At 44.7% G+C, this 62,627-nt stretch overlaps 2 protein-coding genes across 6 annotated transcripts; one reads left to right on the top strand and one right to left on the bottom strand.

The window, feature by feature from the left end:
- The first annotated feature begins 4,233 nt into the window (after positions 1 to 4,233).
- LOC135007558 (uncharacterized) lies at positions 4,234 to 34,568 on the top strand. 2 transcript variants are annotated; one of them, XM_063952127.1, is made up of 11 exons: positions 4,234 to 4,438; positions 10,706 to 11,003; positions 11,095 to 11,304; positions 14,956 to 15,118; positions 15,216 to 15,511; positions 16,483 to 16,584; positions 19,696 to 20,000; positions 28,334 to 28,515; positions 28,683 to 28,855; positions 32,598 to 32,812; positions 32,926 to 34,568. In XM_063952127.1, exons 2-10 carry the CDS (start codon positions 10,714 to 10,716, stop codon positions 32,788 to 32,790), a joined length of 1,914 nt encoding a protein of 637 aa, XP_063808197.1. In that variant the 5' UTR covers positions 4,234 to 4,438; positions 10,706 to 10,713; the 3' UTR covers positions 32,791 to 32,812; positions 32,926 to 34,568. The 2 variants fall into 2 exon arrangements, with proteins under 2 accessions (XP_063808197.1, XP_063808196.1); XM_063952126.1 differs by lacking the exon at positions 4,234 to 4,438 and having other exon boundaries at positions 10,512 to 11,003.
- Positions 34,569 to 42,485: 7,917 nt separating this feature from the next.
- On the bottom strand, positions 42,486 to 60,459 carry LOC135007559 (uncharacterized). 4 transcript variants are annotated; one of them, XR_010207499.1, is made up of 4 exons: positions 59,496 to 59,712; positions 48,616 to 49,315; positions 45,225 to 45,764; positions 42,486 to 43,337 (listed from the first exon to the last, which is right to left on the bottom strand). XR_010207499.1 is itself a non-coding variant. In XM_063952129.1 (4 exons), the coding sequence occupies exons 2-4, from the start codon at positions 48,996 to 48,998 to the stop codon at positions 42,572 to 42,574; spliced, it is 1,527 nt and encodes a 508-aa protein (XP_063808199.1). In that variant the 5' UTR covers positions 48,999 to 49,315; positions 60,332 to 60,459; the 3' UTR covers positions 42,486 to 42,571. The 4 variants fall into 4 exon arrangements, 3 of the variants coding, with proteins under 3 accessions (XP_063808199.1, XP_063808198.1, XP_063808200.1); XM_063952129.1 differs by lacking the exon at positions 59,496 to 59,712 and adding an exon at positions 60,332 to 60,459 and having other exon boundaries at positions 45,387 to 45,764; XM_063952128.1 differs by having other exon boundaries at positions 45,387 to 45,764; positions 59,496 to 59,687.
- Positions 60,460 to 62,627: the final 2,168 nt, after the last annotated feature.

Here is a 62,627-nt window from a genome sequence, read left to right as displayed (position 1 = left end):
GTATGTATCAAGAAGAAAGAAAAAGAAAAAAACCACGGGTAGGTGGTATACAATTATGGATGGACCAGCGACTGCCGACACATAGGTAGCTACAGCCGTGGACTACCGTACTGTGTCTGCTGCTAATATAGACTGGATGATAATGAGATGAAATCAATATATATATATATAATATCACACTAGTACTGCAGCCGGACAGGTATATAATATATATTTATTATGTACTAATGACTGATGACGGACCTGCTGGACACTGTCAGCTCAGCAGCACCGCAGACTGCTACAGTAAGCTACTATAGTAGTATGTATCAAGAAGAAAGAAAAAAAAAAACCACGGGTAGGTGGTATACAATTATGGATGGACCAGCGACTGCCGACACAGAGGTAGCTACAGCCATGGACTACCGTACTGTGTCTGCTGCTAATATAGACTGGATGATAATGAGATGAAATCAATATATATATATAATATCACTAGTACTGCAGCCGGACAGGTATATAATATATATTTATTATGTAATGACTGATGACGGACCTGCTGGACACTGTCAGCTCAGCAGCACCGCAGACTGCTACAGTAAGCTACTATAGTAGTATGTATCAAGAAGAAAGAAAAAAAAAAACCACGGGTAGGTGGTATACAATATTATATATATATTATATACAATTATATATATATATTATATATATTAAACTGGTGGTGATTATTATAAACTGGTGGTCAGGTCACTGGTCACACTATCAGCAACTTGCAAGTAGTACTCCTAAGCAGACAATCACAATATATATTATACTGGTGGTCAGTGTGGTCACAATGGCAGTGTGGCACTCTGGCAGCAAAAGTGTGCACTGTACGTTATATGTACTCCTGAGTCCTGCTCTCAGACTCTAACTGCTCCCCACTGTCAGTGTCTCCCCCACAAGTCAGATATACATTATACAGTCACACTATCTATCTATCTATCTATCACTTCAGCAAGTAGTAGTACTCCTCCTAAAGTACTCCTCCTAATGCTCCCCAAAATTACTACTGTGTCTCTCTCTACTCTAGTCTCACTCTCTATAAACGGAGAGGACGCCAGCCACGTCCTCTCCCTATCAATCTCAATGCACGTGTGAAAATGGCGGCGACGCGCGGCTCCTTATATAGAATCCGAGTCTCGCGATAGAATCCGAGCCTCGCGAGAATCCGACAGCGGGATGATGACGTTCGGGCGCGCTCGGGTTAACCGAGCAAGGCGGGAAGATCCGAGTCGCTCGGACCCGTGTAAAAAAATATGAAGTTCGGGCGGGTTCGGATTCCGAGGAACCGAACCCGCTCATCTCTACAAGTTATGCAATCCCATTCTGCACAAGTGCAGCAAAAAAAGAGCATGTTCATCTGTATACAGAATTTTTCTCTGGATCACTTATACCTGTAGAGGCGGTGAAAGTGGTGGGCGCAACATGAAAATTGGGCACCCAAATGGGTCACTATTCAGACATTTGTGCTTGCCAGCATGGGGGGCTGTGAGCTGAAATGTGTCTCCCCGCGTCTAATCGTGGACGAACGGAGCAACAATTGAATTGCTCTATTGGGCGCCATCTAAGTAGACTTGGGCGCAGACATAGATACAACTGTCAGCAGCTGTTTCTATTCTAGAAGAGAAATGGCTGCTGACAGTTGTATCTATGTCTGTGCCCAAGTCTACTTAGATTCTCAGTGATTATGATAATCATTATCAACACCATTAGCCACTTCTGATTTGCTGATTATGAACTGACCAATTCAGCTGATTATATATAACCCTCTCGAGGACTATTCTCTGACATTTCATTATATTATTATTGTGTGCAAATAGGTAATGCACACAATACGATTTCATGGGCCATGGGCTAACATAAATACATCTAACTGTAAATGAGGATATTTTTGGTGACACTTAGGACCATACTTTTTGTTTTGTTTTTCTGCAAAACAAAAAGTTTCTGGATTTTATTTTAGTTTTTGCAGTGTTGTGAGTAAAAAGGAGGTGTGATGAGGAGCAGCTCAGTGGAGACGAAGAGGAAGAGAGAATAAAAAAAAAAGAAGAGTATGAGGGGCCGTTCAAGTCAAAATTACAGCTTTCTGGATATAACATATAGCTAATTTTTGCTTTATGGATATGATGTATGCTGAGATGGATATGCCGTATGCTGAGATGGATATGCCGTATGCTGAGATGGATATGATGTATGCTGAGATGGATATGACGTGTACTGAGATGGATATGACATATGCCGAGATGGATATGATGTGTGCTGAGATGGATATGACGTATTCTGAGATGGATATGACATATGCCGAGATGGATATGACATATGCCAAGATGGATATGACATATGCCGAGATGGATATGATATGTGCTGAGATGGATATGACATATGCCGAGATGGATATGACGTATGCCAAGATGGATATGACGTATGCTGAGATGGATATGACGTATGCTGAGATAGATATGGGATATGACATATGCTGAGATGGATATGACATATGACAAGATGGATATGGACTATGCTGAGATGGATATGACATATGGTGAGATGGATATGACATATGCCGAGATGGATATGACGTATGCCGAGATGGATATGACATATGGTGAGATGGATATGACATATGCTGAGATGGATATGACATATGCTGAGATGGATATGACATATGCTGAGATGGATATGACATCTGTTGAGATGAATATGATGTATGCTGAGATGGATATGACATATGCTGAGATGGATATGGATTATGCTGAAATGATATGACATATGGTGAGATGGATATGACCATATGGTGAGATGGATATGATGTATGGTGAGATGGATATGACATATGGTGAGATGGATATAACATATGGTGAGATGGCTATGACATATGCTGAGATGGATATGACATATGGTGAGATGGCTATGGATTATGCTGAGATGGATATAACATATGGTGAGATGGATATGACATATGGTGAGATGGATATGACATATGGTGAGATGGATATGACATATGGTGAGATGGATATAACATATGGTGAGATGGATATGACATATGGTGAGATGGATATGACATATGGTGAGATGGATATGACATATGGTGAGATGGCTATGACATATGGTGAGATGGCTATGGATTATGCTGAGATGGATATAACATATGGTGAGATGGATATGACATATGGTGAGATGGATATAACATATGGTGAGATGGATATGACATATGGTGAGATGGATATGACATATGGTGAGATGGATATGACATATGGTGAGATGGATATGACATATGGTGAGATGGATATAACATATGGTGAGATGGATATGACATATGGTGAGATGGGGATATGACATACACTGAGATGGCTATGGACTATGGTGAGATGTGGGGATATGACATACACTGAGAAAAGCACATGATGCAGCCAGCCAATCACAGCTCTCCTATATAAGCAGTGGTGCTGGCTGGGAGGAGGATCAGTATATAGTGTGGAAGAGCTGTGAAGTGGATCTCTCTCTAGGTGGCATTGTCAGCAGCAGAGAAGTGTTACTGAGGCACATTGCAGAGCAGCTCATCTCCTGCCTCAGGCTGCCTGACCCCTTTCTAGGTACTGTACCATTGGGGTGTGTGCAGGTGGGAATGTCTGGTGACAAACACTACCCGAAGAGGGGCTGAGGGGGAGACCAGGGGTGCAGACACATGACACACAATGAGCAGCTAAGCATTTGCAGATCAGCTCAGCTAATAGTTGTGGTTTGCAGGGCAGAGTGTGGGAAAATGTAATGTGCAGCACTCACAGGAGGACAGACACTGAGTATAGGGGAGGGGGAAGCTGTATGCATGAGTGACAAGCTTCCAGTGCCAGCACTCATGGGTTGGGGAGACATCCGCAGGGCAGACTGGCCATCAGCCGAGGTACAGAAGCTGCCTTAGTTTCAGCAGTGGGATAGCATAGCAGTCTGCAGTAATAGCGGCCGTTGGAAGCTCCGCCCCTTGCCACGCCCCCTCATTGTAGATCAGGCTATGGTCTGGTAGAGGAAGTGGTTAACCTGCCCCAGTGTCTTGGCGCGATTTCTGCGCGCCATGTGATGTTGCAACAGCATACACAAAGCGCAGCAGCTGCAAGTGAGGTGAGTGGTGACTAGTGATCCTCCTGAGAGTGTCTGGCAGCGTTTAGACCTTGCTCATGTGGAAGGCAGGATAAGTTGTGGTGCAGCTGTCTGTGTCCCGCCCCTGAACTAAGGCAGAACACTCGTGCTGGCTCTGCTTAACATTCAGTGTCTGGCCCCAGACTGAGCCAGCCGATAGAGTGAGCTGCTGTGAGGTAAAAGCCCTGTCCTCCTCTGCCTGCTCAAGTGCCCATCGCCTGAGTCACTGGCTGGCTCCACGTGGTGTGTGCTGGCTCCCTCTGTAAGAAACAAACAGGAAAGCCAGGTACAATAGGGAGGAAGTGTACTGAGGATTGGAATAACGAGGGAGGGAGGGGGGGAGGGGGGGGGGGGGGGGGGGCTGTGTGTGTACAGAGGAATAGGGGGGGGGGCTGTGTGTGTACAGAGGAATAGGGGGGGGGGGCTGTGTGTGTACAGAGGAATGGGGGGGGCTGTGTGTACAGAGGAATGGGGGGGGGCTGTGTGTGTACAGAGGATTAGGTATGGTGGGCTGTGTGTGTGTATAGAGGAATAGGGAGGGGTGCTGTGTGTGTGTACAGAGAAATGGGGGGGGGGGCTGTGTGTGTGCAGAGTAATAGGGAGGGGGGCTGTGTGTGTGCAGAGTAATGGAGGGGGGCTGTGTGTGTGTGTGTGTGTGTGTGCGCGCAGAGGAATAGTGGGGGGGCTGTGTGTGTGTGTACAGAGGAATAGGGAGGGGGGGCTGTGTGTGTGTACAGAGGAATAGGGAGGGGGGGCTGTGTGTGTGCACAGAGGAATAGGGAGGGGGGGCTGTGTGTGTGCACAGAGGAATAGGGAGGGGGGGCTGTGTGTGTGCACAGAGGAATAGGGAGGGGGGGCTGTGTGTGTGCACAGAGGAATAGGGAGGGGGGGCTGTGTGTGTGCACAGAGGAATAGGGAGGGGGGCTGTGTGTGTGCACAGAGGAATAGGGAGGGGGGCTGTGTGTGTGCACAGAGGAATAGGGAGGGGGGGGCTGTGTGTGTGTGCGCAGAGGAATAGGGAGGGGGCAGGCTGTGGTTGTGCAGAGGAATAGGGAGGGGGGCTGTGTGTGTGTGCAGAGGAATAGGGAGGGGGGCTGTGTGTGTGTGCAGAGGAATAGGGAGGGGGGCTGTGTGTGTGTGCAGAGGAATAGGGAGGAGGGGGGCTGTGTGTGCAGATGAATGGGGAGGAGGGGGGCTGTGTGTGCAGATGAATGGGGGGCTGTGTGTGTGCAGAGGAATAGGGAGGGGAGACTGTAATTTGGGCTTTTCTGGGGGTAATATGGGGGAGGTGTGGCCTGTAAGGGGTATTCAATTAGTGCAGAGTTTTTCAGCTAGCCAAAAAAGCTGCACTATTCGACCATCTGTATTCAATTGCGTGCGTTTCCAAAATCCTTTTCACCCATGTGGTTTCACTTTTCTCTTAAGTCCCATTGGATATTGGGGAACTGTATTTTCTCTGACGTCCTAGTGGATGCTGGGAACTCCGTAAGGACCATGGGGAATAGCGGCTCCGCAGGAGACTGGGCACAATTAACAAAGCTTTAGTACTACCTGGTGTGCACTGGCTCCTCCCACTATGACCCTCCTCCAGACCTCAGTTAGGATACTGTGCCCGGAAGAGCTGACACAATAAGGAAGGATTTTGAATCCCGGGTAAGACTCATACCAGCCACACCAATCACACCGTATAACTCGTGATAATATACCCAGTTAACAGTATGAAATATAACTGAGCCTCTCAACAGATGGCTCAACAATAACCCTTTAGTTTACAATAACTATGTACAAGTATTGCAGACAATCCGCACTTGGGACGGGCGCCCAGCATCCACTACTGACTACGAGAAATAGATTTACCGGTGAGTAAAATCTTATTTTCTGTGACGTCCTAGTGGATGCTGAGAACTCCGTAAGGACCATGGGGATTATACCAAAGCTCCCAAACGGTGCGGATGACTCTGCAGCACCGAATGAGAGAACTCCAGGTCCTCCTCAGCCAGGGTATCAAATTTGTAGAATTTTGCAAACGTGTTTGCCCCTGACCAAGTAGCAGCTCGGCAAAGTTGTAAAGCCGAGACCCCTCGGGCAGCCGCCCAAGAAGAGCCCACCTTCCTTGTGGAATGGGCTTTTACAGATTTAGGCTGCGGCAGACCAGCCGCAGAATGCGCTAGCTGAATTGTGCTACAAATCCAGCGAGCAATAGTCTGCTTTTTTGAGTGATCTTTCCTAACAGCGTCTTACACGCATATTGGAAAGAGCCGCTCCAGCAACTCTCTGCCTTCCACATATAACCCCAAAATCGGGTCTGGTCCGGCCTTGTCTGTAATAAAGGAACGTAACAGCCTTAATACTATAAGTTTGGTAAGGCAGAGAAGCAAAGGCAACCAGAGGCCAGTTTCCAAACCAGAGGCCATCAGTATGTTGGCGCAGGTCTCCTTCTGGCTGATTCCAGAAGTATAAGGGGCCGACTTCTTCCGTTTGCACAGATTGATAGCAGTCTACAAGTAGATGCCTGGGTAAAAGAAGCAGTATCTCTAAGGTTATATTTTCACTTCTGGAACCATTCTCCTAAAAGGTAATCGGTTTCAGCCCATCTCGGGTAGAGGCTTAGGCGAGGGTTTTGCATTAAGCAATTCAGAAAACGTTTTGTCGGGAATTGTCATTCCAGTAACCCATGCACAATGGAGGGTTTATTCCCACCTGGGTCCAAAACAATCCCTCGCCCCATTATCAATTTCAAAAACAGAGAAATTTGGGTAACACGGTTCACGTGGAGGCAACTCCATAGTTTGGTGAGGAGCCAATATAATACATGGTATTCCTGGATAAGTCATGAATTTTACCTTCAGGCTCCTATAACGCTGTCCATTAGTGTTATCTCAAGGTTTACCATCCTTCAGCAAAAACCTTTTGGGTTAGCCACAGTCCAAGAGTACCAAAATGATTATGGCAATTTATCTCCGTTAGTAGAGGTTAAGAAAAATTTCCATACCTTGACCACCTTCCTATCCTGACACAAATACAGGAAAGGTTCTGTGTCATCTACAACATACAAATAACTTGTCTGCTGAGACATGTGTGATTTGTAATTGGGATCATCTCTGGTTCCATAACATAACTCACGGTGGGGCTATACTGAATTTGAGTTTGCAGAAAATAGTTACCTCGGAACAAGATATCCAAGGAAAAACTAGGAGAGTGGTTACAATGTCAAACAATATTGATTTGCGCAGCAATGCGAATTATGGGTTTGATGGTGTTAACAATACACATGAGGCCGTGGTCATAATTCCACTCAAGACTTTTCCAGTATCTCCTCCATCTAAGGCCGCATCACACTGAATATGTCCAATCTCAATGGTGTTGTAAATTAAGCAGTGTTGTACCTGGTTAAATTCACCGTGTGCAAGACCGTCTGAATACCAGGTGGTGTAGACGGGCTAGATGGACAGTATACAAACAAGTACTGTTACTGGCAAAAAAAGGTAAGTAGTAGCCTGGGGGCTACAGACATTCCATCTAGATGAGAGGATACCTTTTTCTTTTTGGTATCAGGTGGAGAAATCCTGACAACAAATACAAGTCTTCTCGACTAAGGAGGTAATTTCTCTGTAAAATTATGATTCTCTGGATTATGGACCATAAAAAAGGTGCCTGCTAATAATTTTATTAGCACTTCAGGCCATATACTGTGTCCTGTCTTAGGTACGAGATATTCCTAAAGGAAGATTGGTCCAGATCTGCAAGTATTAGGAAATGGCAGTAGTGTACCTTAACTTTTAGACAGGAACACGGAGATAAATATCGAGGAAGGAGTTAAATCACATACTATAATGTGCAGAACTCCATCTTCCAGCCTTGTCCTCAGGGTTTGTTCAGAGAGTCCTAAACTACAGAGCTGATTTCTCAGTCAACACACCATTCAGGTAAATGAATGGGCTTTGCACCCTAAAGTCATTTTAGACTGGGGTAGACAAATGGGCTTGTCCAGAGATAATTCTCATGGTGTCCCATCTGAACAAAAGCCATAATCTTTTCAGTAACAAAACAGTGATCTTTGTGGATATTTTTTTAATGGAAATTTATTTCTCTTATGTGTTTCTCAAATCATCCTGTTACTCAGAATAGTGAGGAAAACGCAATAAAGATGCCGGGATCCTAATAAGCCCCGGCTTGGCCCAGAAGGTCTTCGTACACATATCCGCAGAAAATGTTGAATACCTTTTACTGTTTCTTCTACGGCCAGACTAAGACAGGGTCCTTGATTATCACAAATATCTGGATCAACCATTTTGATGGCGTGGCTTTTGAAATCTAAATACTGAGGTCCAGAGGATTCTCACAAATGCTCAGAGCAAGGAAAAACTTAATTAACTCTTATTTATCACCAAATGTGACAAGCTTATATGCATTGGTGCAATAAGAGGTATGGACCCGAAATCTTGCAGATTTTCAAGGGTTTTTTCCATTCCTTCAAACAGGAATAGATAAATGTTTAGCGGTGGCTTCCTTGGGAATACAAGTGTCAGCATTTGACTCTATGGTTCCGAAAAGAAAAATTCAAAATTGCAGAATGTTTGCACTTTTTCCCAGGGAATGCTGCGCATTCAACCTTCCCCTTTTCCTACTACAGGGTCAGGGAATCTAAATCTAGTCCTCAAAAGCCTGTCAAGTTGCTCTGTTTAAACCACTAAGAGAAGTTGATTTTAAATGGTTGACCGCTAAAGTTCTCGTTCAGGTGACTATGGCATCAGCTAGAAGAGATTCAGATTTAGGAGCACTTTTCATGCTAATCTATTCTGATAATATCCAGATAAAGTAGTTCTCAGAACTGGGTCTGGGTATCTTCCTAAGGAGTGATCTATATTCCACCTTAAAGATAATATGGTCCCTGTTTTTCAGGAATCTGGATTTTCTGCGGGAGATGAGTCGCTGGACATTAAGTACCTACATGGATTGTACCAGTGCCATTAGAAAGACAAATTCTTTTCATCCTCTACGGTTTTCACAAGAGGAGATGGCCTGTTACTAAACAGACGCTATCAAGATGGCTTCGAATGACTATTTCAGAAGCATATTCTTAAGCTGATCTCCCTGTCCCGGCTAATGTCTCTGCTTACTTTACATGTAAGGAAGGTCTTTCATGGGTAGCACAATATTGTGCTTGAGCAGAACAGATATGTAAGGTAGCTACACGGCTTCCAATAAACACAATCAATCAGACATTATGCCTGGGATATCTCTGCCTCTCATGATGCTCAATTCGGGCGTATGGTTCTCCTATTAAACCTGGAGTGTCCCCACCACTAAAAATTACTTTGGTAAGTCCCAATGTTATCCTGTGGATTACCTGTGAACCCTGCCGGAGAAATGTACGTTCTGGTAAGAATTTACCGTTGATGACGTTATTTCTCCTAAGTCCACAGGTTTCCACAGTGATCCCACCCTGACGCACCTGATTTGAGAATCTGTATACTCACTAAACTCTTCCCTATTGCATGGAAGAGTGTGCATGTGGGTTTTTTTGCTTGAATAGGGTTCTACATAATGCTTCTGTATACGCTTTGTAAACAACTGATTTGACTGAGTCGGTGGTCAGGATTATATGGACGAGCCCGGTGCATTCTGGCAGGCCTGAAAGCTAGTGATCGTTTGGTGCCAATCCGCTGTCACTCCATCATATCCAATGTTATCCTGTGGATTTAGGAGAAATACCGTTATCAGCGGTAAGTTCTTACCATAACGTATATTTCTGTTAGTGGGAACATTGTGTAGACCCTGCACCACTTGTTCTGTGGACTTTCTTTTGCTACATAGCAAGCAAATATCAGGCTAAAACCTGGGTCACATGTTCAAAACAGCATACACACTAGATCAAATACATTATTATATCTTTATGAAGCACAGCCAACGTGATTATACCATGTGACCAATAATCAGCACCCATCTGTGCATGCACAGTATACCAGGCTGATCATTGTATATTGTGCTTCCAACTTTATTGATAGTTGAAAAACTTGTGAATTAGCTGATAACTCAGGCACAATTACCTGTGTGTTTCAAAGGTTCAGAGGTAAAAAAAAAGTTATCAATGCCCCCACAACCCTTACTGATTACCATGGTGTTTTATTACTGTGGCAGAGCATGTGTTTATTGAGAGGGGCTTCATGCCAAAAAGCACATCCCTGTGAGAGATGTGTGCTATAATAGTTAGGTAATATCTCCCTCTCTCTCCCTCAATGAATTTCTCTCCCTGACACTGTTTCCCTCTCTCCCCCCCCCCCCCCCCCCCCGACACCCTCTCTCACTCTTCCTTTTTCCATTAACCCCTCTCCCTATTGCTCTGACACCCTCTCTATTTCTCCCTGACCCACTCCTTTCCCTCTTTCTCACGTTTTCTCTTACCCAGATACCATTTCTCTCTCACTGCCAGGGGAGGTATTTGTGGCTGCATGGATTGAGGTGTGGTGGGCCCAGACATAGCCATGTACTGTGCCCCAAGGTCTCTGTTGCCAACTCTGTGACAACTACTGCATGTTTCATATATTTACAGGTACAAAAATGAATAATCATTCAAAGGCAGTGTGTGACATCATACATGCTTTGCTGTCAAAACCTGATCAGGTTAATGAGCTGGGGCAAATGCTGGATTCTGGAAGGCAGTCTGAAACAGGAAACCAGAGACCAGAAATGCCTGTCCCTAGGGCAGATTTATTTCCCACTAGTTCAACTAGGTCACATGGAGTAGAAAATGAAGTGAGAAGTCTATTTTCAAGGAAAAGTCCACAATTTCATTATACAAGAAGTTCTGTGAGGAAAAGAAATGCTTATCCTGCAAAAGCAACGCAAAGGTTAGTTTTAAGTGTTTGTGTTTTTAAAGTTTAAAAAATTGTTAATTGGAAAATCAACATTTGTGTTTTTTTTTGTTTTTTTTTTTAATAGCAATGTCAGGGGTCCACTAACATTCATCAAAGAGCTTATTCTGCTTTCTGGACCCAATATCGATAATGTTTTAAAGCAAGGAAAAAAACAAGAACTGCATGAAGTGGGGCACATAGTAAACGCTTTTGAATTCAACAAGTATTGGAGTGAAGAAGAAGTATATGAGAACGTGAGGAAGGCGTTCTCCATGAAACTTGAAGACGACATAGAGTATGTGTTTTTGTTTTGTTTTTTTTTAATTTCCCAGGTAAAAAGTTTTAATTTATATATGACAGTACATTACAGGTTGAGTCTCCCATATCCCAAAAGTTTGAGACCAGAAGTATTTTGGATGTAGCATTTATTTTTTTCCAAATTTTTGACCATAGATCTGTTGGTGGGACGCAAGTCTAAACACATAATGCATGTGTTTCTTATACATAGTTATGCAAGCCAGAAGTTAATTTAACATGTTTTTTTTTTTATATTTTGGGCATGATTTAAAGTTTGTGTACATACTAAAAAATAAATATATATATATATATATATATATATATATATATACACACACACACACACACACACACACACACACACACACACACACACTAGGTGCTTCATCACACACACCGTCGCAAGGGGCTACGCCCCCTTAACCCTTGCATGCCTTTCTGGGGTTTAATATTTGTGTTATATGGACTATTACCTGCATTCCTTTGTTAGTGGTTAAATATTGCACAATGAAAGGGTGTGCGATGGTGAAGGAGGCGCAGCCCCTTGCGATGGCGTGAACAGCACCTGCAGGCCACAATGTACAGAATGTAGCGGGTGCGGGGGGTACTGCGGATGGTGTCTGTAGATGCTGCAGATGGAGGGGGGGCGGAAGTGGGGGTGGGGCCCGGATGGGGAAGGGTTGGGAGGTGCTGCGGGTGGGGGATGCAGATGGGGGAGGGGTCCGGAGGCACTGCAGGTGGGGGAGGGGCAGGGGTGCCATGGGTGGGGGAGGGGCAGGTGTGGGGATGTTGCAGATGGGTGAAGGGTTCCGGAGGTGCTGTGGGATGGGAAGGGGCGGGAGTGCTGCTGGTGGGGTAGGGGTCCGTAGGCGCCATGGGTAGGGGAGGGGCAGGTACGGGTGTTGCGGCAGATGGGGAAGGAGGTCCGGAAGTGCTGCAGGTGGTGGTGGGGCAGGTGCGGGGGTGCCATTGGTGAGGGAGGGGTGGGTGAGGGGGGGACCACGGATGGAGGAGGGTGTCTGCAGATGCTGCGGGTGGAGGAGGGCAGGTGTGGGGGAGACATATAAGGGGTGTGAATGGTGGAGGGGGCTTGGAGATTGCTGGGGGTGGTGAAGGGGCGGAGGAGTGGGAGCCGCGGGTGGTGTAGGGTGTCTGGAGGCACAGCATGTGGGGGAGGGGTGGAGTGCCGCATGTGGTGGAGGGGAAGGTGCGGAGGTGTGGTGCATTGGGGAGAAGTCTGGAGGTGCTGCGGGTACTGTACCTGCCAAAAAGGTAGTTGGAGGGTATGCAGTAACAGGGCCAGGACAGGGGTGACGGGGTCAGGACAGGGGTGACGGGGTCAGGACAGGGGTGACGGGGCCAGGACAGGGGTGACAGGGCCAGGACAGGGGTGACGGGGCCAGGACAGGGGTGACGGGGCCAGGACAGAAATGACAGGGACAGGATAGGGGTGACAGGGTCAGTGTAGAGGCGGCAGGACCAGGACAGGGGTGACAGGGCCAGTATAGGGTTGACAGGGCAAGCACAGGGGTGACAGGGCCAGGATAGGGGTAGCAGGGCCAGGATAAGGGTGAAAGGGCCAGGATAAGGGTGAAAGGGCCAGGATAAGGGTGGCAGGTCAAGGCCAGGGGTGACAGGGACATGACAGAACACAGGGCACGGGAGCGATTGGTATTAGGGACAGAACAGTGGTGACAGACAGATGTGTCTTACCGGAGTCACTGCTGCTGCCCGTCCGCATCACTTCCCCCCCCCCCCCCCTCCTCAGTCACACACCGCAGACCTCGCGCAGCTGCCGGGCACTGTGGTAAGGTGAGACTGGGAGTGACTGTTTAGCCCCCAGGAGATGCTGCGGCTGGAGGGAGGAGGGGGTCATAGCATGCACGTGGCGTGGACCTCACGGCTGCTGGGCACTATGGTAAGGGGAGACTGGGAGTGACTGGTTAGCTCCCAGGAGACGCTGATCTGGAGGGAGGAGGGAGTCAGAGCCTGCAAGCAGCGCGGACTTCTGCAGCGCTACCCGCCGGCTAAAGTGTGTGAAGGAGCTGGGCGCAACTCACTGCGGGTGGCAGTGCTGCAGCTAGCGGTGGGGTCGCAGGGGCTGGAGATAACAGGCAGTACGGAAAGTGCACAGCGGCTGGTGAACCACAAAACTACAGCTAAGAAGCGTGGAGTGTGCCAGAATGTGACGCTCCTCCCCGCCAGAGAGACCCTGCTGAGTATGCTGATGTGGGGGTCAAGTATGGCATACCCCCATACCTCCCAAATGTCCCAATTTTTGCGGGACAGTCCCATTTTTTGGGGTCTGTCCCACCCGCGGGTCGCAGTGTCCTGCGGTGGGGGGGGGGGGGCAGTTGGAAAGCTCCTGTACTCGCTGTTCTGCTTAGCAGAGCAGCGGTGAATAGTGGAAACAGAGGGAGAGGGGGCATCAGGGGGTACGGATTAAGGGGGGGTTCCAGCAGCAGAGCCGGATTAAGGGGGGGGGGGGCAGGCGGTACGTACCGTTGGCCCCACAGTTGTAGGGGCCCCCCCCCGGCTCGAGTAGCTCTGTCCCAGCTCAGAAGCTCCCCCGTCCTGCCAGCAACAGCGGCAGCATTGTGCTACAGTCAGCACACGCTGCTGCGTATTGGCAGGTCTGTGGTGTTACAGGGAGGCAGCAGTCTCCCTGCTTTCTTCTGCCTGTGCGGGTGTGTAGGGGGAGCGACCACCTCCTCTGGATTTACCCCTAGCTGAGGGGCCAAAATCCCATTTAAAAAACAAAACGGAATTTGCATAATGGGGCGTGGCCTCGCGTCCCACGATTAGGCCACGCCCCAACCCACAGCATGCACAGCAATGAGATAGGGCTCCCCTGTCTCAAGTACCCTGTGCCCCCCGGACTCATAATCAGCCCCTGGGGGCATGCCAGCAGCTCACAGAGCGCTGGGCATGCCCCCTCACTGACGAAAACGGGGCCCTCCCGCAAAGCCACGCCCCCTTTTCGCTGTGTGTGTGTGTGAAAGCTGGGAGGTATGCACCCTGCCTGTGCCATGTCCATACTATCTGCTTCTGCAGCTGCTCCTAGTGTCCTATAGATTTGGCCAGATCTGTGACTCATTTGACTAACTCCGCCCACTGTTGTGACTCCGCCAAGCGTTAGCAAATGAATCACAAGATCTCAGATCTGGGCTATTATATAGGAGATATTTTTTGATCCCATATTAAATGGTAATCAAATAACTCATGCATTAAATACAAATAAAGGTTGAGTCTTTTATATAAAAAAATAACTCCAAATAATCTGAAATACAGAATTCTTTAAGCTACACTGAGCTAATAACACCTTTGCTTTCTGATAGTTCAATATATAAAAACTTCATTTATTACACATAATTTTTGATATTTTTCAAACTTATCGTCAGGCTTTAAGAGATATTCAGATCTCTATATATGAGATTTTATATATATATATATATATATATATATATATATATATATTTTTTTTTTTTATTTTGTTATATTTGATTTTAGTTTAATTATATTTATGATTATGCATTTAATTTACCCTTTTGAGCTTGAAAATTATAATCCTTTTAAATTTGAGAAGATTATAAAAATATTAACATTCTGTATGTGTAGTTTTACTTTAATTGTAAATATTGTCTTTTAGAATACACATGCTGATGCCTTGCCACAACAAACTTGTTAAGCCACTACTAATGGAAAATCAGCGTTTGACAGGTCTAATGATTTCCAAAATTTTCAAGCAGAAATCTGTTTATATCCAGCCTTCCAAAGAACTTATATACACTGAAAATTCAGATCAAGACAATGTAAGTTATTTGACTTGTAAGTTTTTATTTAAAGCATGCCTATTGTCTAAGTGTGGGATATGTGATATGTTGCATTACTTTATTAATTATATTTTAGGATAGAAGCTCAATTGAGCAAAGTGAAAAATTGCCTGAAGATACTGCAAAGAACTGTGAAACATTTGTAAATGAAGACTCCATACTGCAATTTATTAACCAAACCGTTTCCCCTGAGGACCAAGTTTTATCCTCCGTGGAAGAATTGGAGAAGAGTGTCCTCTCCCACAACACTCCTTATGAGCCATCTAATTTGGCAAACAGTGTGACCACCCAGGGTACTCAAAATATTGTTTACCAAGACAATGAAAACACAGTCAGCCATTTAGTGCCATCAACATTTGAAGAGAATTACAGGTAAGCATCCATTTATTGGATAGTAGTAGTACTGAAGGCAATGTTGTTTTAAAAACATGACAAACTCTATTATTATTATAAATATATATATATATATATATATATATATATATATATATATAATTATTTTTTTTAATTAAACCTTTTCACTTGTTTATGTACAATTAGTCATTCTTCCCAGGGAGGGCAGTGTCTGGTGGCCCCAACCCATGGTGCAAGGATGGGGGTGGTGTGAGGTGAAGTGCTTTAATTTTCCTTTTAAAGATACCACAGTGCTGGCTTGGCACAGTCTGTTCATCTACTGCCTGCCATTTTCCAATGCACTCAGTCTTCCCTGCAGTAACATCAACTGATAATCCTCAGAGGTAAGTGTTCAACATGATAGTATGTGAAGCTGGCAGTTTTTTTTGTTATTTTTAAACCTATTCATATACTTTGTTGAGCCCTTACCTCAGAGGCTTGTCAGTTGCCTTTACTGCAGGGGTGACAGAGCACATCTAAAGACTGCAGAAGACAGATAAACAGACCGTCCTACTGCTAGGCCGGTACTGTGAAGCCACAGGGAGTGGAAGACACAGGAAAAGATAAATGGAGGAAGGTTAGCGAGACACATGGGACAGTGGGGGTTACAGAGAAATCCTACATAAAACAGCTAGTTACAGTCTGTATTATAGTCAATTCACATATTCAGAACTGTTTGATGTCTGAACCCAAATCTCAATTCAAAAATCAGCTATCTAATAGCTAATAAATGTAAAAAAAAAAAAATCTAAATCAATCTGTATCGTATTTAAATCTTTGCATGTAGTTTTTTAGTCTGCGTTATGCCTTTATTTTGTGAGGCAATGTAGACTATTGATGTTTGCTGATAAAATAGAGTACTTATTGTAGGCTCACCATGCTTTGTATTTTGTTTTATTTTTCTATTATATTTGTTACATTTGCAGTGTGATAAAATTTACCTCTTGCAGACATTACACAGAACTTTTTAACGATGTCCTTCCGCATTCTGATGAAGACATCGCATGCACTGAAGAAAGTCTAGATCACAATCAAAATACAGAGTGGAACAGGTAACATTTTTCTTTAGCGTTCTTTCCGAAACAAGCAAAACGTTTTTTATTATGTGTCTTTTTATATATGTATGTACAGTTGTGTATGTATGTATAATATAGATCAGCATGGATGGTGTAGTGGTTAGCATTACTGCCTCCCACAGCACTGAGGTCATGGTTTATATTCCCACCATGGCCCTAACTGTGTGGAGTTTGTGTATTCGCCCCTTGCTTGCTTGGGTTTCCCTCTGTTTCTCCGGTTTCCTAACACAATCCAAAAATTTACTGTAGGTTAATTGGCTTCCAACAAAAGTAACCCTAGCATGAATGTGTGTGCGTGTACATGTGGTAGGGAATAAAGATTGTAAGCTCCACTGGGGCAGGGACTGATGTGAATATTCTCTGTAAAGCGCTGTGGAATATGTGTGCGCTTTATAAATAACTGGTAATAAATTGTGTATGTGTGTATATATATATATATATATATATATATATATATATGTGTGTGTGTGTATATTGCAGTGAAGAACTGGCACTCCAAACGAATCCACAATGGAAATAAGGCCCAGGTGCCCGTGTAGAGAAAATTGCATGCGGAAACTGGAACACTGCACTCACAGGTCTTCATACACATGCATTCAGCAGACTTGACAACAGCCGATTACACAGCCATGTAGTGACATCACTACATGGCTGTGTAATCTGCTGTTGTCAAGTCTGCTGAATGCATGTGTATGAAGACCTGTGAGTGCCGTGTTCCAGTTTGTGTGTGTGTGTGTATATGTATATATATATATATATATATATATATATATATATAATTAATATATATATATATATATATAATTAATATATATATATATATATATATATAATTAATATATATATAATTAATAAATATATATATATATATGCACACGGTGGGGGATAAAGCGACTGATGGTGTCTTAAAATATTTCAATAAAAGTGGATCTAGGAGATATATAAAAATATGTACTATATTTATAAAGTAATGAGTAACCAGATCGAGTGGATCTATAAAAAGTTAATTTATTAATACATTAAAACAGACAGTTATTAAACAGCTAGACTAAAATTTGAGCAGCAAATTTCTTAAAAAAATTGGGATAAAAAGTAAAACAGACACAATGCAAATTAATACCAAATTAAAATGTATGTTAAAATATGTAAAACAATTTTAACTTAACTTGGTATGAGGTCACTGCCAGGTAGCCCAACGCGTTTCGTCATTCAGACTTCATCACCCCTTGATGAAGTCTGAATGACGAAACGCTTTGGGCTACCTGGCAGTGACCTAATTTTTAACTGGTATTAATTTTGCATAGTGTCTGTTGTTTTTATCCCAATTTTTTTAAGAAATTTGCTGCTCATATTTTAGTCTAGCTGTTTAATAACTGTCTGTTTTAATGTATTAATTAACTTTTTATAGATCCACTCGATCTGGTTACTCATTACTTTATAAATATAGTACATATTTTTATATATCTCCTAGATCCACTTTTATTGAAATATTTTAAGACACCATCGGTCGCTTTATCCCCCACCCCCCGTGTGTTATTAATCCTTTGCTACAGGGAACTACCATCCCTGTGTTTTGGGGGACAGCTGACGCCCTGTATTAACCCATAGGGAGTGTTATTTATTTTGACTACAAATTGTACACAAGTGGCGCAATAATCTCCCCCTTTTTATCTATATATATATCTATCCTTAGATTTTTATGGCACTCCCAATCATACTGTCATCCACCTGGGTGCCCTCCTCCAAACGATATAGAACTGCAGGGGGTACCTTCAATTATTGTCCATAAAGAAGGAAACCAGGCGGCACTCCAAGGATTTGTTGCAGGCAAAATACTTTATATTAAAGTGACAGTGCAAAATAAATTAGTACAGCATAGTGCAAGCCACCTTGCACTATGCTGTACTAATTTATTTTGCACTGTCACTTTAATATAAAGTATTTTGCCTGCAACAAATCCTTGGAGTGCCGCCTGGTTTCCTTCTTTATGGACAATAATTGAAGGTACCCCCTGCAGTTATATCTCTATCTCTATCTCTATCTCGCAGCGACACTCTAGACGACTGGATACAAGACAAAAGAATGCACAAATACAGCTTTGAAATGTTGATCACAACGGGCCTTTTTTTGTTTTGTATCCAGTCATGTAGAGTGCCACCACACGCTTCCATGTACTAGGACCCTGCTGGGCTCGTAGTATTATTTTTTTTTATTTTTTTTTTATAAAACTCAGGAGTGTTATATTTGGAACTCACTGCAGCACCTAAAAAAACTCCTAATAGCACAGTATTGATAGGTTTGTGTTGAAAAAAGAATTCACACTTTTTTTTCACCATTTTTTTATTTTCCATTTCTTGTTACCATGAAGTACTGCGGGTCGTATGCACGAAGATCTTATTAAGTCTTTGATGTGTACCCAATATTTATTTTTCTTTGAATTTTTGAATACCTGTTGACTAATAGGTGCTGGTCAATTTTATATATATATATATATATATATATATATATTATATTATATTATATTATTCTGATGGACAGATAAGCTTTTATGTTTTTATTCTTGTACATTTAAAACCTGCTTGCTATATCATGTATATTATATATTTTTGTAAGTTTTATATTTTATTTTTAATATATGTCCATGTGAAAAGTAGTAAGAAGATGACACACACCAGACTTACCCAAATATATCCTTTTTAAAAGTAGAAATTTATGCCATTCAGTTGACCTTTCTCAAGTCTTTCAGCATTAGAATATCCTATCGGGTACACGTTTCCAGTGTGCTCAGCCTCCTCTTTGCTGCATCACGGCATTTGACTGACTACTGTATTTTTGTCTGTGCTCACAAAGTAATGGATTCATAGGCACCATGAATTATGTGTGATAGCACCAGCACATCCAAATGAGGTCACACTGTTTGCAATCACGTTACTGCAATGCCTACAATGAAGCTGATCACGTGCATGTGTGTGGATAGATAGTAATTTTACATTAATGTATGTGTACAAGGTAATTCATGAATGCCAAATATATTGATATTAGTAATTGACCTTCTAAATTATTTTAAATCTACATTTTGTGTTGTAGTGATATCAATCTAAAGGATATTCTGTCAAATCTGGCAGTACAGATTGATACTGAAAGCATTTCAAAGTTTAACATAAACCGCAGAGAAGTCTGGGACGGAGCATGTCGTGGACTAAAGCGGCAAACATTTAGGCCTGAAAATCGCCTTTCTGTAATTTTCACTGATTCCTTTGGGAATACAGAAGGAGCTGTAGATTTTGGTGGCCCAACGAGGGAATTTTTTAGACTTCTTCTACAGTTTTTGCAAATCAGCAAATTATTTGAAGGACCAGAAAATTCAAAGACATTGTCTTGTGATGCTCAAGGTATTTTTATATTTGTTTTGGTTTCTCCATTTGTTTTCTCTGTTATTATCATTATGTTCTTTTTTTTTTGGTAAGTTTACATCTGGACTTGACAATTTTTTTTCTAGATACTAGGAGCAAAGATGAAAGTGTAGGAGCCATACCACTACTGTTGCCACCACCTCCCCTCCCACACAACTAAGGGGGCCCCCCAGGCAAACCAGCCCTCTGAATCAATCCCCCGAGTAAACAATCCTCCGCTTTTTGGCCATATCACTGCCCCCTTCGAAGCACAATCCCTGGCCACACATAGACCCCCCTATTGGATAGCTATATGCAGCTGGAGTTTGAAAACTGCACACAGCATAGGCTGGGACGATCACTCAGCACATGCACTCCTGTGCATGAAATGGCAGCCGCAATAAAGCCATGCCCACGAATCTGCTCGCTCTCTCCCTCCTTGCATAATTTGGTAGCCAGGCAGCAAAAGCTAGGGGCCATGGCTACCTGGCCCCTGGGATTTGTCGAGCCCTGGTTTAGATCGTCAAACTTAATTGGTTAGTTATTTCCTTGCTTTATGTTTGGAAGAAGAAAAAAATCAGTTGTATCATATATACAATATATATAAAGAATGCTAATTGAAAACCATATTCCAGGCTTTAAATGCATCTAGGTATGATTGAGGAGTAATGTAGAAGACTAATAAACAATATCACTAGTTATATATCCATATCACATACTGTGCAGTCCTATAGTGTATGTTTTTAATTATGTTTCTCCCTAATATACAGGAATACAAAATTTTAAGAAAAACTATGTATAGGTTTCAAGAAAGTTTGCCTCTACTAATCCATTTACGTGTTTAAATTCTGTACGTGTTCCCTGTACTGTGCTACTTATACCCCTTTTCCACCTCGTCCAAAAACATGGGTTTTTGCACGGGTGTGTGCATTTACACGTGTTTTTTTGGCTAGTGGAAACGTCTCCCTCTGAAAAAACCCGGGTCAAGTGATCTGGGAATCCTACCAGGGTAGGACGCGGGAATGACCCGTGTAAGGTGTAGTGTAAACAAGTTACCCATGTCAGTCGACACGGGACCCGTTTACAGCATGTGAAGATCCCATACCTCCCTGACCGCAGGTTTTCGCGGGCAGTCTCGAGGTTGGGGGGGGGGGGCAGCGCATGCTGTCTCTCCTGCTATGCAGACAGCAGCGCTGGCAGAGAAATTGTGTGCCGGAGGCTGGGGGCAGCTCAGCAGCTTCCAGAGTGCCGGGCTTGCCCCCAGCAAGACAGTGGGCAGCATGGAATTGGTGGTGTGGCCTAACGGGTACGAGGCCATGTCCCGGGGGTCCTGATCTACCGGTTTTCCCGGCACTTGGAGATAACTTCATCTCCAATCGCCAGGCAGAAGAAACTGTATCCGGGTGCAGTGTAAACGGCGCCTACACGGGATATTCCCGGGTTCGCTCCCATAGTGGAAAAGGGGTCCTTCTCGTGTCTGACCTGGCTTGGAACCGTGTTCCAAATCCCGGGGTCAGACCCGAGACTTCTAGTGGAAAAGGGGTATCACCGTATCCTAAGATACTACTCAAGGAACTGTAGATAGTATGTACACAATTTTAATGCTAGGCATGTGCATCCGCTGGGTCAAGCACAATGTGCCAATATGCTATTCATGGTACAGGTATATTGTTATATCTGCTTGAGGCTCCTAATTGCTTTACTTTGGTTTTTATTGTTAGACTTTTACATGGTGTTTTCGTTAAATTCAAATTGGTTTACTCATATTAATTATAATTTCTCTAGCATGCATAGGGTATACTGGGATGGTAAATTACAGTGGGGTATAGATGGGTCCATTGGAGCAGGTGCACTTTAAATTTCTTCAACCTAGTGTGTGCTGGCTCCTCCCCTCTATGCCTCCTCCCATCAGACCAGTTTAGAAAACTATGCCCTCAGAACTTGTCACATGCTGTAGGGCTCCAGTGTTTGTTTTTTGGGTTGTTTTTCCTTTAAATATTTTATATTTCTCTAATTTTTCAGACAAGCGCCTGTCTGCATCGAGGGACTTAGGGGGAGGGGTGGACCCGTCCAGACCTTATAGAGAGGTATGGCCCCGGATACCTAGTAACCATGACATCGGCCATGGGGTGATCTCTCACCGCAGCCGTATGGAGGGCTGGTGCTGGATCCTCAGAACCTGCCGACACCCCCGAACAGCTGAAGTTATGCAAGACTGTTGAGCATGCACTGGTTCACGAATAGCGGGATACCCGGTTCACAAGGCGTCAAATCATTGATCAGGCACACTTCTCTAATAGAGCTACTATGCCTTATTAGACTGTGTGTAGATTCCGCTGTAGGCGCACCATAGCAGAGGGGCAGAGCTTACAGAGCAGGACAGCAAGCGCCATTATACATACCGCGTGTACAGAGTTCAGCTACAGCGACGCCAGAGCCAGCGCGGACCTCACAAGTCTCCCGGGACTGTGGTATGCAGTGGGGGCTAATTGTTGGGAGGAGCAGGTTACACTTGGGGTTGCTATTAAGTGACTCCGGAATCAGTACTGCCTGGCTATATTATACACAGCTCATAGTGTGCTGGTTTCTCCCACTATGTGCTTTCTCCTGTTGGCTGTTTTATTTACTACTGCTTGCAGGGGTGACACACTGTACTTTTTCCTTTGTGTGTGTGTGTCATCTATACTGTGTAAGAATGACAGGGAAAAGTATTCTGTAAAGACTGCTCTAATAAGTTTACACAGACATCTGAAGGATCACATATTTTTGACCAGTGTACGGAGTCTGGGTAATAATCTGACGGCAGGTCACAAGAGTCTACACCAGTGTGGCTGTACACTTTAACAGGTGTCATGACAGATATTTCCTCAGAACTGGATGCTCCTGGCCACAACAGACAAGCTCTTAGACAGTCTGTGGAGGAATTGGTCTCTAAAAAGTGGTGGATTAAATCCTCTACTCATCCGCCCAGACTAAATGCACCAAAAATGCATGTTCCCACAGGTCCTGCAGTTGAATGACACGGGGGAAGACATGCCAGATATAGAGGATATGGATTAAGAATGGAGGAGGAAATTGGGGACCCTTCTCAAGGGGTTGAGTCACTCATTTGTGCAATACTGAGGTTATGGAAATACGTGAAAAAGACACTCTGGTAGAACCTGTATATTTCAGTAAACCACAAAAGTCTAGTGTTAACGTCTTCTGTCTTCTGAACGAAATGCCTAATTTAAGGAAGCTTGATTGCATTCTGTTAAAAAAATTCCAGATTCTTAAAAGGTTTTTGTCTTTTCTCTTTCCTCCTGAAGACAGGAAGCTTTGGGAAAATCCACCCACGGTTGACTCTTCAGTTTCTCGTCTCTCTAAAGATTGCACTTCCACTCCCGGGGGCTACTTCTTTAAAAGACTCCTCACACCATAAGATTGAAGCAACACTAGAAACTGTTTCTGCAGGGGGGTACACTGGTATTCCACAGGGAATAACATAGGGGGTGTAGAGTTGGATCTTGATACGAGGCACCGCTTTGACTGTTCCCAGGATGCACTGCACCGCCGCCTGTATATCCCCGCTTCCAGGCACTGGAGCTCAGTTTGTAAGTTGGTGCCTGCAGTGCATGCTGCTAACAGGATGGGCTGCATTAGGCAGCCCTAATAAGAGCTTTTCTAAGAAGAAAGAAGACTTCAAGGGCCGCAGCACAGGCACTAGATGCCATGGATATCACTGACATTCCGAGCTACGGCTCAATCACCTCCCCCAGCGGCGCTGCATACTCCTGTGCCCTGGTTGCCGGGTACTTGCAGCGGAAGCGCTCTGGTTCCCATAAGGTACACATCACCGCTGCTGCTCTCTTGGATCACGTGGCCGCACTTCATGAAGGAGGGAAGAGGGTTCCCCAGGTGGGACCCACTGAAATCGTGATCCAGATGCGGTCCCAGCAGATGGACCATGCTTCCGGCGTGGTCACTCTGGCCGTGCAGGGACCCCACTATATCCACCAGGGCAAGGAGCACATGTTGGATTTACTAAAATCAGTTTATTATAGGATCCATAGTACCCGGTGGTAAAGTCCTGCAGAGTGCATAAGGCACTGACCTGTAGCCCATCCCCCAGCTCCAGGCGCCATCTACAGCAGGTGTTCTCGCCCTGAAGCTGCATCTCTCCTTCACTCCCTGTCAGCGTTTGGGCGCCATTTCACAGAGCTGCGCTGATTCTGGGACTGCTTGGCACTGTCTCCTCTGTAAAGCCGCCTGTCTCATGAGCGCTGTGCATTTACGGGACACTTAAGTATTCTACATGTCGTTTAGTATGAATATTTAGTACAAGTATCCTGTGATATACATCCATTGTTTACTGTGCATTGTTATATCTGTATTCATACATGTATATGTACTATTACTAATCCAGTGCAGTTTTATTGTTATGTAATAATTTCTACATTGTACATGTGACTGTGTGTGCCTATAGCTGCTGTGTGGTTTCCATTCTGTGTATGTCGCACATATTGCTATCACTATATTCTGTACCCTGGGGGGGCTAAGTGCATCAGGGTCTCGTATACCATATAGTATTCCACAGGATATACTGTTTTTTGTATTTTTATCTGTGTATTTCAGTCACCTCATACCTCTTAAATCCTCTGTTTGTGCTCAGCATTTGCAGTCACATACCATAGGTGGTTTTTGTCGGGTATTGTGCTTGTCTTTCTATATTGTTCTGTCACGCCCTATGGCTACATTCTCAATGTCTGCTGCACAGTGCGGGAACTCCGCGTACGCTCATGCATCAGGCAGTGCTGACGCCATGGTTTTACCTGAGGAAAATATATCAGCTGAGGGTTCAGGTATTGGGTGTTCTGCATCCCCCAGTCAGCCTGCAGCACCGGTGGCACACCAAGAATCACCTTGGGCTGATTTTTCAAATTTGCTGACTACGCTTGTAACACGACTTACACCCCCTGTGGGACCTCCTGTGCCATTACAGCCACATATTGTCCCTGTAGTTAGTTCGCCATGGGCAGATACTGTCTACTCATTTACAGCAATTAAATCAGTCCTTTGTTAAAAGCTTAACCCTTGCCCTACTGGTACCAAAGGGTCATCTAAGTGGGCCATTTCTTCCTCACAATCTACTCATGTTTCGGATACTTCATCCGATGGGGTTGGGGAATATACTGATCCCTTAGACACTAATACAGCTGATTCTGATGTGGAATCTGTGACGCAGGTTGATGTTCCTGATATAGTGGAGGCTATCAAACTGATTCTTCAGATTGATGATGAGACTGACCCTCCAGATACGTCTAAGCAACCTGATAAGTTCAAACGTCGGAAGGTTACTAAATTAGTCTTGCCACATTCTGACCATTTAATTGACATACGTCAGGAATCCTGGGAGTCTCCAGGAAAGAAATTTTCCCTGTCTAAAAAGATGCTAGCTCATTATCCTATCTCCGCAGAGTTAAGTACCAAGTGGGAAACACCTCCACCAGTGGACTCGCATGTGGCCCGTCTTGTGTCATCTACTCTGCCTGTCACTACTGTCACCTCTCTGAAGGAACTGACGGATAAGTGTGTGGAGGGCTGCTTTAAGTCTATTTACACTCTCTTGCTGGTGCTGTACATAGTCCCACTTTGTCAGCCTCTCGGGCTGCAAAAGGTATTGAAGCCTGGGTTCAAGCAGTTGAGGCAGAGCTACCTCAGAATTTTCCAGATAATGCCAGACAATGTCTATCATGTATTATCAGAGCCTCCCATTACATTCATGAGGCAGCCTCTGATGCAGGTGTTATGGCGGCCAAAGCGTCTACCACGTCCATACTGGCTCACCGGATTCGGTGTTTACGGTCCTTGTGGGTGCACCTGTACTCTAAGAAGACCTTTGAGGTGCTCCCTTATTAAGGGAGGTTATAATATTTGTGTAAGATTGGAACAAGATTGTGACTGACTTGGTGTCTGCCAAGACTGCAAGTCTCCAAAGTACTAATCCTTCGGCTCCGAAGGCTAAGAGTAAAACTTTGCGATCCTTTCGACCTCCAGGTAAAGAAAATGGTCAGGCGTACCCGAGACAAGCTCGCGCTTCCAAATCCTCAAAGTCAAAACCAAAACTTTCTTGGGCTGCCCGTCAGCCTGCTTCCAAATTGGCCAAGCCTGCTGCATGACTGGGCTGTTGAGCAGTGACTCAGGTGGCTCAGTTTCAGGGAAAGTGGTTACCATACGAAACCATCCTCCCCATAAACATCTTTGAACTAAGGACGATTAACAATGTCCTTTTTCAGGCCTTCCACCTGTTACAAAATCACGCCACTCAAGTACAAGCAGACAATGCCACCACGGTGGGCTACATCAATCGACAAGGCGGAACCAAAGGCAAGGTGGCTATGAGAAGTCACCAATATCCTCCTTTGGGCAGAGTGACATGCCACGGCACTGTCTGCCATATTCATTCTGGGAGTGGACAACTGGGAGCCAGATTTCCTCAGTCGGCAAGATCTCCACCCGGAGAGAGTGGGGTCGCCACCCTCAATTCTTCTGTCAGATAGTATCCCTATGGGGTTGGCCTCAGATCTGATGGCATCCCGACACAACACGCATCTTCAGTGTTACTGCTCAAGGACAAGGGACCCACAGGCGACAGCTGTAGATGCATTTTTTACGCCCTGGACCTTTTAGACGATCTATCTGTTCCCTCCATTCACTCTAGTACCACGAATCTTAGAGGGAAAAGGTTCAGGCAATTTTAATCTCCTTGGCGGGCCTGGTACGCAGATCTCTTCTCCCTGTTGGTAGCCAACCCCTGGCCATTGACGCTGAGATAAGATCTTCAGCAAGGCCCATTCGTCTATCCAAACTTACAGCGGCTATGTTTGACGGGGTGGAAGTTGAGAGGGAGATTTTAGCCAGGAAGGGCATTCCAGAGGCCGTTATCCCGACTGCTCCATGCTAGGAAAGATGTCACATCACGGCACTACCATCGGCTATGGAAGATGTATGTCTCCTGGTGTCAGTCATCGTTATCTGCCAGCGGTTTTCAAATTGGGTCGTTTTGCCTTGTCAGTCTTTTAACAAAAATGGTTGGCCTAGATCTCGGAGGTTCAGACCTTTCTTAAGGGTGTGCTCCACTTGCAACCACCTTTTGTATATCCTACGACCCCTTGGGATCTCACAGTTGGTGTTGGATTTTCTACAACCATTGCAGCAGGCGGAGTCCAAGTATTTGCTTGGAAGACTCTCACCTTGTTGGCTCTTGCTTCTGCGCGGCGACTCTCTGAATTGGGGGGCCTTGTCCTGAAAATCTTGGGTTTCACGAAGATCGTGCAGAACTCAGGACTTGTAGGTTGTCTCGGCATTTCACATAAATCCACCTATTGTAGTTCAGGTAGTAACCGATTCCTCCACGCCTCGTAGTTTGGATATGGTGCAAGCGTTGTGCATTTATGTCAACGGAATGGCTCGTACCCGAAAGTCAGATACTCCTTTGTTTTGTATGAGGCCACCAAGATTGGTTGTCCTGCTTCGAAGCAAACCATTGGATAAAACTCACTATCCAACAGGCTTATTCATTTGTGTCCTTACCTTTGCCACAGTCTGTCACCGCCCATTCCACTAGGTCGGTGAGATATTCCTGGGCGGCTGCTCGTGGAGTCTCTGCCTTGCAGTTGCGTAGGGCTGCTACCTGGTCCAGTGCCCACACTTTTGTTAAATTCTATTGTTTTGATACCTTGGCGTCGGGCGCTCAGTTTGGTTTTGCATGGATCTCGGCACACACCCACCCGTAATGAGAGCTCTGGCATGTCCCCACTGTAATTCACCATCCCAGTATACTCTATGGATGCTAGTTAAAACTGGATTTTGGTACTTACTGGTAAATGCTTTTCTCCAAGACCATAGGGGATACAGGCCGCCCACCTCTGTGCTTTCTTTTCTGCATATTGTTTGTGTTGTTGTGCATCAGCGTATGCGCGTTGCTTTCGCTATTTTTTTGTTTTACTTTTTAAGTTATGTTGCTCAGTTTCTCCTGTTCTTCTATTCTGTTTTTTCCTCCTCCTTGAGGCATGTTCCGTCTCCTTCGGGCACAGTTATGGAGACTGGTCTGATGAAAGGGGGCATAGAGGGGAGGAGCCAGCACACACTAGGTTGAAAAAATTTAAAGTGCACCACCTCAAATAGAACCATCTATACCCCGCTGTAATTCGCCATCCCAGTATCCCCTACGGACTTCAAGAAAAGGATTTACCGGTAAGTACCAAAATCACGTGTATTTTTTTGGTGTGTATGTGTGGTTTTTTTTTTTTTTTTTTTGTTTTTTTTTTATGCACTTTTTTAATGTTTTTCAGCTTTGCGGAATGATGAGTATTATCTGGCTGGTTTATCCATTTCACTATCACTGGTGCACGGTGGACCCGCTCCAAATTTTTTTTCTCCTGTCTTATACAATGCTCTAACATATGGCTGGAAAAATACTCCACTTGTATTACAAGATCTTGTAGATGTGGAAGCAAAAGAAATTATGCAGAAGGTATATACATAATGTTAATTTAATTACTGCATTTATTTTTAATTATGTGTCAATGATTTTTTTTTTTTTTTTTGTATATTCATTTTGAGTCGTGATTTCATTATCTCACATTTAGTAATGTCATGTTGACCTATAGATTTACCCATTTATATTTTTTTAAATTTCAGATTATGAATGCTACTTCAGTTGAGAATCTTCAAGACGTGTTGTATGAAAATAACCTGCTCCTTAATCTTGCTGGCTGTCTCCGTGTAATTAAAACAGTTGACGACAAACACCAAATTGTCCAAGACTACTTGCATTGGTATCTACGGGATAGAACAATGCATTCTGAAGAGAGGTTATTACATTTAAAGTTTAAATAATGCCACGTTTATTTAATTGTTGGATTTTCCAGTCGGATTATACTGACTTTATAGAATACTTTAGTGTTGAGTAGAATGCATAACCAGTTGCTTCTGTATGCTATAAAGATTAGCTGCATAAAAGAAAATACCTTTTTTTTTTTTTTTCTTTTTTCTTTTTTGGAGATAAACAGCGTAACTATTTAAATGTGTGCAAAATGTAGAAAAAATGTATATTAAAATTTAGTGTTGGTAAATTGCAATGAACAAAAGTCCCTCTAGAGCAGTGGTTCCCAAGCTCTGTCCCCAAGTAACCTCAACAGTTCGTGTTTTCCAGGTCACCAAGCAGTTGAACAGGTGTATTCATTACTCACTGACACATTTTAAAAGACCCACAGGTGGACCAAATTATTTCACTTGCAATCCTGTGAGGGGACCTGGAAAATATTAACTGTTGGGGGTACTTGAGACCGCGGTTGGGTACCACGGCTCTAGAGGGTAAAACAGGATTTTAATTACCTACCGGTAAATCCTTTTCTCTTAGTCCGTACAGGATGCTGGGCGCCCGTCCCAGTGCGTACTGTATCTGCAGTTATCGGTTATGGTTACACTCATGTTGTTTTTCTTTTCAGTCAGTCCGTTGCTGATGTTATTCATGCCATGGCATGCGGTATGCTATTTTTGTTTGTGTTTACACAGGTTGTTACATTTTCGGTCAGCATATTGCTGTATATTTTTCATGCCGTCAGCTGGTGTTCTATTGAATGCCACGTTCTGCGGCATGTTTGAGGTGTGAGCTGGTATGACGCTCACCGTGTTTAAACAGTAAATTCTTTCCTCAAAATGTCCGTCTCCCTGGGCACAGTTCTATAACTGGAGTCTGGAGGAGGGGCATAGAGGGAGGAGCCAGTTCACACCCATTCAAAGTCTCTTATAGTGTGCCCATGCCTCCTGCGTATCCCGTCTTTACCCCATGGTTCTTTTGGAGTCCCCAGCATCCTCTACGGACTAATAGAAAATGATTTACCGGTAGGTATTAAAATCCTATTTTTCTCTTACGTCCTACAGGATGCTGGGGTCCATATTTGTACCATGGTGATGTACCAAAGCTCACCGAACGGGAGGGAGAGCGCGGAGGACCTGCAGAACTGATTGACCAAACTTTAGGCCCTCACTGTCCAAAGTATCGAACTTGTAAACGTAGCAAACATGTTAGACCCAGACTAAGTAGCTGCTTGGCAAAGTTGTAAAGCCTAGACACCCCGAGCAGCCACCCAGAAAGAACCCACCTTAGAGTAGAGTGGGCTTTAACAGATTTGGGACACTGCAATCCTGCAGTAGAATATGCATGCTGGATAGTGACACTGATCCAGTGAGAGATCGTCTGCTTAGAAGCAGTACACCCAATTTTCTTGGGATCATACAGAACAGAGTCCGATTTTCTGTGACGAGCAGTCCTCTTCACATAGATTTTCAGAGACCTTGAAACATCTAAGGACTATGACGAAATAGAGGAGTCAGTAGTAGCGACTGGTACCACAATAGGTTGGTTGATACAAAAAGCCTACACAACCTTTAGAAGGAACTGCTGATGTGTCCGGAGCTCAGCTCTATCTTCACGGAAGATTAAGTAAGGGGCTTTAACAAGACAAAGCCCCCAACTCCGACACACGTCTAGCAAAAGCTAAGGCCAACAAAGTGACAGCCTTCCACGTGAGAAACTTGACTTCAAACTCCTGTAGAGGCTCGAACCAATCCGATTGGAGGAACTGTAACACCACATTAAGATCCCATGGTGACATAGGTGGCACAAAGGGAGTCTGGATGTGCAGAACTCCTTTCAAGAAAGTCTGTTCCTCAGGGAGGGAAGCCAGTTTCTGGAAGAAAATGGATAAGGCCAAAATCTGGACCTTTATGGATCCCAAACTCAGGACCATATCCACACCTGCTTGCAGGAAGAGGAGAAACCGTTCCAGTTGAAATTCCACTGTAGGAAACTTCTTGCATTCACACCAAGATACATACTTTTTCCAAATGCAATGGTAATGTTTAGACGTTTCTCCTTTCCTAGCCTGTATCAGGGTAGGAATAAACTTGTTCGGAATGCCTTTTACGAGCTCATATCTGGTGTTCAACCTCCATGTCGTTAAACGTAGTCGTGGTAAGTCTTGATAAGTGAATGGACCCTGTTCCAGAAGGTCCTCCCGAAGAGTAAGAGCGTTCAGGATGCTCCTCACAGCGCTGCAGTAAAGTACCGCTGAGCCGTCCGGGAGCGCACTTAATACTGCGCTCCTACCCTGAAGCCGCCATCTTCACACCGTCCCCCTGCTTGTTAGGTGGTGGCGGTGACTCCCTCGCCACACTTCAGCTCTGCAAGGGGGTGGTGGCCTGCTGCTGGGGTGAGCATTCCCCTGCGGCGGGGAGCGATCTATACCCTCTGGAGCTCAATGTCCAGTCAGTGGAGACAGTGGCTCAGACCCCGCAGGGCGGACACTCCTCCCCCGTTATTCCCCCCCTGCTGGCAGGCTGTTGCCAACAGCCTCCTGTACAAAAACAAACTCTAAAAAGTAACTTTACTAGAAAAACTCTATAGAGCTCCCCTAGGTGTGAACGGCTCCTCCGGGCAAATTTTCTAAACGGAGTCTGGTAGGAGGGACATAGAGGGAGGAGCCAGCCCACACTATTAAAGTCTTAAAGGTACTAATATGGACCCCAGCATCCTCTAGGATGTAAGAGAAATTTACTAAATATCAATTTGTTTTTGGAGTGTTTCAAAAATTTGAGTGTTATTTTACAAATCACATATTTACTAAATCCTCAATCAATTTCAAATCTTTTTTTTATTTTAATTTTAGACTAGTACTTTAGAGTCTGGGTACAGGTACCATAGGCCCATTACATGCTGGCCCTTGTGGTTCTAAAAGTTCAAAGCTGCTGGTGTAGGATTGCTGTAATCTCTAGTATCACTGTAAAGAAATAAGACTGGTACCCACACCATTTTTCTCCTAATTTTGATTAACCAGAATGGGCTCAGAAACTTTGTAGGATGGGTTAATCACGCAATTTTTTATTTTGTTTAAATTTAACTCTTTATTCTATAATATACCAAAGCATGCACAGATATTGAGCTATGCCGTCCTTATAATCTGTCTCTATTTGACTGATGTCTCCCATAAATAAGGGAATCTCAATGTAATTGACTAAAACTGGACACCAGAAACTGAAGATACCATAAAACACACTGCTTGTCCAGCGATTTGTTTTAGACTTCACACACAATTTTGTGTAGATTTTACCTAAGTAAACAGGCAGCGTTAGTTTAGCATCAGAGGGTGATCGTCAGTGGTGAGTACCAACCGGGGGCCCAGCTAGGAGTGACCCCCTGGTTTACTGTGCAGCTGACAGCATAGTGTGGAGGGCAGAACCCTCCTGTGGGGTCCCGCTATGGCCCCCGCGTGAGACTGGCTAAATAAAAGGTAAACCAAGCATTTATGTGAGGTTTTTAGATGCAGGGAAACATGGCCAGTATAAACATACAGCAGTAGCTCCGTTGCCATGGTGGGGGTCGGAGCTACATTAGAGCGGGCTCAGCAGCATTTTGGCACCTGCAGCAGCCTCCACAACTGCCCCTAGATCTTTCATTTCATCCTTCCGGAGTCCAGAAGGACTACCTATAGTTTATCTGTAGCGATTTGTTAATGTCCCAATATTCTATTGATTTAAATGTTTTAATTTTAGATTTAAAGAGGGACTGAAGACATTGGGTGTGCTTGACGCAATGAATGCGCATCCGGATTTATTTAAAAAAGCATTTATATGGAAAAAGGATGTTATGACATCCGATGTCGTGTCTCATCTCTTCAAAATATCCTATAGTCCAGTGGGTAGTAATGCAAGGATTCGTGAAGAGAGAATTATTTGCTACTGGTGAGACTTTATTCTGGATTGTGAAGGTTAGTATACTTTTATTTTCACATGCTTACATATATGCAAAAGTGCAAATGCCGGTACTAATGATTTTTAAGTTGATGATAACATTTGCTTTTATTTGGTTTCACTATTTCAGAGAGAGAATGCAGAACCAAGCTACAAGATATACTGTTGTTTGTGACTGGCGTAAACCATATTCCACCAATAGGACTTGACCCACAGCCATCCATTGAATTTATTGATGGATCGTCAAACTATCCAGAGGCTAACACTTGTGGCAATGTGCTTAGACTTCCATTTTCCAAAGGTTACAAAGAATTCAAAGAAAACTTAGAATTTGGTATTCTGAATTCACCTGGTTTTGGCCGACCATAGTATGTTTTGTTTTTTTTACATCTTTACCGTTTGTAACGTTTCTTGAAGTTGGAACATAGATGTTGACTATGACACTTAAAGGACCATCCCTCTGTATAATGTAGTTTCTGGATAGTTTTGTATTGTCCAAAACTGGGCTAGATGCTGATGGAAAAAAGTATATATATATATATATATATATATATGTTCAGTGTCACATCTCTCTGCCCAAATCATCTAACACACCGCATAACACTATGCTACTACTGACACTAACATTGAGACACACAACCTATGTATAGTATTTGTATCCAAATATACATACACTAAAACACAAACTCCAGTGGTTTGAGCTCAGTTAACTTATGTCTACTTATGCTGGGTACACACTGGCTGATATATCAGCCGTTCTGTTGAATGGCCCATATATTGTGGGTCAGTCAGCCAGTGTGTACGAACGATATATCTGTGAATGCTGTCCGTTGGCCCTGCAGTACAGCCGACTACCAATATATCTGTCGATTTTATTGGTGCATCGCTGTGTCTATGGGCGGTCAATGAATGGGCAGGCACATGTTAACACCCAAACAGTTGATGATGTCAGTCCCGATGGATCAGGCAGTGTGTTTGCTCAACACAATGCCCGGCCGTCCATACATATATATGCAGATATATCTACTAGTGCGGCACTTCAGCTATTGAGAAACTACACATCTCAGCACGCCCTGACACAGCTTTAGCATTCTCTGACAGCAAAACTGTGTCAGGGCATGCTGGGATATGTAGTTTCACAACAGCTGGAGGGCCGCAGTTTGGACATGCCTGTACTAATGTGTACCCAGCATTATATATATCAAAGGTGGCCTCACCTACAGTATAAGTAGTGCAGCCCACCATTCCTCATAGTTAAAATATCTCAGTGTGCAGGTGTCCATTTTAGAGGAGGTGACTAGGAGTTTTCATTATGTTTAAACATTTGATTCATAGAGTCTATGTGCAGCCTTTTCAACCCACCCTTTTTTATTATGGGGATGCTTTAAAAACTTGCTGTTTTTTCAACATATTTAGTTAAATGTTTGTTCTGTTTTTATACTATTTAGAGCAGAGTAAAATTTACGGAGGGAGTTGACTGCAATACTGCAGCTGGTCTTGCCTATATTTTTGTAATAAAAATTTAGAAATTGTGACCCAAGCCTGATATTTAAATTGTCACAGTATATCACACATTTATTCCTGTGGGTGTTCTATTTGTGTCCATTACAATGTTTCTCATTTATCTCCTTTAGTTCTTGTACGGTCTGTAATGTAGCTTTTTTTTCAGTGTCCTTTCTATCACATCCTACAAATTGCATCTGCTGTTATATTGTAATGTTTGTGCTTCCTTAAAAAATAAAAAAAATAAAGTATTTACATTTAAAGTCAAAATGGGACTGACTGCAGAATGCTTGCAGCAACAAATAGCTAGTGTGTCATGGAAATGCTTTTGGCACACGATATAGTAAAAAAATTTCACACAGGAGGCAGAATACAGTAGCTACGGGGGGAGGGGAGGGGAGAGGGAGTGTTTATACACAGTGTAAGTCCCAAGGTGGGTACACAGTGGCCAATCTATTGGACAGTCAATTGAATTAATATTGCTGGTTCAACGGACTTGGTGTACCCCTGATATGTCAGAATGATGGTGTACATATCGCAATAGCCAGGCAGCACATCAGATGCCTCATATCTGCAGCTATATCCGTGTGTGTGTGTGTGTATATATGTATATATATGTATATATATGTATATGTATATATATATATATATATATATATATATATGGTCCGGCAGGGCTTGACAATGCAACTGGGTGGTTGCATGTAAATGCACACCCAGTTGTGAAGTCAGTCATTAAAGGTTGGGCAGTGTGTATGGCCAAATCATCTGCAGATGATCTTTCAGTGTGTATCCAGCCCTACGCATGCAGTAGCTATACCCCACACTCCTTCAGCCACCAGACCTCCACAGTGCATCTCATGACCCCTTCATATGGAGCTTCAAGGAAGGTCTCACTGTTGATATGTTGCTGCCTCACAGTATCTGAGAACTGCAGTGGTAAGCAGATTGAAGTTTATTGCTGAGCAGTGCACTACTGCTGGAACTAGTATAAAATGAGGCTACCCACATGTGGGAGTGACTTAGTGTATAAGGTGAAGGGGTGATCTTCAGTTTGCCGAATGTCGGGATCCCGGCGCACAGTATACCGGCGATGGAATCCCGACATACCGGCACATATTCTCCCTCGTGGGGGTCCACGACCACCATGGAGGGAGAATAAAATAGCGTTGTGCGCATAGCGTGTCACCGTCCCCACGGCGAGCCCACAAGGGGCTCCTTTGCGCTCGGCACGGTGTCGGGCTCCTGGCGCCGGTATGCTGGTCGCCGGGAGTCCAATCGTCGGCATACCATACTACACCCGAGGTGAAGGGCTGTCCTTCAAAAGCGAAGGTGGCAGTATCAATGGGGAGGTCAGATATACAAAGGAACCCTCCCAGGACAGCCATCCGAGCAGTGGTGCAGGATGGATTGGCTGCGCCCTGTCTTAGCTTGACCCTCTATCCCTGGACCAAGTTTAAATTTGACTTTCTAGAAATTTTACAGCCAACATAGGGAATCCAGCGCTGCACTAGTATAACATCCAAAACCTGGATAACAGTGCTGTCTGTGGGATACCTCTGCCTAACAGTATTGCACTGGGATGGAGGACTCGCAAGTTTAGCAAGAAACACCCCTCCATTTCTAGTCAAGGGGGTGGGTATACCCACCGCTGTAACAGAAGAATGTGCACGTTGTATCCACAGGTCAAGGCACAAACGCAATATAAGGTAATTTAGTCCTATAACAGATAGAGCTCAGCTTATTACTCCATAGGGAATACAGAACAATTCTAATAATAATGCTGATACACCCAGGTGTTGAGGTTACTCTCACATGGCCCTATCACTTCAGAGTCAAGAGGCATTAAATGATAACCCTTACACTATTTAGGTGCAAAGGACTAAATTTATGAAGATGGGAGATTTTTTAATATTTATTTTATATAACTGGTGATGTTGCCCATAGCAACCAGATTCTACGTAACATGAAGATAATAGCTACAATCTGTTTGGTATGGGCAACATCAATGTTTCTAAAAAACAAACCCCATCTTAGTCAATTTACCCCACAGAAGGTAGCCATGGTTTCACCAAAATACTTATCCGTGGTGTTATAATCTAGTAAACATATTACTGAACATACATTGTAAGGTCGCCGTGGAAGCTGTGCAGTGCATGTAATTTACTGAATGTGGAGTTTCATCGTAAGTACAGCAAATTTTCAAGAAATACAATTGTCAGGTCCTGGGTGCAGGTCATAACTCTAATACATCGTATAAGAAGTAAATGTGGAGCTACAGAATGTGTCCAAAGTGCAGAAGTCCTGTTTCACACACTGTGTGACCTTGCGCTTTGGAACCAGATTACCATCAGAATGGATCCCACTGTTATAACACAAATAAACGATTAATTTTTTTCAAGTTGTGCTAACCTGGAGAGGAGTGCATTGTGGGTAGAATATAGCAGATACACCGGTAACTTGCTAATATTAAGCAGCAACATTTCTATGCTAGTGTAATACAGATGAATTTTCTATGAACTTTAAATCCTCAGTACATTAGAGAGGGACAATGCAGCAGAGTAATGCACAGCAATGCAGTGGTATACTCAGCAACCTGTATGCAGATGCTAATAGTCTAGCACAGGCATTCCCAACCACGGTCCTCAAGGCACACCAACAGTGCAGGTTTTAGTGATATCCAGGCTGCAGCACAGATGGTTAAATCAAAATAACTGAGCTACTAATAAAGTCACCTGTGCTGAAGCCTGGAAATCACTAAAACCTGCACGGTTGGTGTGCCTTGAGGACCGTGGTTGGAAATGCCTGGTCTAGCAGGTAAAATGGGGGAATTGGAATTGTTAGCATCAAAGGCTGAGTATGACAGGTATTACGGAAACATGGTGGGACGACTCCACGACTGGGTTGCTAACTTAGAGGGGTATTCTCTTTTTAGGAGGGACAGGGCTAACAAAAGAGGAGGTGGTGTATGTCTTTATGTTAAACCATACCTAAAGGAGGTTATCTATGAGGAAACTGGCGATAATGTAGAGTCACTATGGGAAGAAATCTCAAGTGGGGGAATTTATGCAAAACTAGTCATAGGCACGTGCTACAACCAGCCGGATATTAGCATACATGAGGAAGAACAACTATTGCAGCAAATCAAAACGGCTGCGGGATTGGGGGACATCCTTGTGATTGAGGATTTTAAATACCTGGATATAAACTAGAGTAACGATTCATGTGCTAAAGCGAGGGGCAGCAGGTTTTTAAATACGTTTAGGCATCACTACTTGTCTCAATTAGTCCAGGACCCAGCTAGGGGTAAAACTACCCTGGATCTAGTAATTACTAATAATGTGGACATTATATCAAATACTAAAGTTGGGGAGACTTTGGGTAACAGTGATCACTATATGATCACATTCGACATCAGTTTCAGGAAACCTAGCTACAGGGGTTCCACCGAAACGTTTAAGTTTAGGAAGTCTAATTTCATGCTTAGATGTGCACTTAACGCCATAGATATATACCAGCTCACACCACTAACACGCCGTACAACATGGCATTTGTAACCAAACCCAGTCAACAGCATGAACAAAAACCCAGCAACAGGCTGATTATAACCAAACACAACCAATGTGTAACACAAGCAAAAACTACAACCACTTACTGCAGATAGAGTCCGCACTGGGACGGGTGCCCAGCATCCTCTACGGACTAAGAGAAAAGGATTTACCGGTAGGTATTAAAATCCTATTTTCTTCTACGTCCTAGAGGATGCTGGGGACACTTCACAGACCATGGGGTTTATACCAAAGCTTCAGATCGGGCGGGAGAGTGCGGATGACTCTGCAGCACCGATTGACCAAACAACAGTTCCTCATCAGCCAGGGTATCAAACTTGTAGAACTTTGCAAAAGTGTTTGAACCCGACCAAGTAGCCGCTCGGCAAAGCTGTAACGCCGAGACCCCACGGGCAGCCGCCCAAGATGAGCCCACTTTCCTGGTAGAATGGGCCTTAACCAATTTCGGTAACGGCAATCCAGCCGTAGTATGAGCCTGTTAAATCATATTACAGATCCAATGCGCAATAGTCTGCTTGGAAGCAGACGTCCCAATCTTGTTGGGAGCATATAAGACAACCGGAGCCTCTGTTTTCCAAATCTGAGCTGTTCTGGCTACATAGATTCTAAAAGCCCTGACCACATCCCGAGACTTTGAGTCCACGAGGGCGCCAGTTGCCACTAGCACCACAATAGGTTGGGTCATGTGAAAAGCTGAAACCACCTTTGGCAGAAACTGCTGCCGAGTTCTCAACTCCGCTCTGTCTTCATGGAAGATCAAATAGGGGCTCTTGTGAGACAAGGCCACTAACTCAGACACCCGCCTTGCGGATGCCAAGGCCAATAACATGACCACTTTCCAAGTAAGGAATTTTAACTGAACCTTCCGTAAAGGTTCAAACCAAGGAGATTGCAGGAACTGTAACACCACGTTGAGATCCCACAGTGCCACCGGAGGCACAAAAGGAGGCTAGATATGCAGCACCCCATTCATGAAAGTCTGAACCTCAGGGAGGGAGGCCAATTCCTTCTGAAAGAATATTGATAAGGCCGAAATTTGTACCTTAATGGAGCCTAGTTTAAGGCCCGCATCCACACAAGCTTGTAGAAAATGGAGAAAACGCCCAAGTTGCAATTCCTCCGTAGGGGCCTTTTTGGATTCACACCAAGACACATATTTTCACCAAATACGGTGGTAATGCTTCGCTGTTACTTCTTTTCTAGCCTGTAGTACAGTGGGGATAACTTCACTGGGAATCCCCTTCCGGGCTAGAATATGGCGTTCAACCGCCATGCCGTCAAACGCAGCCACGGTAAGTCCTGGAACATGCACAGAGACCTTGCTGCAACAGGTCCTCTCGTAGAGGAAGAGGTTACGGATCTCCTATGAGCAACTCGTGAAGATCCGGATACCAGGCCCTCTTTGGCCAGTCTGGGACAATTAGTTTCGCCGGAACTCTTGTTCTTCTTACGATCCTTATCACCTTCGGGATGAGTGGAAGCAGAGGGAACACGTAGACCGACGGAAACACCCACGGAGTCACCAGGGCGTCCAACACTATTGCTTGAGGGTCCCACGACCTGGAACAATACATCCGAAGTTTCTTGTTGAGGCGAGACGCCATCATGTCTACATGAGGAATTCCCCAATGACATGTCACGTCTGCAAAGACCTCTTGATGAAGACCCCACTCCCCTGGATGGAGATCGTGTCTGCTGAGGAAGTTCTGCTTCCCAGTTGTCCACTCCTGGAATGAGGAACGCCGACAGAGCGCTTACATGCCTTTCCGCACAGCTGCGAACTTTTGTGGCCTCTGCCATTGTCTCTCTGCTTTTTGTTCCGCCTTTGCGGTTTATGTACACCTCTGCTGTTGTCCGACTGAATCAAGATGTGCAGATCTTGAAGAAGATTCTCCGCTTGCCGAAGACCGTTGTAAATGGCCCTCAATTCCAGAATGTTAATGTGCAGACAAGCCTCGTGACTTGACCATTTTCGCTTGAAATTTTCCCCTTGTGTGACTGCTCCCCATCCTCGGAGACTTGCATCCGTGGTCACCAGGATCCAATCCTGGATCCCGAACCTACATCCCTCTAGAAGATGAGGACTGTGCAGCCACCACAGGAGAGAGATTCTGGTCCTGGAAGACAGACCTATTTTTCGGTGCATGTGCAGGTGAGACCCAGACCACTTGTCCAGCAGGTCCCACTGAAAAACCCCGGCATGAAACCTGCCAAAGGAAATGGCTTCGTAGGCCGACACCATCTTTCCTAGCAATTGAGTGCACTGATGAATCGACACCCTTGCCGGTTTCAGAATCCCTTTTACCATGTTCTGGATTTCCAGAGTTTTCTCCACCGGGAGAAAAACTCTCTGTAACTCTGTGTCCAGAATCATGCCCAGGAACGACAGCCGCTTTGTCGGAACCAACTGTGATTTTGACAAATTCAGGAGCCAACCATGTTGCTGTCGAATCTTCAGGGAGAGTGTGACGTGTTCTAGTAATTTCTACCTTGATCTTGCCTTTATCAGCAGTTCGTCCAAGTACGGGATAATTGTGACTCCTTGCTTGCGCAAGAGGACCATAATTTCCGCCATCACCTTTGTGAAGATCCTTGGAGCCGTGGAAAGCTCAAACGGCAACATCTGAAATTGGTAATGACAATCCTGAACCGCAATCCTCAGGTACGCATGATGCGGAGGGCAAATGGGGACGTGTAAGTACGCGTCCTTTATGTCTACTGACACTATAAAATCTCCACCCTCCAGACTGGGGATTACTGCCCAAAAAGATTCCATTGAATTTGAATCTCTTCAGATAGAAATTGAGAGACCTTAAGTTCAGAATCGGTCTGACTGAGCCATCCGGCTTCGATACCATGAACAGGCTCGAAAAAAAACCTTTTCCTTGTTGTGACGGTGGTACTGTGACAATGACCTGATGTTGACACAGCTTTTGTATGGCTGCGCATACTACCTCCCTTTCCGGGAGAGACGCTGGCAAGGTTGATTTTAAAAAATGTTGAGGGGGCACGTTTTGAAACTCCAGTTTGTAACATTGGGTTATCATGTCTAATACCCAAGGATCCAGGCCCGATCGAATCCAGACCTGACTGAAAAGCCTAAGACGTGCCCCCACTTGAGTGGACTCATGCAGAGGAGCCCCAGCGTCATGTGGAGGATTTTGCAGCAGCCGCGGAGGGCTTTTGCTCCTGGGAACCTGACACCGCAAGTGATCTTTTACCCCTTCCCCTACCTCTAGTAGCAAGAAAGGAGCCCCCTCGACCTCTTTTGTACTTATTGGTCCTAAAGGTCTGCATCTGATAGTGAGGCGTTTTCTTCTGCTGTGAAGGGACATAAGGTAGAAATGATGATTTACCCGCAGTAGCCGTAGATACCAGGTATGCAAGGCCGTCACCAAACAAGACACCACCTTTATACGGCAGAGTCTCCATAGCTTTCTTTGAGTCCGCATCAACATTACATTGATGAATCCACAATGCCCTCCTAGCCGAGACTGCCATGGCATTGGCCTGTGATACCAAAATGCCAATATCCCTTGCAGCGTCTTTCAGATATGCTGCAGCGTCCCTTATGTAACTTAAAGTTACGAGAATGCTATCCCTGTCCAGGGTATCAATTTCAGTGGATAAATTATCCGCCCACTTTTCAATAGCGCTACTCACCAATGCCGACGCCACGGTAGGTCTGAGCAGCGTCCCCGTATAGACATATCGATTTCAATGTGCTTTCCTGTCGACGATCCGCAGGATCCTTCAGGGCTGTCGTGTCCGGACTCGGAAGAGCTACCTTTTTGGACAGACGGGATAAAGACTTGTCCACAGAGGGGGGTTGACTCCCACATTTTCCTGTCCCCTGAGGGAAATAGATAAGTCAGCAGAATTCTCTTGTAAAGCAAAAACTGTCAGGATTTTCCTAAGCCTTTTAAAAAAAGAGTATTCAGTTCATTAGAGGGAGGGAACGTTACCTCAGGTTTCCTACACTTATACATGCAGACCCTCGTATCAGGAACTTCAGGGTCCTCCTTTATTGCCACAATCATGTACTGAATATTCTAAGCCAGTTTAGGATTCAATCTGGCATCATTATAGTCGACACAGGAATCAGTATCCGTGTCGGTATCTGTGTCTAACTCGGTATCTGTGTCTACTAACTGGGCAAATGAACGCGTCTGTGCCCCCCAAGGGGTTTGTAAGCTGTGGTGGGTCACCAGGGTCCGGTGATCCTGTGGTCAGGGCCCTGGATGCTGTCCTCAGGAAGCCATGGCGGGGCCTGCCTGTAGCTCCTACTGTGCAGACAGACAGCAGCAGCTTGCAATCTGCCTGTTGCAGCCTTGATAGAAGCAATTAAAAATTAAAGTATAAAAAGGGGCTGGAGCACAGGAAACATCCAGCTCACTCAAACCACTAATCTAAAATGGTCTTGGAGGAGTATAGAGGGAGAGGAGCGAGCTAAACTTATTTAAAGAAATTTTAAGTGTCAGGATATATTTATCCACCTGTCTATACCCCAGTGTACTGTATGTACTCCAGTGTCCTCTAGAGGATCAAGGTGAAAAAATATTGCGTGCCTTTGATAAAGCAGGTTTTTAGTAAATGAATAAAAGTGCAAATAAAGTGCTTCCAGAGATTGAATTTATTTTAATGTTGTAACAGTATCATGTTTAACAAATAAAGTTCTTAATTTTTTTTTAAAAATCATTATCTTTATACAATTATATTTAGACGTTCAAGAAAATCACAGGTGTTCTTAAAATGTTCAACTCCGTGGTTAAAATCATTTGTTGTGGGATCAAATTGTAGACAAAGGTTTGTCATCTCATCTACATCCAATATAATGGTATTGTCTGGTACAACAACATTATTATTTGTTTCTATTGTGGCTGTAGAGCCATAGTTATCTATGCCATACTCATCGATGTTTACTTCTGTGTCAAACATTGGATTATGAAGCATTCCAGCTGTCCATAACTGCATTGGGGAATGGTATCTTTCAGTGCTCATAAGGTGATTATTCCATTGTGCAACAAATTCTGTTACTGCATGATTAATTCTTCTCAGATATACATAATGCAAAGCAAAGAGATGGCACTCATTGTTAGTATTTAGTATTCCTCTATGCTCCATCCATAAAAATAAATCTTTAAAGTAGTAGATGACAACTCTGTTTAATTCTGCCCATAAGCGTTCTATCCGTTGATTGTGAACACTCTGGCCAGTTATGAAGCTACCCCTATTAGGTCCTCTTGAGTTAATCATGTAACGTGCTATGTTAATATTTTCAACACCCATGTCTCCTCTTACTCGTAATGGTAATCCAAACCTTGATACACCTTTTTGAAATAATTGCAGTGTTGTTGATGCATTATTGTTTGTAGCAGTTTTAAGATAAATTATATTTCTGCTGAACCCATCTATGCAACCATGGAACACAAATCTCCAAGAGATTAGCTTGTGGTTACTGTCAATATGCCTGAAAGAAAGGAAAAAAAATAATGGTTATTATGATGACCTTGTTTTCAACAAAATCACATATTGCTACTCAAAATTATACAACTGTCTAATTTAAGTTTATGCGTTTCTTAAGAAATGAGGGGCTTTTAATAATTGTGAGCACCTACTAACACAAAGGTGATACTGTAACTAGGTTAAATATTGTGGAACAATTAACCAAAGGATACATCCTTAAGTATATACCGTTAAGAACAATGCTCTCATTCTTATCTAGTTGCAAAACAGCTGCAGCAGGCACATCAGTCTCTTTTTTCAAAATGTGCATACCTCAGAGCTGCAATGCGCATGCACAGTGCATGAATTATGATAACAGTCGCAAACACCATTTAGACAGTGTTCGTGGTGGTAAATTGGAGTGATTGGGTGAACACATGAGTCATGGATGTTCAGAATGCATTTTCTGGTCATGCATAAATGATCAGCTATTAATTACCTTGCTACTGGAGAGATCGCTGCATTCGGGGAGAGAAGCATAGCCTGCATGTCTACAGAGGCACTATATCTTTGTGACGCACCCATATGAAACTATGGTACTGATTTATCAGTATTTGTATGCCAGCTAGGAGGCAGCAGTGGGCAGATCTATGCTCAGATTGCTGTTCACATTTGCAAGTACAGGTTGAGTATCCCATATCCATATATTCCGAAATACGGAATATTCCGAAATACGGACTTTTTTTGAGTGAGAGTGAGATAGTGAAATCTTTGTTTTTTGATGACTCAATGTACACAAACTTTAATACACAAAGTTATTAATAATATTGTATTAAATGACCTTCAGGCTGTGTATACAAGGTGTATATGAAACATATGTGAATTGTGTGTATGTAGACACACTTTGTTTAATGCACAAAGTTATAAAAAATATTGGCAAAAATGACCTTCAGGCTGTGTGTATAAGGTGTATATGTAACATAAATGCATTCTGTGCTTAGATTTAGGTCCCATCACCATGATATCTCATTATGGTATGCAATTATTCCAACATACGGAAAAATCCAATATCCAAAATACCTCTGGTCCCAAGCATTTTGGATAAGGGATACTCAACCTGTATATGCATATATTGGAAAAAGCTAAAGGATAGAAACAGCAATCACATCTGAATGAGGTACAATGTGTCAACTATACCAGATTTGGAGAGGTTTTTTTTTCTACCATCTGAAGTTATTATCAATAGCAAACCCTGACAGACTACAGTTAATATACAAACCAACTAATGCTTTATTTGTCGAGTACAAAAGAAAAGTTTACATTACATGGGTGGGATATATAATATATTTTTAGTTTAGTAATCCCTTTTTATATCAATAAAATAATACTAGTAGTAGAATTACTATTCACACCATTACATTGTGTACAGTAGACCAAAAAAATAAAATGATAAAAAAAAAAATAGGTTCTGGTTTATTGGATTATTAAGCCTAAATGAAAGTGCACACAGCTGATTACAATGGATTATATACAATATCCTGGCCATCAGGATGCCGGCAGTAAATATCCTGACACTGGCATCCCGACGGGCTCAGCAAGTATGCTACCCCCCTATACCTCCTGCAGCCTAACACTATCCTCCCCCATAGTGCCTTACCCTAAACCCCAGCAGCTTAAACCTAACCCTCCTCCCTTAATTCCTAACCCTAACCTCCCACCTTCCGCAGCCTAACACTCCTCTCCCACAGACTAACCCTAACCTCACCCCCTAGTTCCTAACCTTACCTCCACACAGCCTAAACCTAACCCTACCCCTTAGTGCCTAACCCTTACCACCTCAACCCGCAACCTAACACTAACCTCCCCCAGTAAGTGCCTAAACACTCCCCCTTACCCTCGGCTACATACTCACCTCCTCTGGCATCCAGAGATTTGGATCCTGACGGGATTCCGGCGCTGGTGTCCTGATCCTGTTCAGGATTTAGGTGTTGGTGTCCCTAGCGGGTATAATATTCTGTGATCCTGACGGGAAGGATCGAGCCCTGGGAGCGCGATTGCAACAACATGTTCTTACCACAAATGATTTGGACCTGGTACACTATAAACTCTACGCTGAATAGCCCGTCTTTTACGAACAGCTCGGCCAACAGGATCCAGAAGTTGCAGCCTCCTTCTAATTTTCCACCTCTGTACTCTCAGTGCTCGGCTTCTGAGACTACCTTGAATATAACTTTCTCCAGCATTTGGTGTGGAATTTAGAAAACTCAAGATATGCTGATCAAGTTCATCATCACATATATCACTGAATCTGTTGTCAGAAGATGTAGGCAAGTTTAGTTCTTGTCGTCTTCTGTACAAAGTTGAAACACTGATGTTTAAGCAAGTTGCTATTCGAATCCACGAAAAGCCTAGTTCCCACAAATATTGTATCTGTTCTCTAGAAACAATGAACCTTAAAAAAAAAAAAAAACATTAATAAATACTGTTGTGAGATCTTGAAGAATTTGTGAATGTGTTTCACAGGCCGAAACCCTCCCTTTTTTTTTTTTAAAGTAGTCATTCACTTTTTGAAAATGTATCATATCATTATCTACCTATCAGCTTTAATAAACACTTGTCTGTTTCATAACACCCTTGAGTGAATGACTCAGACTCTGTACATTTGCATAAACATCTCTTGTGCGATTTTGCACAGAACTTGCTCATAAAACAATATTCACATTTGTAACATTTTGACATTTACATCTGGAGAGGCAATTACGGTGTTAAAAAGGGTACTTGGACACGAGCAGTAAGGGCTTATTCTTGTACTAGTGTTTCCGAATCTTGAATATAAGGCATATATGGCCAAAAATCGGCATAATTTACAGATGGTATGTGTCAGGTTCAAGTTTCAGATAATGATCACTTGTACCGGTGAATGCCCACATTAACCAGCAGTTATTTCCTTTGTCACATATTCCAAAAAAAAGTTTTGTAATAGACACAATTTTGTTATAATTGCACAAGAGATGTGCACATAACCTATCTTTAGTATATGTATCGAAATATGCATTCATTTACCTATGCCTTTTTAAAGACTAGATAAATATCTTAAAGGGTCTACTACGGTAAGCGAACACTCTGGATACCGGCGCCAGGATCCTGGCAACAGGGTGAGCACAAAAGAGTCCCTTGCAGGCTCACTGCGCTCGCCGTGCTATTTATATCAAATGCCTCCCATCTTAAGACCGCTTCTGTTAACACTTTAAAAAGCTTTTTATCTTCAGAAACAAAATAAAATTATGTAAAGGTTGGAGTGCACCTGGCACAGTAGATGACTGCCCCCCTGTCATATTTGAAAAAGGAAAGGCACGTGTTAAAAATGGGGTGTGGTCTTGTGTGAAAAGGGCATGGCCCCACAAGAGCACAACCAATTCAAATTATGCCAGACAGTAGAATTGCCCCTTAAGGGCCCTACACACTGGTCGATACCAGTGAAAGATATGAACGATCTAGTTCATTAATTAACGAAATACCACTCATATTTTTCAGTGTGGAGGCACCAACAATGAACGATGTGCGGCCCCGCGCTCGTTCATCGTTAGTGCTCTGTCGCTTGTGCATGCAGGCCAATATGGACGCTCGTCTATATTTGCATGCACTGCTATAGAGCCGGGTGACGGGGGGAGTGAAGAAAATTCACTCCACCCGTCACCTCTCCCCCACCCACCTCCAGGTCGCCCGTCTGCCGTATTGGCGGCGGGTCGACCAGTCTGTAGCGCCCTTTACTCACATTACAATACATAGTTGTGTCCTTTAGTCACAATACACCACACACTAGAGACCCTTATTAACATTATGCTTCACAATAGTTCCCCTTACACACATTATGCCAGAGTAGTGGCCCTTACACAGTGGGCGCACTAGCTAGTGCCAGAGATGTCACATCCTTTACATCATAGTTAATTTTGACAAGTATTTTCAATTTAGTTTTTGTCTTAGTCATTTACTTAAAAAATGAATAAATTTAAAGTAAAATCACATTTTAGTATTGGTTTTTGTTTCGTTTTAGTCAAGATTTAATCAGTACATCTTTGTTTTCATTTTAGTCCTGAAATTAACGGTCAACAAATGTGCATTTTTATACAGGTTGAGTATCCCATATCCAAATATTCCGAAATACGGAATATTCCGAAATACGGACTTTTTTGAGTGAGAGTAAGATAGTGAAACCTTTGTTTTATGATGGCTCAATGTGCACAAACTTTGTTTAATACACAGTCATTAAAAATATTGTATTAAATGACCTTCAGGCTGTGTGTATAAGGTGTATATGAAACCTAAATTAATTGTGTGAATGTACACACACTTTGTTTAATGCACAAAGCTATAAAAAATATTGGCTAAAATTACCTTCAGGCTGTGTGTATAAGGTGTATATGTAACATAAATGCATTCTGTACTTAGACTTGGGTCCCACCACCATGATCTCTCATTGTGGTATGTAATTATTACAAAATACGGAAAAATCCGATATCCAAAATACCTCTGGTCCCAAGCATTTTGGATAAGGGAGACTCAACCTGTAATACAAGATTCTAAATGCCAAAAACCTAACTTTTTAGAAAAATAACCATAACTTGTAACACATCATAACATATGGGAATGTTTACAATATATGTAGCTACAATCACACACTTTTATGCAGGTGCAAGAGACTACTGCAAATGTAATTGTGTTATTGTGAAAATGACACAGAAAAAACAGAAAAATGGACTAAACTTAACACTTATTCAAATAACAATAGACCTTGCCTGAAAAGCATACAATCCATGGTTGCATTGCCAATCACTTATGAATAGAAAATAGTCGAGGTGTCATCACAAAATAGATAATAATTAATCATATTATTCTGTTAAAACAAAGCTAAAAGTTGATATTTGGCAAATTTATGACCTGGAGCAGAATGTGAAAACATACTGACAGAACTTCATAAAATACAGTAAAATAACTCGCCAGGAACACAGAGTATGGAAGGGTCCCACCCATTGGCACCTGTTCAGTATAATCCTGACAGTAAAAATTCCAATGGATCACGGTCACTATTATTACCCTAGCACTATCTCACCGCTCCCACAGCCTAACCCTAACTGTCCATTTCAGCTACCTAACTATAACCATCCCCTTCTGCAGCCTAATGCTGGGTACACACTGGCAGTGGGCTGGTAGCACAAACTTAAAGTGATATTTTCAGCTTGATATTTCTTATTATAGAGCATTTTTACAATCAAGAAGAATACGTTGATGAAAATGAAACTTACCTTGGCCTACCTACACCGACACTTAGAAGGGGAGCAGAATATCCAGGTGTTTGATTACAGTCAAATAAATGATTGATCCTGGTTTGGATATCCTCAATTAACAAAACTGTATGCTGAGATATGTCTTCTAGCATTGGAAGTAAAGTACTGTTTCCGCTAATAAAATGGTGACATGCAATGAGCATTGCAATTAAAACTTCTAAATGGCTTTCAAGTTTTCTATGTAGATGTTCCAAAAAATTTATATCCACTGAAAAAATAGCCCTTTCTGCAATAGTACAGCTTGACTTTAGTGAAAGAAAATATTCTTGAATATCTTCCACTGCCTCGATTAATATGAAATTAACACATAAACAGAGGAAAATACAAAAAGAGTAACTCATGGTTAATGGTTGCAATTGAATATATATTTAGTTGATATATAGTTAAAAAAAAAAATAATAATATTGGAATTATCTTGTCCTTCAAATTATTTGGAGATTTGCAAAACTGTATCAGAAGTCTCTCAAATTCCCTCGCTGGGCCACCATAATCTACAGCTCCTTCTGCATTCCCAAAGGAATCAGTCAAGTCAGTCAAGAGGACAGAAACGAGATTGTTTTCAGCCGTAATCCACGACACGCTCCTTCACAGACTAGTCCGTGTTTAACTTAGAACTGCTTTCAGTATAAATCTGTACTGCCAGATTTCACAGAACACCCTTTAAAGTCAAAAACAAAAATAAATCAAAATTTAGTTTCAAATAACTTTTAAAAATAAGGGCAAGTACAAATATTTATATATTTAGCATTCATGATTACCAATCCAAGCACTCACACACAGATTTTGATTTAATTGATGTCAAATAATATCCACACACATGCACATACAGATGCATGAGCACACATTGCGTCAAATATGAAGCTGGGCACCTCTGCATATACACTATATGGACACTGTATCCCAATACATATGGAGCAGGTACTTAATTTCCAAATAGAACAGCTCCCACTCTTCTTGGAAGGCTTTCCACAAGATTTTGGAGCGTTTCGATGGGAATTTGGGCCTATTCATTCTGTAGAGCATTTATGAGGTCAGGCACTGATGTTGGACGAGAAGGCCTGGCTCACAAGCTCCGGTCCAGTTCATCCCAAAGGTGCTCGATGGGGTTGCGGTCAGGGCTCTGTGCGGCCAGTCATGTTCTTCCACACAGAACTCATCAAACCGTGTCTTTGTACCCCAGTGCATAACGCAAGGACTATAGTCATCTTGGAATAGTAAAGGGCCTTCCCCAAACTGTTGCCACTAAGTTGGAAGCATAGCCCTGTCCAAACTGTCTTGGTATGCTAAAGCATTAAGATTGACCTTCACTGGAGAAAAGGAGCCTAGTCCAAACCCTGAAAAACAGCCCCATAGCATTATCCCTCCTCCACCTTCACAGTTTACACAACGTAGTCAGGCAGGTACCATTCTCCCGGCATCTGCCAAACCCAGACTCGCACTCCTGACTGCCAAACAGAGAAGCGTGATTCACCATCACTCCACAGAACACATTTCCACTGCTCACCATTCATGTATTGTGGGAAGACCAATATTGCTATATTGTTGCTCCCAGGAGGGGAGTCATTACAAATTTTTGAATGAAACAGACGCCCCTTGATAAACTACAACTTATGCCAACTGTCTCGGATGGTAAAGACTAATCCTGGAATTGGGAGAACTCTACACCAAAGCATAATTTTATGCAGAAAAATCTACTAACCCTCTCCCACTACTTACCTAAACATAAGCCTTTCCCCCACAACCTAACCCTAAGACATCCCCTACTGACTAAACTTTACCCCTCCTTCCCCTCCGATAGCCTATTCCCAAGCCTCCCCAGCATAATTACGTTTGGTATGCCAACAGACAGGTTTCAGGCATTGTGAGAGGAGTCAGGATTCCGGCATGGGTCTTCTCACCAGTATCGGGTGATAAAGCTGATTATTTACCTTATAACATTCACTATATGTGGGTAAGAGACTCAGTACGCAATTGGCGTATGGGGTACCGTAAGGGTACGCACTTAGCGTAGCAGACGCTTAGCCGTGGTCGAGACGCACGAGCGGCACGCTCACTCACAGCTTTACGCTTGGTATCGAACACGCTATAGGCGGCCGACTACCGTAATGCTATGCTACTAGCGTAGCGGACGCTGTGACCGCGAGGGGAACACGAGCGGCGCAGACGCTCACGGGATGACACTCAGTAAACCTTGTATGCAACACACTGAAAGATTGAGTTTATACTGTAAACCTTACTACTGAAATACTGTAGCGATATAATGCTGCTTAACCTTGTTAATATAAAAGCTGCTTGAGCGATTGAGACGCTCCGAATACCCTCAGCAATGTAATAAACACACAATTCCTTGCTAAGGCTCCTAAACCTTTACTAACGAGATTTAGTTATATCAAAAGGGGAAACACAGTTAACATTTCATACACTACAGGCTAACATTAATATCTAACAGAATAACTACACATGAATATACAATAGCGGCACAATCGCAAACACAAATACATAGACTAAAGGGCCCTACTCATTTGGCGATTCGCCGCCGAGGTGCCCGACGGCCGATACGGCCGACGAGCAACCCGGCGGCGGGGGGGCAGTGACGGGGGGAGTGAAGTTTCTTCACTCCCCCCGTCACCCGGCTGCATTGAAGTGCAGGCTAATATGGACGAGATCGTCCATATTGGCCTGCATGCACAGCCGACGGGAGATCAGCGATGAACGAGCGCGGGGACGCGCATCGTTCATCGCTGTAGTCTCCACACTGAAAGATATGAACGAGTTCTCGTTCATTTATGAACGAGATCGTTCATATCTTTCATTATATCGGCCAGTGTGTAGGGCCTATAAGAATGAATGGCTAACATTACATGGGTAACAAAGTGGCCACAGAGAAACATACCATACGGGGAACACTCGCCAGCGCAACCGGATCCAGTCCTCCAATTATCAGAGATAAATGTTGATGAGAGAGAGTACTGGCCGGTCTGGGGACAGTGGCCTTTATATACACAACATACAGTACACTACAAAGGGCCCTACAATCGCATTGTTCATTGGACACAAGAATGTCTCTCTGCACTGTAACAAAAGGTCATAGGTGGATTTGAACAGGTGGGCTGTGACTATTACAAACAGCTCAGGTGGGAGGGAATCTCAGGATTCCCGCCGCATGCATGAACCGCAAATATAGTAAATGTCCAGAAACTACTAATAGACATAACTATACGCAGGAGCGATTAATCTTTACCTAACCAACACCGGATTGTTACTAATAAAATACTCTTCGGTTAGGTACCAGACACCACTGTTCAACCTTTGTATCATGAAAAGAAGGATTCCCAAGTCCATGAACCAGTCATATTAAACAAACTTACAGTTATTATTAAGGGGAACATTACCTATAAAACATACTATTTAGATTTATTATGTAACGATTGAGTCGCCCGCTAGACGCACAAACTCTACCGTAAATGCACATACCACACGCTCGAGTGCATGGCCGTGGAGGTGCCATCACGCAACTGCGAATATGCGCACGCACGGGAGAGAATGTGCATGTGCAGCGGGCAAGCGCATGGGGTGAATATATGGCAACGTGTAGCATGATATTTTTCCGACTGACACGCGATTCCAGGCGCCGGCATCCCAAAAGCCAGGAAGCCAACTACATCCCGTATTAAGGATTACATGCAGGGTCAGGGACACAGAAAGAAGCCTGTATGTGCTTTGAGAGCTGCTGGGTATTGTACGCATGTGTGGTCTTGCTGAACACACATTCACAATTGATCATACATGCACAGCACCCATTTTAGTGGGTTGAGTTGCTGGTGGCCGGGATACCGGCTGTCAGGATCCCGGCACAAGGTTATATTCAGCCACTATGGGGTTCGTGACCCCCAGGAGAGGGAATAGTCCTTGCTTGACAGTATTCCAGCATCGGCATACTGACCGCCAGGATCCCAACAGCCGGCATATTGACTACATTGCATCCTCATACGGACTACCCTTTTCCGCTAGGATCCGGCGTTCAACCGCCATGCCGTCAAACGCAGCCACGGTAAGTCTTGGAACAGACAGGGTCCCTGTTGCAACAGGTCTTGTCTTAGAGGAAGCGGCCACGGATCTTCTGTGAGCATTTCCTGCAGATCCGGATACCAGGTCCTTCGTGGCCAATGAAGATTGTTCTCACTCCTCTTTCTTACCATTCTCAACACCTTGGGTATGAGGGGGAAGAGGAGGAAATACATAGTCCGACTGGAAAAACTACTGCCTGATGGTCTCTTGACCTGGCGCAATACCTCTGTAGCTTTTTGTTGAGGCGAGACGCCATCATGTCTATCTGGGGTAGTACCCACCGACTCGCAATCTGTGCGAAAACTTCCCGATGAAGTCCCCACTCTCCTGGATGTAGGTCGTGTCTGCTGAGGAAGTCTGCTTCCAAGTTGTCCACTCCCGGAATAAACACTGCTGAAAGTACGCTTACATGATTCTCCACCCAGCGAAGAATTCTGGTGGCTTCCGCCATTGCCACTCTGCTCCTTGTGCCGCCTGCCTTGGCGGTTTACATGAGCTACTGCGGTCACGTTGTCTGACTGGATCAGAACTGGCTTGTCGCAAAGTAAGGTCTCCGCTTGACGTAGGGCGTTGTATATGGCCCTTAGTTCCAGAATGTTGATGTGAAGACAAGTCTCTTGACTTGACCAAAGACCTTGGAAATTTCTTCCCTGTGCGACTGCTCCCCAACCTCGGAGGCTCGCATCCGTGGTCACCAGGATCCAGTCCTGAATGCCGAATCTGCGGCCCTCTAGAAGGTGAACACTCTGCAGCCACCACATAAGAGATACTTTGGCTCTGGGGGACAGGGTGATCAACTGATGAATTTGTAGATGTGACCAGGACCATTTGTCCAGTAGGTCCCATTGGAAGGTCCTCGCATGGAACCTGCCAAAGGGGATGGCCTCGTATGATGCCACCATCTTTCCCAGGACTCGAGTGCATTGATGCACTGATACCTGTTTTGGTTTCAATAGGTTCTTGACCAGAGTCATGAGTTCCTGGGCCTTTTCTATTGGAAGATAAACCTTTTTCTGGTCTGTATACAGAATCATGCCCAAGAAAGTCAGATGAGTCGTAGGAACCAACTGCGACTTCGGGATATTGAGAATCCAGCAGTGTTGATTCAGCACCTTCAGTGAAAGTGATACGCTGTTCAGTAACTGCTCTCTTGATCTCGCTTTTATGAGGAGATCGTCCAAGTACGGGATAATTGGGGTCAGGGACTCAGGTTCGACAGCAAAAAGGTCGACATACCTTAGGTCGGCACCAATTAGTCGACACACCTTAGGTCGACATGGACAAAAGGTCGACATGGACAAAGGGTCTACATGAGTATTTTATGTTTTTTTGGTGTCGTCTTCTTCGTAGAATGACCGGGAACACCAATTAGTGTACCGCGTCTCCTCGCATGGATCACTTCACTCGCCATGCTTCGGGCATGGTACCTTCGCTCCGCTACCGCGTCACTCAGCACAGATACCCGGGATTGAAAAAATGGCCCGGGATTGGCTTCCCTAGGCGTCAGCTATCGGCGAAGACTCACATTTCTTTCTATCTTCCTCTGGGAAGGGAAAAGCAACCAAGACCCTCTTAGGGATATGGAATTTTTTTTCAGGATTTTCCAAGGCTTTTTCAAAGATAGCATTTCATTTCTTAGATGCTGGGAAGGGGAGAGGGGCCTTTTTACTGTCCGGGAAAAAGGGCTCCTCAACGTGCTCAGGATTTGTGTCAGAAATGTGCAACACATCCTGTACGGCTTCAATCATCAACTGCACCCCCTTTGCAAGTGATGCCGCCCCCCTCGAAAAACATCCCCGTCACCGTCCGCAGTGTCAGAATCGGTGTCCGTGTCATCCTACATAATCTTGGCAAGTGCACGTTTGTGAGAATGTACTTGCAGGGACCCTGAGGAAGCAGTATCTGACCATACAACCATAGAGTATTGCTGTACCCGAGTGGCCTGCTCAGATCTAGCAACCCTTTCAGAAATCTGAGATATAGTCCCCCTAAGAGAGGCTAACCACTCTGGTTCTCTAGCTGGGATCTGCGCTACAACAGTGCAATCCTGGTTACATGGGATGGGATCTTCCTGAGAAGATAAATCCTCTGCAGCAAATGAAACAGAGTCTCTAGACATGTTTGCTAATACACACCAATCACACCACATACACACAGAGTACTGGGCAGACAGAGTTTCCCCACAAGAATGGCAGAGAGACACAGAGATTGGAGACAACCCATACACAGCGCTATTACAGGTATAAGGAGACCCTAAACCTGAGCTGACTGTCCCTTAATAGGCAACACAGTCTTTCACAGCCTCCCCTCCCTTCTACAATACCCTGGTACCGTACAGATAGCTGGAGTTGCACTTGAGGGAATGATCTTCCACTTGCATCCAATTGCAGGCAGGAAAATGGCGCTGAAACGCTGCTGGGTCCGCTCTGAGGATGGCGCCATCTTCCCGCTCTTCAAGATTATACTGGCCTGAGGATTTTAGGTGCTGGCTGAAATCCGCAGACCCCGACAGGCAGAATTGGTCAGTGTAGTGTCAGGCGCTGGCTCAGGGCGCCCCTCACAGCGCCGCACTGAAGTACTGCTGAGCCGTCCGGGAGCGCAGTTAATACTGCGCTCCTACCCTGAAGCCGCCATCTTCACACCGACTCCCTGCTATTTAGGGGGGACGGTGACTCACTCGTCACACTTCAGCTCTGCAAGGGGGTGGCGGCCTGCTGCTGGGGTGAGCGTTCCCCTGCGACGGGGAGCAATCTATCCCCTCTGGAGCTCAATGTCCAGTCAGCGGAGACAGTGGCTCAGACCCCGCAGGGCAGACACTGCTCCCCCCCTTAGTCCCCTCCTGCAGGCAGGCTGTTGCCAACAGCCTTCTGTAGAAAAAAAAAAACCTCTATAAAATCACTTTACTAGAAAAGCTCTGTATAGCTTCCCTAGCTGTGACCGGCTCCTCCGGGCACATTTTCAAAACTGAGTCTGGTAGGAGGGGCATAGAGGGAGGAGCCAGCACACACTATTAAACTCTTAAAGTGCCAATGGCTCCTGGTGGACCAGTTTATACCCCATGGTACTAATATGGACCCAAGCATCCTGTAGGACGTAAGAGAAAATATAAAAACATTTCATACATCAGGCCTAGGCTCCAACTGGTGGATTTCTCAAGTCAGGTCTCCCTTTAGTCTCATGACACATGCAGAACACAAATCCTGCTGGCCTGGGAACCAAATGTTGGGACAAACATTTGACGGACACTTTATAGCTTGTACTGTCCAGGACTGGACACTTTATAGCTTGTACTGTCCAGGACTGCGCTGGCTGGATCACCCTCTCCCACTGCCCATGTCAGTTGCTGCCAGTTTAGTCTTGCAAATGCCTGAGCTCTCACTAGCCCATGGCTCACAGTGAACATGATCGGTGATGGTGGCTCCAGCTGCAAGATTCCCTTTAAACAGAATACACCAACCACTGGTGTCTCCCTAATGTTTCCACAGCTCCAGCTGTCCTAGATAATCCCAAGGTTAGGGCTCTTGCTGTGAACCGCAATAAGGGCTGTAGAGAGCCACACCAGGCAGCGGTAATGGAATAAGTGCATGGATCCACATTTGCTTTAAAAAAAAAAAAAAAAAACTGCAGCGCTGTGAAACAGTTAAGACCTACACAGGGGGGTGCCTATCAAATCCAGGGGGGCATGGGGGGGGGCAACTGATTCCCACCTTTTTGCGTCGGGAAGTGGGTTCCTCTTTGGCCGGCAATCCTCTTTCCAGTGATATTTAGGAAGATTGGGCATGTGCGCTTTCAATGTGCAGTGCCATCTTCCGACAGGCCGGGACAGAGTACATGCACTCCTGTGCATGACATGGGCACACACTAATCTCTGCTGGGTATGAGACTGAATCTGCTAATTTGTCACACCCCCCCCCCCCCCCACCCATCCCCGCTCCTGTGCTGTTGACATTGACAGCATTTCAAGCAGCAACAGCATACATACAGTAAGTCAGTGGCACTGCATAGCGTCTGGTGGCACCAGGGACGTTTCTAGGGGCCTGCCCTCAACCGCTGCAGTAGACGCGTTTGAGCACCCGCCCTCCCTCCCTCCTGGCTTCCGGTATCAGTTTCCTCTCCTCACACAGGTAGGTACTCCGATAACCCCCCTGCGTGCACCACTGCATGTTACATTCCAAATCAAATATCCTCCTCTCCCATACTATCCCTCAGTATATGCAGATCCCCATATTAAGTTACAGTATGGTACACACAGCCTCCCCTCTACCACACTACTCCTCAGTACACACATCCCCCCTCTCCCACATCATTCCTCAGTATACACACACAGCCCACCCCCTCCCTATTCCTCTGCACACACAAAGCCCCACGTCTCCTCTGCACACACACAGCCTCGCCCCTCCCTATTCCTCTGTACACACACAGCCCCCCCTCCCTATTCCTCTGTACACACACAGCCCCCCCCCATTCCTCTGTACACACACAGCCCCCCCCATTCCTCTGTACACACACACACAGCCCGCCTCCCTATTCCTCTGTACACACACAGCCCCCCTCCCTATTCCTCTGTACACACACAGCCCTCCCTCCCTATCCCTCTGTACACACACAGCCCTCCCTCCCTATCCCTCTGTACACACACAGCCCTCCCTCCCTATCCCTCTGTACACACACAGCCCTCCCTCCCTATCCCTCTGTACACACACAGCCCTCCCTCCCTATCCCTCTGTACACACACAGCCCTCCCTCCCTATCCCTCTGTACACACACAGCCCTCCCTCCCTATCCCTCTGTACACACACAGCCCTCCCTCCCTATTCCTCTGTACACACACAGCCCTCCCTCCCTATTCCTCTGTACACACACAGCCCTCCCTCCCTATTCCTCTGTACACACACAGCCCTCCCTCCCTATTCCTCTGTACACACACAGCCCTCCCTCCCTATTCCTCTGTACACACACACACACAGCCCTCCCTCCCTATTCCTCTGTACACACACACACACAGCCCTCCCTCCCTATTCCTCTGTACACACACACACACACAGCCCTCCCTCCCTATTCCTCTGTACACACACACACACACAGCCCTCCCTCCCTATTCCTCTGTACACACACACACACACACACACACACAGCCCTCCCTCCCTATTCCTCTGTACACACACACACAGCCCTCCCTCCCTCCCTATTCCTCTGTACACACACACACAGCCCTCCCTCCCTATTCCTCTGTACACACACACACAGACCTCCCTCCCTATTCCTCTGTACACACACACACAGCCCTCCCTCCCTATTCCTCTGTACACACACACACAGCCCTCCCTCCCTATTCCTCTGTACACACACACACAGCCCTCCCTCCCTATTCCTCTGTACACACACACACAGCCCTCCCTCCCTATTCCTCTGTACACACACACACAGCCCTCCCTCCCTATTCCTCTGTACACACACACACAGCCCTCCCTCCCTATTCCTCTGTACACACACACAGCCCTCCCTCCCTATTCCTCTGTACACACACACACAGCCCCCCTCCCTATTCCTCTGTACACACACACACAGCCCCCCTCCCTATTCCTCTGCACACACACAGCCCCCCCACTATTCCTCTGCACACACACACACAGCACCCCCACTATTCCTCTGCACACACAGCCCCCCTCCCTATTACTCTGCACACACACACACAGCCCCCCTCCCTATTCCTCTGCACACACACACACAGCCCTCCCTCCCTATTCCTCTGCACACACACACACAGCCCTCCCTCCCTATTCCTCTGTACACACACACACAGCCCTCCCTCCCTATTCCTCTGTACACACACAGCCACCCCTCCCTATTCCTCTGTACACACACAGCCCCCCTCCCATTCCTCTGTACACACACAGCCCCCCTCCCTATTCCTCTATACACATACAGCCCCCCCCCCATTTCTCTGTACACACACACAGCACCCCTCCCTATTCCTCTATACACACACAGCCCACCCCCCCCCCATTTCTCTGTACACACACACAGCCCCCCTCCCTATTCCTCTGCACACACACACACAGCCCTCCCTCCCTATTCCTCTGCACACACACACACAGCCCTCCCTCCCTATTCCTCTGTACACACACACACAGCCCTCCCTCCCTATTCCTCTGTACACACACAGCCACCCCTCCCTATTCCTCTGTACACACACAGCCCCCCTCCCATTCCTCTGTACACACACAGCCCCCCTCCCATTCCTCTGTACACACACAGCCCCCCTCCCTATTCCTCTATACACATACAGCCCCCCCCCCCATTTCTCTGTACACACACACAGCACCCCTCCCTATTCCTCTATACACACACAGCCCACCCCCCCCCCATTTCTCTGTACACACACACAGCACCCCTCCCTATTCCTCTATACACACACACAGCCCACCATACCTAATCCTCTGTACACACACAGCCCCCCCCCCCATTCCTCTGTACACACACAGCCCCCCCCCCTATTCCTCTGTACACACACAGCCCCCCCCCCTATTCCTCTGTACACACACAGCCCCCCCCCTATTCCTCTGTACACACACAGCCCCCCCCCCCTATTCCTCTGTACACACACAGCCCCCCCCCATTCCTCTGTACACACAGCCCCCCCCCCCCTATTCCTCTGTACACACACAGCCCCCCCCCCCCTATTCCTCTGTACACACACAGCCCCCCCCCCCCTCCCTCCCTCCCTCCCTCGTTATTCCAATCCTCAGTACACTTCCTCCCTATTGTACCTGGCTTTCCTGTTTGTTTCTTACAGAGGGAGCCAGCACACACCACGTGGAGCCAGCCAGTGACTCAGGCGATGGGCACTTGAGCAGGCAGAGGAGGACAGGGCTTTTACCTCACAGCAGCTCACTCTATGATCGGCTGGCTCAGTCTGGGGCCAGACACTGAATGTTAAGCAGAGCCAGCACGAGTGTTCTGCCTTAGTTCAGGGGCGGGACACAGACAGCTGCACCACAACTTATCCTGCCTTCCACATGAGCAAGGTCTAAACGCTGCCAGACACTCTCAGGAGGATCACTAGTCACCACTCACCTCACTTGCAGCTGCTGCGCTTTGTGTATGCTGTTGCAACATCACATGGCGCGCAGAAATCGTTATCGCGCCAAGACACTGGGGCAGGTTAACCACTTCCTCTACCAGACCATAGCCTGATCTACAATGAGGGGGCGTGGCAAGGGGCGGAGCTTCCAACGGCCGCTATTACTGCAGACCGCTATGCTATCCCACTGCTGAAACTAAGGCAGCTTCTGTACCTCGGCTGATGGCCAGTCTGCCCTGCGGATGTCTCCCCAACCCATGAGTGCTGGCACTGGAAGCTTGTCACTCATGCATACAGCTTCCCCCTCCCCTATACTCAGTGTCTGTCCTCCTGTGAGTGCTGCACATTACATTTTCCCACACTCTGCCCTGCAAACCACAACTATTAGCTGAGCTGATCTGCAAATGCTTAGCTGCTCATTGTGTGTCATGTGTCTGCACCCCTGGTCTCCCCCTCAGCCCCTCTTCGGGTAGTGTTTGTCACCAGACATTCCCCCCTGCACACACCCCAATGGTACAGTACCTAGAAAGGGGTCAGGCAGCCTGAGGCAGGAGATGAGCTGCTCTGCAATGTGCCTCAGTAACACTTCTCTGCTGCTGACAATGCCACCTAGAGAGAGATCCACTTCACAGCTCTTCCACACTATACTGATCCTCCTCCCAGCCAGCACCACTGCTTATATAGGAGAGCTGTGATTGGCTGGCTGCATCATGTGCTTTTCTCAGTGTATGTCATATCCCCACATCTCACCATAGTCCATAGCCATCTCAGTGTATGTCATATCCCCATCTCACCATATGTCATATCCATCTCACCATATGTTATATCCATCTCACCATATGTCATATCCATCTCACCATATGTCATATCCATCTCACCATATGTCATATCCATCTCACCATATGTTATATCCATCTCACCATATGTCATATCCATCTCACCATATGTCATATCCATCTCACCATATGTCATATCCATCTCACCATATGTTATATCCATCTCACCATATGTCATATCCATCTCACCATATGTCATATCCATCTCACCATATGTTATATCCATCTCAGCACAATCCATAGCCATCTCACCATATGTCATATCCATCTCACCATATGTTATATCCATCTCACCATATGTCATATCCATCTCACCATATGTCATATCCATCTCACCATATGTCATATCCATCTCACCATATGTCATATCCATCTCACCATATGTTATATCCATCTCACCATATGTCATATCCATCTCACCATATGTCATATCCATCTCACCATATGTCATATCCATCTCACCATATGTTATATCCATCTCACCATATGTCATATCCATCTCACCATATGTCATATCCATCTCACCATATGTCATATCCATCTCACCATATGTCATATCCATCTCACCATATGTTATATCCATCTCACCATATGTCATATCCATCTCACCATATGTTATATCCATCTCAGCATAATCCATAGCCATCTCACCATATGTCATAGCCATCTCACCATATGTCATATCCATCTCACCATATGTCATATCCATCTCACCATATGTTATATCCATCTCACCATATGTCATATCCATCTCAGCACAATCCATAGCCATCTCACCATATGTCATATCCATCTCACCATATGTTATATCCATCTCACCATATGTCATATCCATCTCACCATATGTTATATCCATCTCAGCATAATCCATAGCCATCTCACCATATGTCATAGCCATCTCACCATATGTCATATCCATCTCACCATATGTCATATCCATCTCACCATATGTCATATCCATCTCACCATATGTTATATCCATCTCACCATATGTCATATCCATCTCAGCACAATCCATAGCCATCTCACCATATGTCATATCCATTTCACCATATGTCATATCCATCTCACCATATGTCATATCCATCTCACTATATGTCATATCCATCTCACCATATGTCATATCCATCTCACCATATGTTATATCCATCTCACCATATGTCATATCCATCTCACCATATGTTATATCCATCTCAGCATAATCCATAGCCATCTCACCATATGTCATATCCATCTCACCATATGTCATATCCATCTCACCATATGTTATATCCATCTCACCATATGTCATATCCATCTCACCATATGTTATATCCATCTCACCATATGTCATATCCATCTCACCATATGTCATATCCATCTCACCATACATCATATCCATCTCACCATATGTCATATCCATCTCACCATATGTCATATGCATTTCAGCATAATCCATATCCATCTCAGCATATGTCATATCCATCTCAGCATACATCATATTCATCTCAACAGATGTCATATCCATCTCAGCATATGTCATATCCATCTCAGCATATGTCATATCCATCTCAGCATATGTCATATCCATCTCACCATATGTCATATCCATCTCGGCATACGTCATATCCATCTCGGCATATGTCATATCCATCTCACCATATGTCATATCCATCTCAGCATAGTCCATATCCATCTTGTCATATGTCATATCCATCTCAGCATATGTCATATCCCATATCTATCTCAGCATACGTCATATCCATCTCAGCATACGTCATATCCATCTTGGCATACGTCATATCCATCTCGGCATATGTCATATCCATCTCAGCACATATCATATCCATCTCGGCATATGTCATATCCATCTTGGCATATGTCATATCCATCTCGGCATATGTCATATCCATCTCAGAATACGTCATATCCATCTCAGCACACATCATATCCATCTCGGCATATGTCATATCCATCTCAGTACACGTCATATCCATCTCAGC

This window comes from Pseudophryne corroboree, unplaced genomic scaffold, assembly GCF_028390025.1.
Source record: "Pseudophryne corroboree isolate aPseCor3 unplaced genomic scaffold, aPseCor3.hap2 scaffold_2186, whole genome shotgun sequence".
Taxonomy (NCBI): domain Eukaryota; kingdom Metazoa; phylum Chordata; class Amphibia; order Anura; family Myobatrachidae; genus Pseudophryne; species Pseudophryne corroboree.
This window is presented reverse-complemented; position numbering and strand designations above follow the sequence as displayed.

Bases quoted from the DNA above. Each gene is read 5' to 3' on its own strand.
- LOC135007558 (XM_063952126.1), top strand. From the start codon at position 10,687: ATGTTTCATATATTTACAGGTACAAAAATGAATAATCATTCAAAGGCA. The intron at 15,512-16,482 runs GTAAGCATCCAT...TACCTCTTGCAG, and splicing joins ACATTTGAAGAGAATTACAG to ACATTACACAGAACTTTTTA. The intron at 28,856-32,597 runs GTTATTACATTT...TTTTAATTTTAG, and splicing joins ACAATGCATTCTGAAGAGAG to ATTTAAAGAGGGACTGAAGA.
- LOC135007559 (XM_063952129.1), bottom strand. From the start codon at position 48,998: ATGAGTTACTCTTTTTGTATTTTCCTCTGTTTATGTGTTAATTTCATA. The intron at 45,765-48,615 runs GTAAGTTTCATT...TTTTTTTTTAAG, and splicing joins GTCGGTGTAGGTAGGCCAAG to GTTCATTGTTTCTAGAGAAC. The intron at 43,338-45,386 runs GTAAGAACATGT...CCTTTCTTTCAG, and splicing joins CCAGGTCCAAATCATTTGTG to GCATATTGACAGTAACCACA.